The following is a 72,089-nucleotide window of genomic DNA, read 5'->3' as shown; positions in this document are numbered from 1 at the left end:
TATTTCAAAGGGTTTACATCATTCACCTGCAATACTGTGGAACTCCTTTTTAATGGCTCTTACTGGTTTGTGTCCAGGGAACACTACAAAAACGTTTAAAACACACTTCAGAGCGAGTCACTCTCTTCTGATGGCCCTGCATACAGTGTTTTACTAAAATGCTCCACATCACCAATGTTGGAAAGAAAACTGCCGTTTGCAAAAAAATTTAATGTGACAAAAATAATCTGCTGGGATGTAGAGCATGTCCATGATGGGTGACGTTAGTGATGTGAGGACGGATAAGGTTATATAGGCTACATAACTGATAGACTGGGATGAGAAACGATACCTCTCAAATAGGAAGTTATCTGGAAATTAAAATACATCTATAGTCGGGGCCTCAATATCATCTCCCGACATATGGTTAACTAACGAAGTAATACAGCTTCTTCATCAACGGGATTGTCGACAAAAGGAAATGCCATGTTTTGAGAAAAAAAAAACGTTAGCCTATAGTCTGCTAATATAAACTAATATAAACCAACACGTTTTTTTTATTAATTCAGATAACAAACTGCGCTAAAATGCGCCTGATACAGACTGAATGAATGAACGAGGAAATGAAAGAGCGCTGTGTCAGAGGGAGGAGACTGAGAGAAACTCGAGGTTTATTGAAGAAAACCTGCTCCCGACCAGGTTAGGTTCACAGGCTCAGTTACCATAGGAACTTTCTAAAACAGAAAACCCAGAGTTTCCCTTATCTCAGGATTAACAAACTCAGAGTTTTCACTAAACCTGCTTTCTGAAACGGGTGTTTCATCGAAAGCCCAGACTGATCTCATGAAGTGGCGTATGTATGACACGCCAATTGGTATACCGTTATTGCCGTGTTATGAAGACGCACACTCGCTTTTCAGCGTGTTTATCAATGCCATTTGTCCTCCATTGACTTACATTATCTTGCGTTTGCGTATGAATTGACGCCGTATCGAGTAGTATGAAAGGGCGAAAATCCACATAGCAAGGTTGGTCGGGGTGGTGGATGGGAAAAGCACAGGACTTTCACACAGGAGAGCGGGGATCGCGTCCCGCACGTGATGTTTGCTTCGCTTTCTGCGTTTGTTGTTTCCTAACCATGTTTTTATTTTCCTAAACCCAACCCAGTTCTTCTTTTCCTTAACCCAACCGTTTTATCTTTTCCCCCACGTGTGACGTTAAAACCAACCGTAGCCTCGCGATAACACGTAGCCTCGCGATGCCGTCTGCTGTATACAGCGACACGCAGACAGCTCAAAATGCGTACAGATAAAACGCCACTTGGCTTTAGGAAAGTGGCGTGTATGTTCACGTGAAGTCATGATGCCACGTTGGAAAGCCGACAGGCAAAGGTCATCTTTGTTTTCTCGCTGGACTTCATGTTAAACAGCATGCCCTGCTAAAGAATGTAAACTGTAGAGCACTGACAAGGTGGTGAACTCGGCCTATAAACGGACCATCAGGGAGGTGTTAGACACTATGGTGGCTGGTGGTTTTTATTCATCTCGACATGCTTGAATAAAATCTAATTTGCTCATTTATTGTTCCTTCAGTCACCTCGGGACAAGAGTACAATATTTTGTACTCACCTGCTGAAGAGAAGGGAAAGAGGTCAAGGACTGACAAGGTAAAAAAAATCGCTCATGATGTTGTCTTTCAGTATTTAACTGTGGGAATTAGGCTTTTTACACAACGGGTCAGGCTCCTTTTTAATTAGTGTTCAACTGTAGTTACAGAGAAGATGAACAATGAATCCTCTGGCATCCACAGTTAATCATTTCACTGCTACTGACTGGACAATCAGGACTCCAGGAGAGCTGAGTTGGAGTAATGACACCACAAGCGGTGAACTGTGGGCTAACTGTATCCTCTGTATCATATTTATGATGTTTCATCATTCCTCAGTCATATATATATATATATATATATATATATATATATATATATATATATATATATATATATTCATGCCTATATTGCCTATATTCATCAACTCGCACCTTTAAATGTGAGTTCAGACGTCGTACTGGCCCTTGTAGTGATGACAATGACTCACTTGTACAAAATAAATTTGGCTCCGAGTCAATAATAATAATAATCTGAAGTATGTTTTCAACAACAGGAATTTAATTTCAGTGTGAAACTCCCCCATCGAAGCAAAGATGAACCTTCTTTCAGAGGTGTAAATAAAAAATCTGTGCTGTGGTGTCCTCAGAGTAAGCAGGTGGTATTGGTGGCACACTCGCACCTGAGGAGAGAAATGAGAAAGGGAGAGAGACGGCTTCACACAGGTTCATACTAAACAGGGGAAATTGATCACTGGTTAGTCAATCGGTGTAAGAAAGCAGCAGACTGGTTTCCTCTGTTTACTGTTTGCCTACAGTTGCAACATCCAGGTGCATACTGCCACCTACTGTACATCACGTTTATCATGTTAAACTTTAAAGTATTCAAATAATATTCAATACCAAGTCCATTTAAGGAATAAGTCCTCCATTCAAAATTGTATTTTAGTAAAAGTACAGCAGTATTACTGTAGAAAGAATGTTACAAATTTTTTTTGTATTTTAATGTTGTAACTGGTACCTGTGTTTTTGACTTTTTGTTTATACGGTTGTGTTGTTAAACCACACTAATGCGATGAAATATTTCATGAGCTTATATGTTTAATATGTAAAATTATAATCACAAAATGGAAATATACATCGGTGTAAGAACATCACAATTGTACTGAATCTTTTTGGTAAAGTTGGTACCATTCTCATTCTGTAAAAATCCTAGCCTGTCTGCAGGAGACAAATTAAAACATGTATGATGGTAAATCTAAAATCTAAATTAGCCTCTGCAGTTTGAAACAGTGAAGTTTTCCCCAAAGACATGAGTTATTGAATATTGTCAGCGATATTGCTTTAATCCGATACCATGTAATAAAGCCCTAAGGAAAATCTACGTTAAAGTAGTTTATTTATGTTCTTTTTCCGTTATAACTGACTGTCAAACTGCAGAATAAAAGAAAGTTCTGTGGCATTCATTGTTTGTGTTTCACAAAGAGTTTAACCTGAGCCAGACTGACAACAAAGATAGAAATAATATCACATCCATACAGGGATAGTAGTATACAGTTGTTAACGTAATAAAATATATGACACACTGGTTTCGGATCGGTACTCGGTATCGGCCGATACGCAAGTTCAGGTATCAGAATCAGTATCGGGAAGCGAAAAATAGTATCGGGCCATCTCTATGTAGCCATAGTCACAACGGTGCCCATATTCTACAAAAGTAAACAGAGATACATCAAGCGGAGTTAAAACATAAAAAAAACAAAAAAAAAACATAGTATTTGAGAACCTCAGTACAAGAGAAGGCACTTTTTTTATCCCAGGTGGGATTTACTTTAAACGGGTTAGAGTCACCTCCAAGAATGAAAAGGCCTGGGTCCCTCTTAGCTTTTGCATGAAAGATGCCACTTAGTTCCTGTGAAATTGTACCCCAAAATCTTTTTATCAATTTACATTGCCAGAAGTAATGATAATATGTTCCAATCTCTATATGACACTTATTACACAAAGGTGACCGGTGGACTTTGTACTGCTCCGTCGTGTACTCACCACCGTTCCATGTGCACTTCCTTGCCTGTGTTAGTTAAGTGACTCAAAAATATGTTTCGCTTAATGTTACTTAACTTGGAAGTTTGAGCTTCACTGTGCAGAGTTTGACACTGGCATTCACATCTGTTGAAGGATGAATGTTTCTATATGTTCACCTTTTAAATCTGAGTTTTAGACGTGGACGTACAAGCAGGATGTTGTGACATCACAAATATTTTAGAAGTCAGTCATGTGCCAGTATGTGGTTTGGTTATGTTTAGGCCCAAAAATTACTTGGTTATGTTTAGAAAAAGACTTGTGTTTGGGTTCAAATGTATCTGTTGCGTTACTTGACTTGTGACATGACGTAGTTCTGTTTGTTCCGTAAAGCTAAAAAAAAACTGGCCGTTTACTTTTATGTTTAAATGGGAAACAAACCCTGGTGTTCTGGGTAAAAGCCCCGTTTATTTGACCCATCCACCACCCCCAACCAAATTTGCACATACAGTATATACTTTGCCACATTTCTTCCTGCTTTGCTCCCGTAATAATTACGGGAGGCAGCTAGAGGGCACAGCCACTATAAATGTAATAATATGAGTTGTAATTGCTGCTTGAACAAACAACTTATTGGAGCGTTTTCCAAAGGAGAACAGTCTCAATTTGCAAGCTATGGTTTTACACCTGGGAGCTACCAGGTACTGTACATATTAAGTATCACTGCGAAACTTGCTTTTTCAAGGGGACCTTCACATTTGTTGTTGTTGAGGGATGAATAAGCATTACCTATTCACTGTTCCCCTCCACTGTTCCTCATCTATGCTCCAGTCACAGCACTGTCTCTGGTTTAAGTCCGTCAGCGGAGGATTAGCCAGGTGAGGATTTGCCAGGTAGACTTATTCCATGCATCAAATCATGTTCACAAAGCATGCCGGCATTCTGAGAGATGTTACACAGTCCTGCCAGTTTATTTGGCTGGGAAATGCACGCCTCCTGTCACTGTTATTCCCTTCAGACATCACACTCTGATAAAACCTCTCTGCTGCCCTCACAGCATTCATATTTCAGATGTCACCAGCACAAACACCAAGACAAAAATTGTGCGAAAACATTTGTCAATATTTATATATAAATATATTATATTTTGAGTCTATATTATATTATATTATGAGTCTATATTATTGCAATACTTGCATGCATACTTGAAAGAGTTATTGATTGTTGGTGAAGTGATCCCTTCTCTCTGATGTCAGAGATGGGGGGACAAAATCCTCATTCTTTGTTCTCTGCAAACCGGCATTCTCAAGTTCGTCGAAGAAGCTAATACAAGGCTTCAGCAGTCTGAGCCAATTAAGTGAGAATCTTCCAAAGCTGCAGTGGAGGGATAGTAATTCAAGTATCTGGAAATATACGCCTGTATTTGAAACTGTATTTTCTATGGTACTTCAGCCTTGTAAAATAGGATATGTAGTTTATGTTTTCACATTTGTAAATGTATTATTCTTGCTTACACTTGGAAGAGCTTAGTACCATATTTGTACCTTGACCTTGGTTTGTGTGGATGCTAGGAGGTGCTGCTGGCGCCCTTTGATTGGTGGGTTTTTCACATTTTATGTTACAGTACCGGTGCTGTTTGCCTGTTACCCTCTTAGGCACTGACACATCATAAATAAATTGACAGTGCGCATGACTTTATGGGTGACAGTTTGAGTTTATAATTTGACGCGCCTGCCTCTGCCACCTGACTTTGTATTACATGATAACTGTTTTGTAAATATAAGTAGCTCCAGTGAAAGAGTCGGTGAATAAGTCACTGATCATGGCATCTCTCTATCTGTAGCCCCTGCAGCATGCTATTTTTAAGAGCATTGTTGTGTATGTGGTATTCTATAATTCACAAATGCATCCCCAGTAGTAAAATCAATAAATAAATACATTTTACATACATCATGATTGCTCTCTCTGCTGATGTTTCCTTCCACCTTTCACCTTCTCTCATGGGAGTAAGAAAACCTGGAATAACTTGAGATGCGGTTTGTGAGATTTCCAATGAAATGTGCAAAGATGTTTTTTTTCCCCTCCAGTGACAACTCATCTGCACTCAAGTGAAGTGCATATGCTTTTTTTTCTCCCTGGGACCAAGCACGCATATAATATGTCTTTGTTAATTTCCCATATCACATTGACATAAACACTTTTTTTTCTCCACTTAACCCCCTGAGGTCTAAGGGCATTTTCACATATCTTCTTAAATTTACCTTTTTAAGGTTTTGCATATAACTGATCCACATGTGTTTCATATCAAAATGTTCAGAACAAACTCAGCTTTCCGTATAGTGACGCCCACATTTTTCTAAACCAATGTTAAATTAAAGAGATAATTTGGCGCTAAAGCTGAAATGTTGATGTTGGCTATTTGAAATTCCTTAAATCTCTTTTGATAACAAACCTTAAAGCACCCATATTATGCTCATTTTCAGGTTCATAATTGTATTTTAAGGTTGTAAAAGAATAGGTTTACATGGTTTAATTTTCAAAAAACACCATATTTTTGTTGTACTGCACAGCTCTCTCTCACTGCTGCAGATCCTGTTTTCACCTGGTCTCTGTTTTAGCTACAGAGTGAGACCTCTTTTCTTCTTCTGTACTATCTTTGATTGCACTCGCACATGCGCAGTAGCTCAGATGTAGATCATGTCAGCTAGCTAGCTCCATAGACAGTAAAAGAAAGGCTGTTTCTCCAACTTCGGTCAGTTACAAGGCAGGATTAGCTGGGAGACTTCTAAATGAGGGCGCACATGTAAGTAGTTATTTTGTAGATTATGGTGAACTTGTATGTGTTGTAGCAGTGCTTTGCTATTGAGAACGAGGTAGCATGCTAGCGTTAGCATTAGCATTCTAATGCTACAAGCTAACGGTTGCGGTTAGCCAGCTCGTTTCGGCTTGTGACATCACAAGCCGTGCCGATTTTGAACAGCTCACCCGGAGACTGAAGGCAGGACACATTCAGAAACTGTATCTCACTCAAAACAGCATGGATGGATTTTTTACAAAGTTTGTATGCGTGTGGAAGCACCAGAGACACAAAAGAACACCCCAAATCCCAGAAAAAGTGATTTTTTCATAATATGGGCACTTTAACTTATGATGTGTTGTACGAATTGTTTCAATGCTTGAAATGAGTTTACCAAAGTCTTAGGTTATACGTATATGATTAAAATAGTAAATGAATGTCTGAAATTAAATTTTGTAATATCGCTTTTTGAGTAGGAGTTTTGTCAAACATCGTTTGTAGGCACCGTAGCGTACTTTCGTCCTCAGAGGGTTATGTATAACAGCAACAGCACTTAAACAGTAAAATATTCTCCCGGTCTTCCTTTGTTAGGAGAACCTGTTGGACAAAGATAATCTTCTGTCCTAGGGCAGGTTGCTAATTTTAGAGAGTAGAACAAAAAACAAAGCAAAACCGTCTCCCACATGAAAGACCTAATGAATATTTATAAGTGGTGATCACAATGGACTATTATTATCATTACACCTCTTTTCATGCAAGACATGTAACGCTTGCACACATGCAGAGCTCCAAACAAAAGATTTCTTAAACCTCAGCCTTGATTTCATTTTTTTTTAGGTAAATATGATTATTTTTATACTCCATAAATAAGAAGATGCCAGCTGTTTTGCAGCATAATTCATCCTCATTTTGCCACTTCAAAATGAGAATTTTGAGAAATGTCCTGAAAGCAGAGTTGAATGTGATGTGGGCTACAAAACATTTCAAACTTGCTAAGATGAACATATGATGTGAACATATGAACATATGATGTAATGAGCTGCTTGCCAAACTTTGGATGTTTTAAAATCTGTCTTGGCTGCCAGTTCTGCTCTCTTTTGTTATTAAATTGTGATGTTCTCTAAAGGACGATAATAGATGTGTATAAACTTGCTCCTTCATTAACTTTGTTGCTAAAGTTTGACAGTACATGAACTTCCCATACACCCTTAACCCACAACTTGTTGTAATGTAGGTATTTTTGTGGGCCTTTCCTGACATCTAGTGGACAAGGGTGAAAGTGTTTTTTAGAAAATATCTAAGTAAAAACTTAGATATTTTCGAGTGGAGAGTTTCAACTCAATTTTTGTCTTGCAATAAATATGATTTACTGGTGAAAGCATGGACTCGTCAGAGGGAAACTTTTGAGTATTAAAAGTCACCCAAGGCTTAAAAAGTGAATGTTCTTTTGAATGTGAATTAATGTTAGTAAAAAGTATTCATGTGCATTGAAACGCATAACTACTGCACCAGCACCATAATCCACTTTTCTGATGCCCATTTGTATTAACAGTACAGAATGTTTCAAATGGTCATATCTTGCTAAAAATCTGGCTACGTTAATGTCCCCTGTCAAAATGTACACAGTTTATTTTGGCTCTTAAATCTTGCCACCCTCAGAATGTGTTGTAACCATAGAAATAAAAGTTTAATAATACATAAACGTATAAAATATGCGCTTAAGTCTTAAAGATAGGATTCATATTTTGTACCGGTTTGATATTGTACCAAGTAAGAAACTGTATTTCATTAACGAGGGGGAAGGTCTTATTAATCATTGTTACCACCATTTGCAATGTCCTCTGTGAATATGTTCGTAGAGCTGTAACAATACCAAATTTTGCTGTACAATTCATTGTCTCAGTAATAATTGTGATTAACAATATAATTGTATAATTGTAATCTCTTTCAGTCAAATTAAAAATGTATTTATGTATTACTTTTTTAAACAAATTTAAGTTTTGAATGAATCCCACGATACATCTTTTGTTTATATCACTCTTATGTGACCCAAATAATGTCATAACACAGGTCAAAATCAACAATTACCAGTCCTACGCCTTAAGACCTTAGCTAATGTTAGCAATGAATTGCAGTTAAACAAAGAAACCGCGATTATGTAAAAAAAATAAATAAATGGACAATTAGACAATTATGTAATAATTCTTACAGGCCTAAATGCTCGTTTACAAATTACATTTATAAATACATGAAAAGACTTTTTATTTATTCACTTTTTTAAATATTTTCGGATGGCAATTCTCTCATTTTCTCATTCATTTGACCAAATTGAAATCCCAAATGTCCTATTTAAATTCTCTTTGGGATTCCAAAACAAGCTTGTCTTTTCTTAATCATTTTGATTTGTGTACATTTTACTGTTTGTCCATTTTCAATTATTGCTGTAATGTACTGAGCAGGATTAATGTTTCTTTAAACAAAGTACTAGTCTAAAGGTTTATCCCACACCAGTGGCAATCGTCAAAATATCTACTCTAGCTTTCACGAGCCACTCTTCCTGCACACTTAAACCTCCAGTCCAGGCCAAGGCCATACCCGAACAGCTACAAACACACACCAGGAGTAAAAATCAGACAACAAATGATCGCTCTTGAATGTAATTTTTGCTTTATATTTTGCTTCCAACACAGAGTGACGTATTAAAGTTCAGAAATTAATCTTTCGCAACAACCGTGAGTAAGCTAATCATTTACAGGCTCTTCACTGCAGTAGGAGATACTGACTCTTGGAAATGCTCTTCCAAAATTGTTCCCTCCTCCTCCAACTCGGTTTGTTCAAACAAGCAGTTGGACTCTGATAGCTTCTGAAAGTGCATCCTCCTTCTTAGATAGCACTCAGGCTCATTAACTTATTTTTTTCATATAAATAAATGGATCTTAAACCTGCTATATTTCATGAATAGCATGTCTCAATTCTTCACAAACTGGGCTCTGTTTCATACAGCAATGACATAGCTGAGGAAATACCCACCACAAACAAAGTCAAATGGACAATAAGTATGAACACACATAATCACCAAACTTATTAAAGTTAACATGAACCTCAATCAAAATGAATTTAATTTTAGTTGCACATACATAATTTTAATTGATGTTGATTATTTATGAGAACATACTATATAGGGACTTTCTGAGCCACTATCTGTACCATAAAGTCTCAGAAAACCCCTTCCACCTGCTGATTTCACCCCGAGTGCAATCTGATTATGACCTTTGGATATGGTTACATTGGAACTGTGCAAAAAGTCAAACACAAACAAGTCCCACACACACTTATGCACAAAATGACAGACACACAGGTTACATACTAACACCAAAAGTACTTTTTTTCTAGTCTAATTTTTGATTGTAGAGTTTGACCAAAGTGTTATACAACAATTAAAGCTACATCAACAGTTTAACTTGAATGGCAATATTCGAGGCGTTGATTATGCTTATAATGAAATCTCATGAACGTGTACTTTCTCGTGAACAAAGGCCCTTTTCATAAAGCGAGTTTACCAAATAAGCCTTAATTCGGTTAGTTTGACTCATTTTCATTCAACATACAGTGGTGCTCATAAGTTTATGAACCCATGCTAAAGTTGACTAAAAATAGGAATAAAAAATTCTTTTGGGAATTGATCTTAATGCTTTAATTAAAAATATTAGTAAAAATCCATCCTTTAAGGACACCAATTTTCATTGTGAATGAATAATGTATCGTAAATAAATAAATGTTCTTCCCATAGAGGCAGGCAGATTTTTATTTTTAAAGGCCAGTTATTTCATGGATCCAGGATACTATGCATCCTGATAAAGTTCCCTTGGCCTTTGGAATTCAAATAGCCCCACATCATCACATACCCTTCACCATACCTAGAGATTGGCATGGTTTTAGCCTAATAGCTGGTTTGATTTGCATTGAGAGATGATTTTATGGAAAGTACCCCATGCCAATCTCTAGGTATGGTGAAGGGCATGTGATGATGTGGGGCAATTTTTCAATAAAGTTAGGGTTCATGTGTCATGACAGTGTCATGTCACTCTTATGTAGAAACCTTCAAGTAAAGTGTTACCAACTTTTCTTTATAGCACTCGGTGGTCAAAAACTCCATAGGGTCCCTTTCACTCCTCCTCTGGTCCACACCAAAGGAAACAATACATTCTTATGTACTCTCACAAAATCTTGGGGTTGGCTAAAATAAAACTAGGCCTACACCAAAGTCTGTTTGAAAGCGGACCAAGGCCCACCTCTTCAGACAGTCACTCTATAGTTATTTGGTCAGTTTGTAACTTGGCAGAATATACAACAGTGGGCCTGTGTAAACCTGGTTTTAACATCGGCCTTGAGTAGAATTAATGGTTTACTAACTTGTATTAATAACTAAAATGGTAAGACTTACAAGGCCTTATTGGCATTTATTGTAGAGATTTTTCACAACCTAGAAACCTAAAAGCTGTACAAATTATAACCACATATATAATGAATTAATAAATCATGCATTATTAGAAAGCCATTGGTCACACCATACACTAACGCCTTATGAGGTCGTGGTACCCAATCATTTTTGGTCTTCACTGCACTTTCACTCCCTTTTGCGTTTCATCATCACCTTGACCACAATCTAAGTAATTATTGACAAGTGACAGCTGCAAGCTTGACCGATTTGTGTAATAGACCGATTTAACATCAATAATTGAATTGCTAACTTTTCCCTGATGGCTTATGGAAAGTGAGAAACTCCTAACTCTTTTTTAAATGATTGTATTGCTTTTCACCATCACCTTGTTTGGTTCACCACTCCTGCACATATTAAATTATGTAATTCTCCAAAACATCACTGAAAACGTTTGCAGCTTTAAAGGCAAGACCTAGCTGCACCTCAAGAGTGACTCAGCAGCTTGTTTGTTTTAACTGGGGGTCAAAAACAAATCATTTCATTATCGAATAATTAATATAGACCAATAGATTTATTGCACGAATTTTCTTTAAAATCAGATATTCGTCTTGCATCGTCACACCTAACAGCTGAACTTTCGCGTGGCTTCTTGTCGCATCGCCTATATGGTTTAACAATTATTGTTAGGTCCTGGGGGATCGCCACCTTAACAGCGCAGAGGTTTTCAGCTGCACCATGACGCAATGTTGCGCCATGCGCGCATGCCACGGGACAAATACTGCTGGTCAGCCAAAATTGCCTATCCGGAAGCCGATGAGGGGAGAGTGCCGCTAGCTCACACCATTTCACAATTCAACATAAACCAACCATCGTGAGTGTGACTCATTTCTTAAACTAATCTCTATTAACAGTCGTCAGGTCGATAACCGATGGCTTCCGCGATTGATGACACTCGGGTCTGTAATGGTGGTTTATTAGCTCATGTGTATACACTGCCAAGGGTATAAATCCATATCCATAAACGTGTCTCTGATAGTCCGTAGACACTTCTCTCCTCCCCGTTCCTCTCCTGCCCTGGAGGCAGGGCGTCCTCATGTTGGCCGCATCCTAATGGCCAGTTTCCCACCTGGCGATCATCTCCTCCACGCGTTCTGTTATTTAAAGAGCACCCATACACGCTGAAACCTGCACTCTGTCAGAGAGGCGTTACTCATAGTAGTCCTCTTTTGTTAATTGGCAGACTACACTGGAAGTGTAGAATAATTTTGCAATAAGTTCAAATCAACCAAAGACCACCATGGAAAAAGGTATGAGGAGAGTAAATATGGTTTATTTTACTGGTGTGGAGACCTGATTGTAACTGGTCTTTAAGCCTGATGCAACTGATGTAAGTGATGTTTAGACTTTGTTGGAGCTGCCACATGTTTTGTTTAAATTGTTCACTCAGCTGGTGGAAGTAATCCTACTGTGACACAGTGCTGGAATGTGATTTGACTAAAGTTTTCAGCTGTCAAATGATCCCTGCAGTGTTTGTCTGCTTGGATGTCATCCTTATCCTAGTGCTTAGTGTGTAACCAGGTAGAGGACTATGAAGACATTTACTTTACCTCAGTTATCATCTTTTTACTGGTGGATTGGAGGTTAGTACCCACTATATGCTGTGCTGCTGGCAGCTTAGCAAAACATTATTTATGGGGTTTCTGTGGATTTAAAGCAACAGAAGATTGGGGGAGAAAGAGGAGATGAGAAAGAAGTTACTTTTATGTCTGTCTTTTGTACAGTATCATTTCTGTTGTTATTCCTCTTAATATGAAGACCATCCATTATTGCAACATGTCCTGAAGCTTATTGCATTTTCTGCTGGTACATATTACAAACCAATGGCTTTCTTGGTTTTCTGCCAAGTTGATGACTTTAATGCATTTGTAGCATTTTGAGGCATCGAATTTTATTAGCCACATCCACAGTTACCATATTATGCATAAATCTCCCTTTTGACAAAGCAAGTAAAACCTGATGTGTCATAAAAGTAGAAATACTGCATACATATACAGACAAAAGCATGCAAAACATTTGAAAGTGTGATTGAGAGCAAGTGAAAGATGAAACTGGGGAAATCTTGTGTGTGTGTGTGTGTGTGTGTGTGTGTGTGTGTGTGTGTGTGTGTGTGTGTGTGTGTGTGTGTGTGTGTGTGTGTGTGTGTGTGTGTGGTAAGATTGATTGCTTGAATGTTAGCTCAAAAGTAAGGTATTAACATACATTTCTGTAAAATGTCACTTGTAAATTGAATGAATATAACCTGAGTTGACTTTTGTTTTTTGAACTGCTTGATAGATGATTCACAGGTCCAGGGGTCCATGAACTTTGCCACATATTCCAGGGAAAATATAATTATATAATATAAACTACTTGTATTTTCTAGTTCTGTGTCTGCATTTAAGACCCAATTATGAATATGTACTTGAACATCCATGTGGTATAGGGAGTGGTATTCAACAGTTTTGATTGATTGATTGATCTGATTACAGTTTGGCTGAGCATACATTTGTGCTTCAGCAGTTGTCCTTTTCTCCTTTTTGGCCTTTTTGATAATCTAATCTGGACACCTGTGTGCTTCACAGCTCGTAGCAACATGACAGAGTTTTGGAAAGAGCACTCCAAGGCCGCCACAGTGGAGGAGATGATGCTGGACTCTCGTGCCAGGGAGCTGACCCAATATGAGCTCCCCGAGATCCTGTCCGTACTGCCCAGCCTGGCTGGATCCAGAGTGCTGGAACTGGGAGCTGGCATCGGGTGAGCATGCAGCTGCATTAGACTGTCTGTAGTAGTGGATGTGTGTGAGCATCTTGTTCAGGGTTTCCATTTAATTTAGGGGCCTGAAGCAAAAGGCAGATTCAATTCAAATTCAGGGGATCAGATTAAGTTTTTGATGTTGTGTTGGAGAATTAATCTAGAAAACAAACTAGAAGTAAACTAGATAGATTTATACTGACGTATGTCTCTGCAGTCGTTTCACCAGCCACCTGCTGACCAAGGCTGGTCATGTGACGGCTGTGGACTTCATGGAAAGCTTTGTGGAGAGGAACAGGCAGGACAATGGTCACCATAGCAACGCTACCTTCATCCAAGCTGACGTCACAAAGCTTGATATCCCCCAAAACAGGTGTGTGTTAAACTTTATTTATATAGTGCCTTTTGTACAACATTGCAATACAAGGTGCTTAACAATACAGCAATACAATGAAAATAAATTTAAAATAAAAACAAATTGATGAAGATTAAGAGAATGCTAAGCTAAAAAGGTAAGTTTTAAAGTTCCTTTTAAAGGTATTTACAGACTGTGATGCCCTCGGCTCTTCTGGTAGGGTATTCCAGAGGCGAGGACTATAGACACTAAATATCGCCTGCCTGTAGTTCTTTGTCCTCACTCAGGGAACAACTAAATGAGCTAATGTCAGAGGACCTGAGTGATCTAAGGCGAGCATATGTTGAGAGCATGTCTGACAGGTATTCCGGCGCTAGTCCATTGAGTGATTTAAACACCAAAGAAGGATCTTAAAGTCTATTCTAAAACTAAGATGCAGCCAATGAAGGGACTTTAGGACGGGTGTAGTCTATATCCTCTGGGATTGCTCTGTAGCCGACGGAAATTCCGATGGATTTCACTCATTTAGGCCGGATGTCCGTTGCCTAGGGCTTCCTTTGTGTTGGCATTTTAAACCTTTTCTCAAATCTCTGCAAGGTAAATCCAGACAGCTAGCTAGACTATCTGTCTAATCTGAGTTTTCCGTTGCATGACTAAAGCAACTTTTGAACGTACACGTTCCACCAAAACAAGTTCCACCCTGAGTTTATTTATAACTTTCTTAGGTAGACCAGAGAGGACAGCATTGCAGTAATCAAGCCTGCTGGTGATAAAAGCATGTATGAGTCTCTCAGTATCTGCCTGGGAGAGAAACGGCTGCACTTCAACAATATTTCTCTGGTGACAAAAGGCCATTTTAGTGAGATTCAAAATTCAAATCTGGGTCTGTTAGGATATCTGTTCTTTAAGAAACACTTTATATCTTCAATGTTTAGCCATGCAGTGCTCTATGGATGGCAGTACTGGTCAGTCCACCACTTTGGACCAGAATGAAAACTCTCAACACTATTAGATGGACTGCAAGTTGGTTCGGACATTGATTGTCAGCAGACGATAAAGCCTACAGACTTTGATGGTCCCCTGACTTTTCCTGTAGCGCCACCATGAGGTTGACAATCACGTTGTGATTTTTGCTGAAATGCTTCGACAAATGGACGGAATTTGGTACAGACATTGATGCCCTCCAGCCCCTCAGGAGGAATTCCTATCCACAACGTATGAAGCTGTGCACGTGGCGTGAGATTCTACAACAATGTTGTGGACTCTCACTCCACGTGCACAGCTTTACATGTTGTCGGATTAAAGCAGGCAGCAAGCCATGCATTCTGATGGAGGATGGAGGATGAACATAGTATCCACTGGCTATCAAATCATACATAGGATATTTCCAATATCTGTGCTGAAACCAGACTGGCTTTATTTATAACATTTATATTTATAACAATTTCAGCTTTTTAATATATTATTTTTATATATTATTTTTCCCCTCAGCATTGACTTTGTCTTTTCCAACTGGCTGCTGATGTACCTGAGCGACACAGAGCTAAAGTCCTTTATAGAGAAGACACTGGGCTGGCTGCAGCCTGGTGGCTTCTTTTTCTTCAGAGAGTCCTGCAACCACCGGTCAGGTACTTAGCTAACAATAAAACGTCCACATCTCTCTTATGAATAGTAATGGTTTACACATTAATGAGAACTGAATCTGACTCAAGAAATATAAATAGGGACATTTGCTCTTTCTTTCTCATTTGCTCTGTCTTTCTTAGTTGATTATGAATGTTCAGCAACAGTAGCCAATATCTCTTTCAAAAGCAAATGGTGAAGGATTTCATTTTAACTTGCGACGTTCTATCAAGGTGACTCCAAGAGGGACTTTAACCCGACTTGCTACCGCACTGAGGCACAATACAGCCACCTGGTATCATCACTACAAGTGGAGGTGCCAGAGGGGGGCCAAAAGTTTGGTTTCGACATTGTGTTGAAAAAGAAAGTTCAGGCCTATGTTGAGGTAGGCATTTAAGTCTTCTAGTAGAACCTTGGGTATAAAATTGAACATGGCAGTGTGAGATGTAGGTGCAAGGATGTGTAGTTAACCCTCTCGTTTCTCCCCTCCTCCATCTACTTCTCCATCCTTTTTGTCCTCCTCCTTTTCCAGATGAAAAATAATCAGAATCAGATCTGCTGGCTTCTGGAGAAGGTTCCCCGCTCCTCGAGCACCCAGAACGGATTCAACACCTTTCAGCAGTTCCTGGACAACAAACAGTACACCAACCGCGGCATCCTGCGCTACGAGAAGATGTTCGGAGCTGGTTACGTTAGCACAGGGGGGCCCAGCACCACCAAGGTAGGAATAAAGGAAGGAATCAATAAATAAATGTTTCTTATAAAAGGATACAACAAGAATACTGAACAAAGCAAGTGAAGTGAAAAGCTCAGCAAATAACTTATGTGACAGAAGTTGATAATGTTCGCAACAGCGTAAAATAAATGTCTAAATGACTTCCACTCAGGTCCACCACTTGAAATCCCGGCCCCGATTGAAATATCTCAAAAACTATTGGATAGATTGCCATGAAATTTAACCGTTAACTCTTTATCTCGAGGCACCATCAGTCAAAATTCCAATTTGTCCAATACTTTGGTTTACGAACAATTACCAGCTAAACTAATAATAGCACTGCCATCGTCCTCAGCTGTACTTTGTGTTGTATCAAATGTTTGCATGCCAATATGCTAAACTAAGATGATGATCATTTTATAAACATTATACCTGCTTAACATCGGCATGGTAGCATTTTCCGTAGCATGATGACATTAGCATTTAGCTGAAAGCCCCACTGTTCCTAAACACAGCCTAAGAGTCGAAAGTGTGGCTGTAGACTCTAATCTGAAATTATACTGTCCACTGGGATCTGCGTGATGTTAATGTCGTCATCAGAGGGTGTGCGCCTAGGCACTGTGCGGACGTCCGCGTTGTGCCACTTTTTTTGTGCCTGTGCATTCTGCAACAAGTGGTAGCGTAGCGATCTACTGCGCATGTGTGGAACGCGTCCTCCAAGCAGATAGTATAAACAGAACTACTGTGCGACCGCCGTGTACGCATCTGTTCTGGACTATAATCAAGCCTTTAGTCTTGCTAACAAATGACCTTCAACAGCAACAGAACCAGCCTTTATCGTAGCGGCTTTATCAGGGATAAATGTTTCTGTTCTATTTTTTTGTTGGGGAAGCTGTGCTTTCTTTCTATAATGCACCCTCTCTCCATGCCACATGAGTAAACTTGTGCCAAACAGACTTCAGACCTGAGAGTGTTTCATTCAACATTATTATAGACATATTTCCATGACTAAGAAAAGTGACATATGACTCGTATCCTTTTTTTGTGCTGACAGGAGTTTGTGGACCTGCTGAACCTGAAGCCTGGACAGAAGGTTCTAGATGTTGGCTGTGGCATTGGTGGAGGAGACTTTTACATGGCAAAGGTAAGAGCCAAGGAATCTGACATAGTTAGGGTGATGCTTATAATGATGATAGAGGGATTTTATAATGATTTAAACTACAGCGAAGCTGATGATTATGTTACTTTTCAGACCTTTGGAGTGGAGGTGCTTGGCCTGGATTTGTCAAACAACATGGTGGACATCGCCATGGAGAGGGCGATCACTGAGAAGCTGCCATCAGTATGTCTAAATGTTCCCTTGTCCAATTAGTTTAAATACCACAGATAACAGTTTTAAATAATGTGCATGCACTCTACCTCAGGTCCAGTTTGAGGTGGCTGATGCCACTAAGAGGTCGTTCCCAGAAGGTTCCTTTGATGTGATCTACAGCAGAGACACAATCCTTCACATAGATGACAAACTGGCCCTCTTCAAACGCTTCCATGTGAGCATTTTCTCATACTTTAAACGGTAGCATTAAGCAGTGGTGGCTAGCCCATAGAAGATGCCAGGGCAATGCCCCTCCTGCTCTACAATATTAATTTAATTTAGTCAGGGAGGGGGAGTATGTTTTGTTCAGTTCAATATGAGCTGTTGTGTACATTATAGTAACACACATTTTTTTCAGTGTTGCCGGTTATATTGTTTTTCAGCAGAAAGTCTGCTTAATTTTTGTCATATTCCCCCTGAAATAAATTTCACCAGTGGCATTAAGTCATTTCATTGATTTCCAAAAAACAACTGAAAAGAAAGACTTTTATGTCATACAGTATACTGTACATATTTCGTTGGGAAACTAGTGCCTTTTCTGTGACTTTATCCGGTCTAACTTTTCTGCCTTGGTTTTCATTCTCCGTGTTCTTTGTATCCAGTCATGGTTAAAGCCAGGTGGAAAGTTGCTCATCAGTGATTACTGCTGCGGGGAGAAGCCCTGGACACCGGTGTTTGAGGCCTACGTCAAACAGAGAGGCTATGTTCTCTATACACCCTCACAGTATGGCAAGGTAAATATTCAGTAGACCCTACTTATGTAATAGTTTGTAAAAGGGCTACACTGCCCTATGGGGAGCTAAAACCCTTTGGTCCTCTTTACCAATATGTAACGAGGCGATTGGCACACAAATTATTGCTGAGCACACTGCAGTGTCTGTTTGTACACTGTATCATCCAATATATAAATTAAGTGATATTTTTCATGTTTCTTTTTTGTTGTAATAAATGAGCTAAAACGCACAATATGAAGACTATGATAATTTAACTGTTTGGCCTGTGTACATAAAACAAGCTAAGAGCTCAAGTTAAGTTAAAATCTTCTATTATTAAATAGAAGTTGCATACTTTTAATGAATCCTATGTCTGTTTTACCAAGTCCCTAGTTTATATCCTCGACGTTCCACTTCCGGGATTACTTCGGTGCCGCAGGAAATTCCGCCGGATGCATGTGCTTTCGCCGATGTCCGTTTCCTTCCGCTTTCTTTTTTAGAACTCCGGTGGATTTATGAGGACTATGGTTAAATGCTCCTCAGATCTCTGCATGGTAAATTCAGACAGCTAGCTAGACTATCTGTCCAATCTGAGTTTTCTGTTGCACGACAAAAACAACTTTTGAACGTACATGTTTCACCAAAACAACTTCCTTCCCGAGGCTATTTTGCAGAGGCTCCATGTGGCGCTTAGTGCCACCCATGATGATTGTGATTGGTTTGAAGAAATGCCAATAAACTAGAGCACGTTTTTCTCCCATCCTAGAATGTGTGGACTAGCCAGACCCTCCTCCACGCTGCGGAGGAGGGTCTGGCAAAGCAAGACTACCAAGTCCCTAAACAAGCCTGTCATGTTTAGATGTTTGCCTGCCCACCAGACAGATATGTTAAAGGTTTGCTGCTTTTCAGTGAAGACTTTGTGAAACAACCACATTTGCTTATTGGGTAACTCTTCCGTACAGACAGCCCAAATGCATAAAAAGTGTGACTGTGCGCTCTGTGGATGTGTTGCTAATGTATTACTACTGTCCATCAGCTTGTGGTGCTGTTCCCACTCTACTTCACCCCTTCTGTCTCTTCTCCTGTAGTTCCTCCAGGATGCTGGTTTCTGCAATGTTTGCTCAGAAGACCGGACAGCCCAGTTTATCCAGGTGATAAAGACAGAGCTGCAGAGAGCTGAAGTCATCAAGGATGAATTCATTCAGGTTAGCATGCACACCCTTTCAACCTAAGGACACTAACTGAACCTAAGGTTATCTCTTCTTTGGATGAGTGCTCATCAAACCTGTGTCTGTCCTCTGCAGGAATTCTCTGAAGAAGACTATTTTGCAATAGTAAATGGATGGAGTGAAAAACTGGAACGTTCCAACAGTGGAGACCAACGATGGGGACTCTTTTATGCGACAAGGGATTGAGTGATTGCACTAAGAATTGAGAAGACAATAAAAAAAAATAAAAAAGTTTTTCTTTCCTTATTTCCATATTGTCTATGCTTTTGTCTGATGAATTGTTTGTTTAAAAAAATATGGTTTATTTTTTCATTTAGGATTAAAAGTAATTTGCGAAGAAAACATGCAGAATTTGTTAAACCTGAAAGTTACAGCAGCAATTAAAAACATGATCACAGTATTACAATATTGACATGTTATTGACATGTTATGGATATGATGTAACAAAGGATAAAGCATTTATATATCTTATTTTGATAAAAAATTAAGTTGGTTCTTATAGGAATATACTACTACTACTATAATACTACTTAGTCTGCCAGCAGAGTCGAAAGGTTCAGAACTTGCCTGACTCGTACCATCATTGAGCACACGTGCTGTTTGGCTCCATGACTACCAAACCGTCTGCCAATGAGCTCAACAGCTGCACAGTGTAAAAAAGGCCTACATACAGTGATGGAAACGCTTTCTGGTCAGGCAGGCTGCTCAACAGGACATCCTGTCCTCCTGTCTTACTAGTCCAGTCATTTTATGAAAAAAGGTAGAACAAATTGCAACAAAAATGAGGCAGATAATTCCCTTAACACACTAACAATAGCTCTATTAAATGTCAGATCTTTAGCAGGAAAATCATTTTTAATCAATGATTTTATTATTAAACGCAATCATGATTTTATGTTTTTAACTGAAACCTGGTTAGATCAGAATAATAGTGCTGCTGTTCTAATTGAGTCAGCTCCCCCTGACTTCAGTTTTATGAGTGAGAACAGAGTTAACAAGAGAGGAGGTGGAGTCGTTATTTTGTTCAAAGACTTGTTCCAATGTATGCAAATATCTTATGGAAATTTTGCTTCTTTTAAATATGTAGCTCTTCAGCTAAGGTCCTCCTCCCGAGCTATATTTCTAAACATCTACAGGCCACCTAAGTACTGTGCAGCCTTTTTTGATGACTTCACTGAACTGCTGTCTATGATCTGTGTTGACTTTGACTGTGTAATTGTTGCTGGTGATTTCAACACTCATATTGACAACCCCCAGCATAGAGGGACCAATGAATTGTGTTTTATTTTTTGTAATTATGGTCTAACTCAACATGTGACGGAGCCCATGCACAATAAGGGACACATTCTGGACTTAATTATCTCTAAAGGTCTGAATATTTCCAAGATTGTGGTGACTGATGTTGCTTTCTCTGATCATTCCTGTCTTTTTTTAATGGCTCTGTCTATGTGCAAAAAAGTGTTCAAACAAAGGTAATTAGGAAACGATACATCACTGAAAACACCAGTGAAAAATCCATTCAGCTTTTCTCCTCCACACCCACCCCCTCTGGAACCTCAGTAACTGAGCTTGTAGATAACTTCAATTGTAGAATTACAAATGTTATTGACGCCATTGCTCCAACTAAGGTCAAAGCTGTATCTAGCAAGAAAAGATCACCATGGAGAAATGTCACACTTGTAAGATCCAAAAAAAGAGAATGTCGAAAAGCTGAACGCAGGTGGCGAAAATCTCCAGGTCCACTATGACACCTATAAAGAGAGACTTGTTATTATTGCTAAAAACAATAATTCACTTTATTTGCTACTGTTGATAGATTAACAAACCCTCCAGTACCAATAGCATCTGAACTTGTATCCAACAAGGCCTGCAATGACTTCGCTATCTTCTTCAAAGAAAAAGTTCAGAAAATTAGGCAGTCAGTGCCTCCATACCAAGTGCAGGATATGGGTTGTCACAGTGTCCAGGCAAAACAAATCCCAATATGACACAATTTCAAATGATGAACTATAAAAACCTGGAGGACATTATACAACATCTAAAAACCTCCTCCAGTTGTCTTGATATTCTAGACATACCACAGCACTGAAACGGCTCTTGTCAAAGTGTTTAATGACATCCACTTGAACACAGACAGTGGCAAAACTACAGTCTTAGTATTACTCGACCTCAGTGCATTTGATACGATCGACCACGACATACTACTGGACCGATTGGAAAACTGGGTTGGCCTTTCTGACTCAGTACTAAAGTGGTTTGAATCCTATTTAAAGAATAGGAACTACTATGTGTCCATAGGTAATTATGCATCTGAGTACACAGATGTGGAGTTCCCCAAGGCTCTGTCCTGGGACCTCTCCTGTTTAATATCTACATGCTTCCACTGGCTCAGATTATGAAAAATAATAACATAAGTTATCGTAGTTATGCGGACGATACACAAATCTACATAACCATGTTGCCTGGGGACTACAGTCCAATACAAACGACTGGATGTGCCAGAACTTCCTTAAATTAAATGAAGAAAAAACTGAGGTGATTATTTTTGGAGCAAAAGAGGAACGATCAAGAACCAGCGCTCAGCTTCAAACAATAATGTTAAAAACAACAGACAAAGCCAGAAATCTTGGTGTAATTATGGACATGTACATATGGACTATGTAATTATTAAAACAATAACAAAGTCTGCCTTTTATCATCTTAAAAATATATCAAGGGTTAATGGTTAACAGGATTTGGAAAAACTTGTCCATGCCTTTATCTTCAGTAGACTTGACTACTGTAACGGTGTCTTGACAGGTCTCCCTAAAAAATCAATCAGACAGCTGCAGCTGATTCAAAACGCTGCTGCCCGAGTCCTCACTAACACCAAGAAAGTGGATCACATCACTTCAGTTCTGATGTCTCTACACTGGCTTCCAGTGCCACAAAGAATAGATTACAAAATACTTCTGCTGGTTTATAAATCACTAAATGGTTTAGGGCCAAAATACCTTTCGGATATGCTTGTGAACTTTGAACCACCCAGACCTCTTAGATCATCTGGGGCAGGTTTGCTTGCCATCCCCAGAATCAGAACCAAAAAGGGGGAAGCAGCGTTTAGTTTCTATGCTCCACATATCTGGAACAAACTCCCGGAAAACTGTAGGTCGGCACCTACTCTCAGCTCTTTTAAATCAAAGCTGAAGACCTTTCTTTTTGACATTGCCTTTTTTTAATTCATTGTACTGCATTGTGAATTTTATTCCTGTATTCTATCTGTTTTTAATTTTGTATTCATTGTTTTTAATTCTGTTTTAATTATTTTTCATTTCTAACTGTGTTTTAATTGTTTTATGTAAAGCACTTTGAATTGCACTGCTGCTGAAATGTGCTATATACTAAATAAAATTGCCTTGCCTTGCCTTGCCTTGCCTTGCCTTACGTATGTGCTAATTTGCATAAATACCACAACAGATCTAAACATTGGATATAGCCAGGTGAAAATGTCTTGTAGAATCTTGTTGACATCTTACAGCAAAATACTTAATGTTAAGGTCTGAATGGAACCCATTTAGGCTACTCATGCATAGATGGGGTTTGGGGCTGGATCCGTGGGACTGTTTCTGGGGGATGAGTCTGAGGGAAGAACAGGAGACAAGGGTAAGGAGAATGCAGAAGACAAAAGGTAGGTCCTGTTCCCCATCTCTGCAATAATAATGAATAAAGGCTGGTTTAAAGTACTTCTTCCTGCCTCTATGTATTAATGCTCATGAGTAGCCTAAATGGGTTCCATTCAGACCTTAACATTAAGTCTTTTACTGTAAGATGTCAACAAGATTCAACAAGACATTTTCACCTAGCTATACCCAATGTTTAGATCTGTTGTGGTATTTCTGCAAATTAGCACATATGTAATTAGATTATGCACCGTTTACCCATGTTAACAAACTATTTCACTATGTCTTGGTGTAAGTAATCAACTCAGTAATTTCCATGGTGATATCTAAAGGTTAAAAATGTTACCCTATTCATGTGAGAAAAGAATGAATAGGCATATCAAAATCAGTTGAGTTTGCTTCTGTTGCAATTTGTTCAAGGCTGACCCCCATTTTGGATTGAAATGACTGGACTATACCTAATTAATCTGTCAAACTTGTGTTGTGAGCTCATGAAGTGTCAGCATAAATCTCCTCTGTGAAGTGCAATTATCAGGAAACCTAGAAAGGACCTTATTATAAGGCTTGTGTCTTCTGAAACATGTAACTAATTACCAAATTTGTCATTTTAATTGACACACAAGACAGAACTGTTAAATTCCTGTATGCTCTTGTTGAATGTTTACCATTATCTAATTGTCCAAACATTCCTGTCTGTGAAGCTTTGGAATGACAATTCTGGTGAAAGCTTTCTTTGCTACAATGCTGAAGGACCAGCCTTTTGGTCGCAGATATTTTTGTTCTTTTTACGTTGGCTTTAGTTGTTTGTTGAACGCTCAGGCAATGTTCAGGCATGGGGGCAGAAAGATGCACATATCATGTTGTGATATTTTGCAGTCTTTTGACAACAGATGGTGCTAATTGGTACTTCAGTTTTGTATTTTTCCCACAACTACTCTCTTTTGGGTGTTTTTACATTGTTTTAATAGCTTGGTAAAACATCACACCAAAGAGACACACTGACAACACAACAAGGGCACGTGGCTTTTCAGAAGAACATTGATTGGACTAGGAAAAGGAACTACTAAGTCATATCCTCCTAAATGTAAAAAGTTGGCGGGGGGGTCCTTTTAGACTGTTTGTGTTCCAGTGAGCCGTTGCATTCGTGCTTGCTCTCCTATTTAATCTCTCAGTTGACTTCCTTTGACAGTGTAGACCAGAGGAAGCAACGCCCACTGCGTGTGACTAGTTACGTGCCAGCGCGCAGAAGACATACAGCCGCCACAGCATGCAAAACAGTCGCAATAATGGCGAGGTTAAGCGAGCATGGGATTCGCCTTAGTTCCGTACGTATTTTAGCAGGATTTGTAATCTGTACAATATTTACTTGTAAAATAACGTTTCTAGAAGAATTGAAACTAAAACTCTGACTTGTTTTTTTAAAAATTTATTTTCAAGATGAGTCCTTCCTTCCTGAACAGCAACTCTACAAGTCACACCTGGCCCTTCAGCGCGGTGGCAGAGTTAATAGGTAGGTGTCAATATGAAGGATTAGGCCTAAAACCTAGTCCCCGTCTAGCGCACCTGCAGCTCCGCTGCGCTCTGTACTTGCTGCTGTTCCAACTTGGTTTGCTTGGTGTCATGTCATGCACTCTTCCGCTGTCGCCTGCAAAGTTGACTTTAAACATATATTTGTGTTGCTGCTAAAATGGACTGAATGGACTTCCTCTTTCCCTCAGTCAACGGCTGTATTACTGTTACAGCCTGTCGGTGTCTGTTAACAGCATAGTGGAGTGGCATGGCAATAACTATGTTATTACACTATGTAGGTATGCAGATTCCATACTTTAGTACAGCATATGAATTAGGCTACTAGAGAATTTGTCCCTCCACTTGAAACAAAGCGTTTCTGGTCTGTCAACATTGTCATTCCTCCACTCTGTGCTCTATCATTGGTTCAGACATGCTGACCGTCTGTTGGCTGCTCTGAGTTTTAACAGGAAGAGCAGTGTGCTGTATGCAGATTGCACAATTGTATATGACATCACTGCCTTCTCTGCTCACAGTCCTGGGCATTACACCTGGAGTGTATTTGCATAACAAAACAATGTTTTAAAGGGAATGCACGTGGATCTAAGCATAGTTACACAGTAATACACGAAACGTTGGACAATCATAGCCCTGCAGCAAATTCAAACTCTGAGAACATTATGCCTTAATGTTAGTTGAGAGCATCTGAGAGGTGTTGATTAAGATATGAGATGAGCGATAATATGAACATGTCAAGCAAGAAAAGTAAAGGGTGTTGTGAAACAATTTGATCACACTTGTTTTGTTGGTTCGTATCCTATCATGTACTTGCTGGAACTCTGTGAGTTGATTCTGGAAACAGTTACGAGATCTCGGAAAACTAAGTGACACAGCAGGATTCAGTTCACAGTGTTCTATAGGTTTAATGAGACACACAAGGATATATACATTTTCTACCAATCGCTCCATTCACTTAGATTATGTGAGAGTAGAAAGATAAGAAAGAGGCTAGGAAAGGAGGATAGGTTCAAGGTTGGTTAATGCAGTTAAATCTTCAGAAATTACAAATTTATGATACAAATTAAAACAGATAAGAGAGGCTTTGTTCAGAGTTTTTACAGAATGGAATGTAACATATTAACAAAGGGTCACAGCAGATTAGAGCAATAATTCCCAACCAGGGGTACTTGTACCCCATAAGGTACTTGTACGTAAGACTATGAAAACTAGTTAGGAAGCGAGCACAGATGATGGCATTGGGTTTCACACACCCCCAAAGTTAAAGTTAAAGTCTGATGCTGGTTGCACAAAATGTAGCGAGAGGGTCAGCCGGACAAAGCCTAATTGTAGCTGCTGCTTGACAGTGCCCAACATCACTCCAGTTAGAGACTGTAGGGGGAACAGATACCTGCTGCCTTCAGATGGCTGTAAAGAGAGTCACACATAAAGGAAAGGCCTTCTGTATCTGTAGTACTAAGGTGCACCACAGAACACGGGTGTTGATATCTATTGTTGAAAAGAACCCTTCCCAGCGCCTGCAAGCTATTATAGCAATAACTACCAAAACAGCCCAAACTCAGATGGAGCATGCAGTCTCTTCACAACATGACGTCATCAGACATTTTTTGCACCCCCTCAACATCATGATTGTTGCTCACGATCGACAGTGAGGGAATCACAAAAGTCACACTGAACGCTACCTCAGCCACAGAGCGTGAACACGTTTTCAGGTCAAGGTTCACAAGAAGAGAGAGAAGGGTGGGGGGGGGGGGGGGGGGGTAAACAATCCAGCACACAGGATCTGAGCTGAATAGACTAGCGTAGCAAAAGACAGCACGGAGCGACCTCTAGCTCACCCAGTAAGAGCGTGCGCCCCATATATGCTGAAGGCTGCGGCACTTTGCTGCATGTCATCTGCCAGCTCTCTCCCACCTTTGCTGTCTATTCACTGTCACTCTGAAATAAAGGGGAAAAATCCCCCCCCAAAAAAATAGAAAACACAACACTCTTCTTCTATTTTAATAAGGAAATTGAATTCATATATCAAAGCATTATTATGCATTTTTGTCGATTGGCTACCCAGTAAAAAGGGTAAGTGACCCATTTGGTTCCCGATACACATCAACAGCTGTGTATCAAATGTTTCCCTGTACATAGCTTAGAGCAATATAACGGAACACTCCCTATGTGTTATAGTAACTACAGGAAATGTAACGTTAAACAGGACTGTAACACACAGAGCTGACGAAGATAATTGATTAATAAGGTTGAACTTGAGTTTAGCTCCAGCTGAAAGTGGCAACAAGGTATGTTTAAGGAATGTATTTGTAAGGATTTTAAGTTGATTTGATGTGATATTTATATCTAATGTTGCTAACTTTGTGTTGCTATTAGCCAATTAAAGGTGCACTATGAGTTCCTGCATGGTTTCAGCGCAATTTCATTTTTGTCTCAAATCGTAGGCATCTCTCCTTGATCCACTAGCTGCCTGCCCCCTGAATACACTGTGGGTCGTAAACATCAAACAAACACTAGAGGCACAGGCTGTGCACCAAAATACAACAAACCAGTTCCAGCCAATCACCGACAAGATGGTTGGGGGAGGGGATTGGGGTTAGTGACAGTTAGTCAGTTAGTCATGACAGTTACGGAAACATGGGGGGAGGGGCAAGCTTGCTCTGTTTTTTTTGGTATTAACTTTGAACGTCAACAGAAGTGACGTCATGCAGGAACTCATAGTGCACCTTTAATGTAGCGCTTGACGGAGGAAGCCACGGTAACTAAGGGGGGCCAATTACAACCCAAACTGTTGTAAACGTCCATCACAATATAAGTTCCAACTTTCTGATTCAACTTTGAGCTATCTATGTTACCATCTTATTGTTGCTGTGTATGCACACCGTTTTCCTGTGCAATGACGGATTATTGTCAACATTTCTGTTGGGCTCACATTCAGTTTTACGTTACCGCAAAACACTTCTGAAGTGGCTTAGATTGGCTTAACTCTCAGCTAATCGTGTTCCCAGTACAATGCCATTATGACATGTAGCCTCAATGACAGATGGTCAAATAAAACACCACAAAAAACAGAATTTTCCTTTAAATACCCACTTGTTAAAAATGTATTATTGTTATTGTTAATTTGTAATACAGTATGTTTTAGAAAAAAAGCAGTAATTACAGTTTTTTAAAAGCAGATTTATGCTTGAATGCCTAAATGCATGTCTTCCTTCCTCTTGTGGACCAAGAGTAGACCTCCCTCCAAACCACAATGTCTTTGACGTCTCTCTTTCGAGGTTGTTAATTAATTTCTTTCTCCCATGTTCTAGACAATGCATTAGATCCTGGTGTACTAGCTAAACAGATCTGGATTGATGTATTTGATGAAGCTGGTCACCTGTGTCTAACCTTCACCGATAATGGCAGCGGCATGACCCCCAACAAACTGCACAAGATGCTCAGGTAAGACACACACATGCATATCAACATGAAGTTAACATTTTAATGAAAAATCCTTAAAAGATGTATTGTAGATGTTAATTCAGAAACATTTTCTTGCACATTGTCATTAGACTGTATTTTGGACCAGGCAAACATTCTCCCACAAAGAAGCACATATCTCATTGTCGATTAAATTCACACAAATAACAATTACAACTACACACATATACAAGGCAAGGCATTTTTTATATAGCACAAATTCAGACACAAAGACAACTCAAAGGGCTTTACATAAGCACAAACATTTAAAACTAATAAAACAGAAAATACGACAGGTCATAAAAGACAAACAAAACAGTAGATTTAAAAGACTTCAAAAGCATAGAAGTATAGGAATGACTTTAGGGTATATAGGGGCATAGAAACTGAAAGCTGCTTCAGCATGTCTGGTTGTGACCCTGTGGGCGGTGTGCAAGCTTGTCCCAGGTGATCTTAGAGCTCTGGTTGGCTCGTAACAGAGCAGCATATCAGACATGTATTTTGGCTCTTTACTAGAGTGACATGAATTTAATTGACAACAAGTTTGATAATCCATTAATTCTTTAAGTGTATAGATAAGATAAATGCTAAACATTTCACATCTCAAATGTGAGGATTTGCTGCTTTTTCTGTCATTGAAAAGTATATGTCTTTGGGTTTGGGACAAAACAAGCAATATGAAGGCACTTTTTCACTGTAAAATCGATTGATTATGGATGACAGTTTATTCTACAATAAAAATGATAATTTAATCATAATTTTGTATTATACTGTATACACACAAAACGTGCATCCTTATTTCCTCACTCTCCCTTTCACCCTTATGTCCAGCTTTGGTTTTACAGAGAAGGGTTCAGGTAAGGCCAGTCAGCAGGCCATCGGTGTGTATGGGAATGGTTTCAAGTCTGGTTCCATGCGTCTGGGCCGCGACGCACTCATCTTCACCAAGAACGGCGGCTGCCAGACTGTTGGAATGCTGTCTCAGACCTACCTGGAAAACATCAAGGCCCAGGCCGTCATTGTCCCCATTGTTCCCTTCAGCCAACACACCAATATCCTTCATGAAACAATAAGGCATGGGAAATAAAAAAATAAGAAATTTCTTTACACTGATTGGAAGAGAATATGTTTGTAACCTTGCACGCTCCTTTATGTCCTGACCTTAACCCAGTGTTACAGTCTCTGGTGGTGACTGAGGACTCAGAGGCCAGCCTGGCAGCCATCCTCCAACATTCCATCATCACCTCCCAGGAGCAGTTACATGCACACTTTGACTCCATTCTCTCCAAAAAAGGCACCAAGATATTAATCTGGAATATCCGCAGGTCAGAATCATACATTTTCATATAGCTGAATTTATGTCACCTGCATGTTTGTAATTAAAAATTCCCTTAAAAGATTTGCGAAATACACTAAATCACTTTCTTGCAGAGAGTTAGATGATAAGACTAACAAAAGACTCTTATATCACCCATTATATATGAACTACAGCCAGGAGATGGTTAGCTTAAGCATAAAGACTGAAAGAAGGAGGGGAATTGTGCCCAGCACCTTCCATCACATTTATTAACATGTTTTATTTCACAACTTGCCATTTCTACACTTTTTTATTGAGTACACAACCATTTAAGTGTTAATTTGTGAGATTTAAAGCTGGTAGTAGGCCGATTTTGTTAGCTTTGTAGTGCCAGGCTAGCTGTTTCCTCCTGCTTCTAGTCTGTATACTAAAGTAACCATATCCTGGCTATAGCTTCATATTTACTATACAGACATGACAGTGGAAACGATCCTATCATCTACCTCTTAGCTACATATCCAATAACCATATTTCCCGAAATGTTTAAACTAATCTTTTAGTTTGAGTTCACCCAAAAATGATTGGTTTAAGTTTAGATGTGTAGACAGTAGTTCTAATGTACTGCACATGAGATTGATGAATATGCAAACACAGACTCACACATGATATTTGTTTAGGCAAAACAACAGGTTGAAAAACAAAGCATCATATCATCATCATATGAAGAGCAGATGACATTTGAATTTAAAGTCCTTTTTCAGTGTTTTAAAGTAAGCATAAATACATGGTTTTCCCACATAAAAAGGGGACCAGAAGCACATCTCTGTCAACACTCAAATATGCAAAAACAATGGTGCGTCCCGCCCACCACCGCAGCTTGTGGTAGGTTGACCAGTGAAAGAGCAGTGGGTATTAAGATGGCCAGAAACTTGGAGATATTCAGCCGTACATGTTTGAGCCTCACGCCAGGTTCAGGCCGCGTGGAAGTCCAGCCTGCTTTAAATCTGCAGCGATAGTTTCGGCGTCCTGTATCCGGTGTCAGTCAGACCTAGACTCAAGTGAAGATTCTGTTGTGCACCAAAATCGGCGACTTGCAAATGTATCAGAATGGTACGTGTGGTTAGCATCTTTTATTTGTTTCTGTTGTTTGTTAGCTTGTAACCTGCAGTGGCTGACACAGCTACGATGACAGTGTGCTTTCCCTCTCTCTACTGACAAGCTCGCTCTGCGCTGGAGGTTTTCAGGTTTCTATTACGGCTTTTGCATATTAGTCCGTGATTGGCTTTTGAATCTGTGACGTACAAAATCTAGCTTTCCCGGGATACGATACGAATCATAGATTTTAGGGAAGTGCATAGAAATCTCCCCCTTTAGTAAAGGAATGTGAAAAAACTTCTCTAGTGACAAACTTTGCACAGATAGGTCAGTATAGTCAAGGTATAGCCATTTTAGCTGACATAAACATAAGAAAAACACATTTTTGAGAAGAGAGGATATTTTAAAGATTTGAATACCTTGTCACACATGGCTTTCTTAAGAAAAGTTCTCTAGATTCAGAGAAACAGTTACAAAAACATATGTAGGAGTTTCTCAGACGTTCTCATTTTTCACTTCCTCTTTCCTCTTGGAGTCAGAAAAGTGTCTCCACTATGCTCATTGTCATCAAATACTGAGCGGCGCACTTCTCAAGATTAGCCAGAGTAAATAAAAATCGATTGAACTCTAATGCACACATATTGGTTTGGACACTGGGGCCCATAAGACATGTTCAAAACCCATTTGTGTAATTTAACGACTGGGAAATCTGCCAGATGTTATTTTTGCTGCTCTTAAAACAGTAGCCTGAGAGCAGTGATGTAAAATGTGTCTAAACCTGTTTTAACAACTCCTCCCTTTCACGTTATCCTAAAGGGCCAAAGATGGCAAGCCAGAGATCGACTTTGAGAACGATGTGAGTGACTTCCGATTGCCCGATATTCAGATCGAGGAGCTGAAGAAAGGTCTGAGGAACAGTGGATCCCTGAGAGCCGAACATGACATCCCAGAGATGTACTACAGTCTTAGGGTGAGTGGAGAAATGGCACCTATGTGAGTCCAGAGAGATGTTGGATGTTCCACCTGTTTGCAAGAAATATCTTAAGGTCTGGTTCTGACAAAACAACACCCCTTTTCTGTCTCTAAAGTTATGTCCTTTACGTCCAGTAGATTATACCTAACCAATGTAAAGACTGATATTTATGGTGGTAGTCTTGTGTGTTTGTGGTAATAACAGTATAGCATAGCTATACTAGTACAGCAAATACATATAGTGTATAATTACAGTAAATGATTGTACTGCTGTTTTAGTATAAGTATGGTACTGATTTATTGATGTGCAAGAGTCACGTAAAACACTCTTAAAGAATTATGCCACTTTTCCACTGCATGGTACGACTCGACTCGCTCGCCGTTGCTTTGGTGATCAGCTGAGAATCCCACCTAAAATATCCGCAATTGAAAACAAAACAAAAAAGTACTGGTACAATAAAAAGTAAAGTGAGTTGAGCAGAGCGGTACCATACAGTGGAAACACGGCAATAGTCTGTCAACAAAGGCAGTAGAGTTTGCCCAGTTAAAATAAAATCATAAAATAAAATAAAAGTATAGATGTTCATATTCTTTTAGCACTTCTCATCAATGTTGGCTTACAAGTTTCGATTGAAAGTTCATTCATGGATACAGAGTTTGTCCTCAACATTTAGGCTTGTTAGGACAGTTAGAGTCTGAGAGAGTTCTGCATGTTTTTAGTGTTGGTAGTTAAGATGGGGGTTAGAGTAGGTGGGAAGTTATTTAGTGGTTGTGGTTTGGGTAAGCGCCCACAGTACATAGCAAATATAAGTCCAATGCAAACGTGTGTGTGTGTGTGTGTGTGTGTGTGTGTGTGTGTGTGGGTGTGGGTGGGTGGGTGTGTGTCTGTGCGTATGTTTGTGTGTGTGTGTGTGTGTGTGTGTGTGTGTGTGTGTGTGTGTGTGTGTGTGTGTGTGTGTGAGTACCGGTGGTTTTGTAGTAACACTGACCCAGTTTCCTTTTAAAGCCATGTTTAAATTGTTGTTCGTAAATCCCATCTCTATTTTGACAATCTTAGAGTCATTATAAGATTCATAATTACATGTAGTGTAAAAGCTCAAGTAATGTACCTTTATACTAATATATCAAAATCTTAATAAAGAGTGTCGACATATGGTGTCAGACCAAAAAACATTAATTAAGAGTATGTGTTTTGAATTTAAAATGTCTTACTTTTTACACACTCTCTGTCTGTTTCTATGTTCTTATCAGGCCTACCTCAGTATCTTGTATCTGAAGCCGAGGACACAGATTATACTGAGGGGGAAGAAGATTCTGGCTAAGCTGGTGTCGAAGAGGCTGACACAAATTGAGCATGACGTGTACAAACCCCACTTCAGTGTATCCCTACAATATCTGTGTTTGCTAATATGTGAGGATGGTGGTATAAAGCCAAGTCATTATCTGTATTTCCCTTCATTCACATGCAAACAGGAAGTGGGAAGTTAGTTGCTTTTGGAGATCAGGTAGTGTTTCTTTTGCTAGGATCTCATAAGTAACTGGCCAATGAAATGATCATCATTATAGCGTTTCAAGCGGGCTCTAAATCAAACACAACTAAGCCACACAAATATTCCATACTTATTGTGACACTTTCGATATATTGCGATAACGATAGAGTCGATATATCTTGCACCCCTCGATATAATATTGCGTAACGTGATATTGCAATAACGATATTGAGTATATCTTGCACCCCTAATGCTAACACATTTCTGTAACTTAATTTAAGTCACTGATGAAACATTTGCTAATTGTTGTTGTATCGAACATTGATACTTTTTTGGTACCAACTGAAATGTATCTATAGTAGAGTGCGGATTGGGCCGCATTTTTCTGTCCGAGCCCGGCCCATGTCCAACAGAGCAGTAACCAAACCCGACAGGCATTAAGATATTTATGTCCAAGCCCGACCCGAGCCCGACACAGTTAAAATCTCATACTAATGACACATGTACGTTTGTTTGTGTGGAAAGCCCACTTTTATTAAGCAACTGTAGGAAGGCATTCGGAAATGTCAACAGATGAGCATCAGCGCACACGGGGCAACAAGCACACGTTAACACAGGCGCGCACAAGAGGCCCAATCATATAGCCTTTGCATCAAGTGAAACAGGCCCATTGGCTACCTACATAATAAGCTGTTTTAAATTTAAAATGTTCAATGCCTTATCGCACTGATGTGACCGAGCCCAACACGAACATCATTTCTAAATATCTGTCCGAACCCGGCCCGGCCCGTCGGGTCCTGTTGGGCTTGGGTCGGGTATCAATCCTCTAATCTATAGCACAGAGTATTAAAACTGTTAAGTACCTAAAGTTGGTTTTACATTTCCAGTTAGATATTATTTTTCTATTAATTACTTTCTGGTTTAAACCCTGCTTTTTTTTTGTTAAGGCAATATTATTGAGCAACTGCTTGTGAAAACTTTGGCTTCTTATGTGAAATGAAACCATGGTTAAGTGTAAAAATGTGTTTATATTTCTCCAAAAAAGTTTTTAAAAATAATCATTTTGACACTGCTACCGAATCTCAGGTATTGTATCGGAAGTGTTAATTTTTTATATTTCTAAAATGATTCAATTCTCAAAAAAACTGCCTCCTGTAATTTAAAATTGTAGTTTCAGTAATTGCAGAATTTATTTGTTAAATATTTATCATTTATTTGCATTAATATTCCTGTAATTCGTATCAACCATAATATGGGATTTTTGGCTTTTGCTTCTGTTCAACTCTGAAATTGTGAGCTTGCAAAATAGTTAGTGATATTATTTTGAAACCTGCCAATGTCCAGTGTTGTTAACCTTGACTGGTGTCTGTCAGAAAGAGAAGGTGAAGGTGACCTTTGGGCTAAACCCGAAAAACAAAGACCACTATGGCATCATGATGTACCACAGGAACCGACTCATTAAAGCCTACGAGAAAGTGGGCTGCCAGCTGAAGGTAGAGGAAAAGGATTTTCTGTATGTTTTCGTGCATGACAGACGCAGTGCTCTACAACACATTTAGTAATATTGGATACCTGCCTCCGCTTAAATCTCACACCCCAATTCCCTGCAGGCTTCAGGTCAAAGAGCAGGAGTTGGCGTCATCGGTATCATCGAGTGTAACTTTCTCAAACCTGCCCACAACAAGCAAGACTTTGAATACACCAAAGAATACAGGTACAACACACGCATACAAATCAAAGAAAATCAAGACACACACAAAACGTTTTGTGCTAATATGAGCGATGGAGTTAACTAGCTACTTAGGTTGATGCTGCATACTGTGGTAACCAATATGATGAAACATAGCACTGAACAATGCAGATAATGAATAATGAATGAATAACAATGAATAATGCAGCTTTTCCTGGAAGTGCATTTTTCACAAATGTGACGCTAAATAAAGTGTTTTACAGCAGGGAAGCTAATAATGATCACATTATCTTCTAAAGTAATTTTGACCACACACCTATCGAGAAATATTTGCCTTATCCACTCTAACTTGTGCTGTTGTGTTTACGATATGAGGAAAAATAGTTAAAGACATGTATTTTCTTTTGCTTTTTCTTATCCCAAGACTCACCCTTGGTGCTTTGGGCCTAAAACTGAACGACTACTGGAAAGAGGTGACAGAGAAGAAGGCCAGAGAACGAGAGTTTCAGGCTCTAGAAAGAGATGACAATGAAGCCCAGCATGATGCTGACGAGTGAGTGTTGACGGTTTTTATCTGACAGTTGAAATTCTTCTCCTCACAAGTGTCGTCATAACTTTGCTCCAAAATACGTGAAAGTAACATGTTAAAAAACATTTAAAACAATTTGCTGTGCTACTGAAAGAGGATCTGGTACAGTACATCTGGCTCTAAATCTGTACCCGCATCTGTCAAACCATTGGGAGAGTAAAGTAGTCCACGTTCTACAAGCCTTTTATGGATAATGACAGTAACAATATAGGAAGATGCAGGTGTTAAGATAATTATTTATCAAGGAATGGACAGAATCACTGGAGTTCTCTCAAAGATTGTTTTTACTTGCAAGTAAAGAGTCAGTTTACAGCACTCACAGCATAGTAGAGAAAGTGACTGAAGATTGTTCACAACAGTGTCTTTTTAAAGGAGTTAGGAGTCAAGTTAGTTATTTGGTTCATGCAATCAGTAGCTTTTCTTCTTATCTCTGGTCAGGCCCGGCATCTCCTCCACATTATGCGCTTTGCCCAATTTTTCTAATAGCATTTCAGTTAATAACCCTATCATGTAGGAGCTTGTCAATTCAACTGAAAGTGAAAATAGTTTGAACGCTTGAAACCAGAGTTGAGACGCTGCTTCAGAGAAGAGTAAACATGCTCAGGCACGGATCTTTAAGGGCCTTTATAACCAATTAAGCTTTATTTATGGACTTCCCCTCTAATGCCAGCTTCTGCTTACTGACACTTTTTCATGCATGTATGTCTGTATTTACAGGGGTCCCATGTGGTTACAGTGTGAAGAGTGCCTGAAGTGGCGAAAGGTCCCTGCAAGTCATTACAGTGTGGTTCCTGAAAGCTGGAACTGCAGCCAGAACCCCAATGCACGTTACAGGTGTGTATTTTTAATTATTGCTTTCCTTGGATTGGATCATTTAAGAGGTCAAATGTTATGGTTGAGATACAGTGGATCCGTTGACGTATTAGTCAACGGATCCATTGTGCGTGTGTGTATGTGCCTGCGCTGAAACAGGAAGGCCAAGTGCTGAACTTCAGCAGTAGTTGAGTTGCTCAGCCAGGTCTCTTTTACTTTCAGAAGCTGCATTTCACCAGAGGAAGCAGAAGACAGCGAGGAGCTGCTAACACCCAGCTACCAGAAAAACCACAAGAAACCGTAAATTCCCATTATATTTCTCTAGACCTCTCAAACTTTGTCTATGTGAGACACAGACAACCGTTTCACACTTCTACTTTTGCTGCATGCCTGGATGTGTACTGTATGTGGGTTCACGTGCCATTTTGTGGTTTCCATCTGTCAGTTTCACGCTCTTATTTCTGGTTTATGCGACGTGTGTCTAGTTTTGCTATATTCTACCTGACATTCCGTCAGTTCTTCAAAACATTGTGGCATATGTTACTCATAAATGCAAAGGAATTTAAATATTGATTTAAAAAAATTTGTCACTTTGTCAATTTTAAACCCACCACTTTTTCAAAAGTGACCTATTGTGCTGTTTTTCAGATTCATACTTGATTCATTCATACTTAATTCAAACATTTATTTTTCTCATACTGCCCATGGCTGCTGCACCTATATTCACCCTTGGTCTGAGACACTCTGATGGAGCGCCTGTCTTTTTAAGCCCACCTCTTGAAAAAAGCCCAGTGAGTGTTTCCAGGTCTCCTACAAGGGGGATAAAACGAGGAGTGTCATGAGTCATATCATCGGGGTAACACATTGGCAGTAAAATCATGTCTGCAAATCATAGAACATAAGGATGATTGATTTCTTTCACTGAAGCATTCGCCATCGATCTTGGGTCAAAAATATTTTATACGAAAAAATAAAGCCATTTCCATTGCTTCACTACTTTCCTAGTAACAGATAACTTATAATTATAGCAATCGGATCGGAGACAAAACAACCAATCAGAAATGATCTACTCCAATTTTCTGATTGGCTATAATTGTGGCACACTGTAACTCCTTCAGATCTCAGGTGTCCAAGGGTTTGGGAGAAAAAAGAGCACGGAATCAGAGAGAGGGCAAATAAGTCAAACTGAGTGAGAGCTAGTTCAATTATCGGAGTTAAACCTCTCCATCTCCATATTTTGAGTATGTGCTCCTCTCAGCTCATTCATTTCTTTTTATTCCTGCAGAGAGCAGCCCAAAAGCAGAAAACGAGAAAAATCATTGGAGGTTTGTAAAACGTTAGAAACTTTATGCAACCTTACTGTTGATAAAGGTCCCAGTGTGCTGTTTTTCTCATTTCTCATAAACTCATGGATATATTGTGTATATTGTAAGTGTGCTTGGTTGTTTGTGTTGCAGAACGAAGTGGCTGAACATCAAATCCTCTCGCGCAGTTCATCAGAGCCAAGCCAGCCCACCTTCCAGCACACACACACGCCTGATCACATAAGAACAGCAGGTCGATGCCACACAGAGGAAAACACACCAGAGCAGACAGGCACAGATCACCTGGCATATCATCATACAGACACACACCTATATGATGATGCACATGGAGTCACACACATGCAACAGAAGCCCGTTAAAAGAGCCACAGTCATTAAAGACAAGACACAAGTCATACATGTGGAAAATGAGACAAATGATCACAGGCTTGAAGATAAAGAGAGAGACAAAAAGAAAGACACAAACATGAAGCTGTTGGAAAGAGAAGAGAATACATACACATTAAGGTGGGTTATGTTGCATGTGTACTGTGTGTAAGCTCAGACTTGTGAAAAATCGTCCTTAAAGATATTTTCACCAGTGTATTTTACAGTAGTGCCATCTTTTCAATGGCATTTTTTTAATTTCATGGGTTTTTTCTCCTCCTTTTTAGCCATTATTTGTTCATTCATTTCAGTTGCCAATGAAAAACTTGCAGAGACTATCACAAAGATGTGTTGTCAGTGTGTGGTAATGCAGTTGGAAGCTGGAACTGTTGCTGAAACTTTCCACGTTCAGCAGATAAAGGACACTCCAATGGGGACGGCTGACTGATGACTGAGACATTTCTTTTTAACTATGTCTGTTTAGTTATCAGCGGTCTTCAGGGTGTGTTTAATGCTTTTACTAAAATCTCTGATATTAAATTGCCTTTGTACACAAACCAAAGAATGAGATGGTCTGTAAAAATGAATCTTTGCATCATTTATTTTGCCCCTCATTTATTTAAGTTATAACATGTAGAATTCCTTAGCACTGTCCTTTTTTCAATTACACAGTAAAAGTATAAATTAATAAATTAATTGTCACTGATTCCTATAGGAGTAAGTTAGTTATTTTCCCATTTAAAAAAAAAAGAAATTGATTAACTGAAGGGTCAGTAGGTTGTGGGTGAGGTGCCATCTTTACATCTCTTTCAGCCAGAAACCCATGACACTAACATGGAGAATTGTCAGAGCTGTCTTTGTTTTCAGCTGCATTATCTCGCAATAATAATAATAGAACTTTGTCAACAAAATGAAGCCCATGAACTGTTCAGTGTTATGGATTACCTGTCTCAAGGATGCTTAAAGTGTATGTAAGTTAATTTCTGCATGCTAAACAAACAAACTGACTAGCTTTCATCCTCTGTAGCCTCAAAAGGAAACCAGGATCATTATTTTACTGTGTGAAAAAGAAGCCATGTCTTTCGGAGGAACAACAGCCTGTCTCAGAAGTCGAGACACTGTCCTTGGAGAAGACCAAACAAGACAGTAGCGGCCAAGTCGAGAAACCAGGTGACGTGACTCAGCGAACCCCCACCTGCCTCACCTGGACCCACTCACTTCCCTTCACCCAGACTGTGATGGTATCTCCTCTGAGTCGAACAGAAGGCCAACGGAGCAGACCACTGCCTTCAGAAGGTAGTGACCGGAAAGTGAACGTGCAGAAGCTGGCTGGGTTGGAGAAAGAGGTGAAGAGGCTACGCAGGCTTCTAGGTCTGGAAGTCACAAAGACAACTCAAGGCACGATGACAACTGCTGATAGCAGTGCTGAACAGCCAACACGAGGGCTGGCGACTCCGCCAGCATCCACAGCAAGCAGAGAGGTCGGCTGCCAGACGGACGTGGCTGAGGTCAGCTGAGTTTATACCAAATATTTAGGTTCATTATGATGATACAGTAAATTATAAACAAAGTGTTTGGTAAAGATGCTTTATTCTAGGCCATCTGCTTAGACTTGTTAATCTTAAATCAAGCTCTAACAGCAAACTCTTGTGTAATCTTCTGCTCTGCTTCCTCTGCATCAGAGTTGTACATCCAGCAGCCTGGCCCAGGCTCCAGGACATCAGGAGGTGGTGGTCCTGGGTCAGAGAGCTGTGTGTGTGCCCAAAGAGCAGCCTGAGCAGAACATACCTAAGAAGAAGACAGAAACTCCAAGCAGGACGAGAGTCAGTGACAGCGAGGCCTGTGAAGACAGCAGGTGTGTATTCTAGACAGACGTATAGAGACACCACTAACTGTATATAATGACTTGTTTACTGGTCAGAAATTAAGTACTCAATCATAGCTTTTATTTGAATATTTTGGTAGTGGATAGCAGTAAAAATAAAAAATGTCAGTGTCTGTAGCTTTATTTACTATCTCTGTATGTAGTGGAGCAGATAAGTACCATTTTTTTTTACAGAAATCATTCACATGTGGATACAAGCACCAAAACTGGCACAATTACTCAGTGGGTAGTTCTCTTTCAAAAAAGTACATTAGCCATTGCAAAAAAACGTAATGTCAGCCGTGGCGGCCATTTTACTTTCCGCCATAGCCAAATTATGTATTTTGCATGGTATCTCCTGAACAAAACATTCAACTGTATAATGGTTAATGTCTACCCCTATGTTTTGATGGTCAATGATTACGATGATACCACACACAACATAAATGAAGGCCTCTAGACAACTGTGACGGTAAAATTATGTTGCAAGATAAGTGTTTTCCAATGCTGGAAATGGTGGCCATCTTGGAAAATGGCAGCCATTTTGAAAAATCAAGTGGCTAACATTATTTTTCAAATTATTGGCCCCAGAGAGATAACTACACTAAATGTGGTGCTTGTATCCACTTGTGAACGATTTTCCCCCTTATCTGTTAAATTAGATTTTGCATGACAAAACTGCTGACTTTCAGATATAAACATCTGTCTCTATGTACCTCCAGTATAAGCGTTGTTTCCTGAAGCTGGCAGGATTACATTTTGTGTGCAGGGACATATGCCTAAAAGATAAACCAATCCAAACAATGTTAGTATGAATGTCTGCTTCTATCTTTACCAACGCTCTACTGTTTAATTTACTCTCACTTCTCCAAAAACATTTAAGTGATGTCCTCTTTTGCACTTATTTCTACGTTCTTGTTCTCCATTTTTGCCGTTTTGTAAATAAAGTGGGAATTTCCCTTAGACAGAGTTTCACCTGATCGACTAAAGTGTTTAATAGCTTTAATAACTAAGCTGTTCTCCAATCAGATCTAAACAGGAGAATCTGCGCACCATCCGTCACAACGTGGTGGCGCTTCTCACGGTCCTCCTGCCCCAACTGGACCTAACCGGCATCAGCCTGGACACCTCCGACGTGGACAACATCCTGCAGCAGATCATAGAGGTCAACTCGTTGAAACTGTCACCAGTACTGTTATAAAATCCAGCAAATTTCTCTTGGCAGAGATTGCCTTGTTTTTTCTTTATTCTTATGCAAAGTTTGAGTTGGAATTTTTTTCTCTTTTCTTTGAAATTCTTTTTCTTTTTTTTAAGTGTGACGATTTGCTATTTTTTGTGTTGCTTCTTTTTTTTAACTGATTATTTAAAAGTACAATATGTAAGGGTCTTAATCGAAACCATGGATGTAAACATGGACTTTTGGTCCTACACACAAGGTCAACATAGTCATGCTTGTTTCTAAATTTGTTCACACGTCTGCATTAAAATACTGAAACCATTACATACTATACACTGCCTCTTCATTTTCAGTGTAAATTAACTCTGTGCTTTTTATATCTTTTAAGTTCTACAGTACCTCTTATATTCCACAAGGTGGGAGTGAAGCCTAGTAAAACGTGCTTCTCTCAATTCCACATTTTGAGTGTTGACTGTTAGGACAACCTGGGAAATCCTCCCCATCATTTCATTTGACAATTTTTTAATTTTTGGACTACTGTGTTCTCTGTCCCCTATTGCTCACTGCCCAGGGCGTCAGTTAGTTGAATCCTAATTTAAGTAAAGGACATTAAATTATATTATTTGTTCAATCTGATGTGTGGCTTATTATTATTACAGTTATGCATTACAATATTAACAGCACACTACACAGTCAGCAAAAAGCTCAGGAATTGTGTCATATTTCATCAAACTCTCACAGTATTTACCCTGTATGTCTTTTAATAATGCCGTTATAAATGTTAACAAGTTGGGTATAAAATGTATTAACACTAACATACATTTACCAAATGGATTTGCCCAATCTTCTCCACCACCTCCACACTCTACACGCCCCCACGTGCAACTTCAGCTTCCCTGTTACTGTTGCTTGCCTTCTCTCCTCCCCCTCGCTTTAAATGTTTCACCCCCAGGAGGAGCCGCAGAGCCGGACAGTGTTTCACCCGGGACACGGTGGAGCTGACCGCGATGAGAGCCGCGATACTTCTGGTCCTGCCGCTGCTGTTAGAGAGTATTATATAGCAGCTGTAGAAATTGGCTGGGACTATGTCTACTTGGACAATGTTGACTCAGCGTCCGACCAAAGGTGAATATTTTCTTGTTTAATTTAGGCAAACCACTCTGATGTCATGTCATTTAGACCTCATAGCCAGTTTTAAAGGCGAGTATTGTTGAGTCAAGTCTGTCAAGGACTAGACTTGCTTTGCTTCCAATACAGGCTCGTGGTTTGGGGGGGGGGTTTATTAGAAACTGGTTAAAATAATGGCAAATTTATAATTCATTAAGATGGTTAACAATGATTAAGAGGGGAGTTTTCTTGCTAATTTCGTATTTATATTATTTGATTGGTTTGTTTTCTTTCGTGTTTTTTTTTAGGAAGAGATTCAAAGATATTCCTCAAAAATACGTCAAGGCAGTTTACAGGGAGTATACAGATTCCACATACACTGTCCCCAAGCCAAGGCCAGCATGGCCAGGTAGGGCTGCTCTTTTGAAATTCTCAATTCTTTCAATCAAACAAATATTGTATTTGGTTTGTGTTATTTTTTGAATGTGTATTAATGGTTTATACTCGGCTATTAATGAAATAAATAAAACAAACAAAAATATTAGCCAGAACCTGACAGTTAAATTTAGTAGATGTTGTGGACAATAATAGTGTTTGTGTTTGACTTTTCAACACAAAGAACACAATGTAACAGTTTCAGAGCATGTATCTCCAGATTTGTCTAAAATTAAAGGGTCATATTTTTGACTTCTTTAAGAAGGTTGTGTCCTCTGGTTGCAGGTATTCAAGGTCCGGTGATTGTTGCCCGAGCTGGTGACTGGGTGGTGGTCCACTTTAAAAACCTGGCCTCTCAGTCCTATAGCATCAGCCCTGTGGGGATCACCTACTGGAAACAGTCTGAAGGTAGGTAACTGAATGGAAGGAGCTGCTGTCATCCTTTCACTTTTCTCATGCACTGAAAACTCATTTCAACTGAAAATTAGTCAGCATACTTTTTTTGTTAATTTTTTGACTCAGCATTTTGACTCATAATCACTTTTTAGTGTGATGTCCATGTTACAGCGTAGATGAGTCAATGGAAAAACACTTACTGGTCCAATCCTACTTTAACAGCTTTAAGGAAAAAATCCAAACTGATCCTCTTACTCACAATGCTTCTACTTCTTTTTCTTTTTTTTGCTGAAGTCTGAATAGTCATTCATGGAAGAGACAAGGATGTAAATGTCACATTACTACTAACCAGAATCATATCATAAATAACATGGGGGATATTCAAAAACAAAGTTCAATTCAATTCAATTTTATTTATAGTATCAAATCATAACAAGAGTTATCTCGAGACACTTTACAGATAGAGTAGGTCTTGACCACACTCTATAATTTATAAAGTCCCAACAATTCTAGTAATTCCCCCAAGAGCATGCACTTAGTGTGACAGTGGTGAGGAAAAACTCTTTTCTCTCCCTTTTAGGGAGAAACCTCGGCCAGACCCAGGCTCTTGGTAGGCGGTGTCTGACGGTGCTGGTTGGGGATGTGATGAACAGTGGCAATAATAGTCACAATAAAGATAATGGAACAGTGACTAAAATTTTTTAGTTGTAGTAGTTCATGTCATAGCAGGGCACAGCATGGCATGGCTGGATGTAGCATTTACAGCAGGACGCAGCAGGGCACCGTAGAGCGTAGCAGGGTGTAGTGAAGCAGGACCACGGCGACAGCTGCAACCGAGATCTTGGTGCCATCCTAATCCAACGAAATATGCTGGGAAAAAGAAACATAAGGACTCCGGGGAGTAAACTCCCCAGAGCTAGGTTAGTAACAAGCATTTCTGGATCTCCTCAATCCCTAACTATATGCTTCATCAAGTTATCAAGTTGCCTCCTTATTCTTGAGAAATTACAGCGAGCGACGGATTATTTTGTGTGTGCAGTTTTTTGCAACATGTTGGAGCCAAACGGTCATCGTACTGCCTGATAACTAATTTAAGATGCCTTTGAATTACAATACCCGACTGCAAAGGAAATATCCCTGATCTGAGAAGCTTTTAAAGGTTAATACCTTTCACAGAAGGCATTGGCATATGTCCTAATGCTGCTGTAGATCCAAAGCAGTCAGTTCTTGTAAACGGCTCATGTCTTCCTGCCACAGGGTAGATTCCTATAATGGAGTTCTTCATAATCTGAAAAGCTGTACCTGTCACATCCAAGAATGACGTGTCATGAAGTAGATTTAATCGCACCAACGTGTGATATTAAGGATGCACATGTCCGACTGAAAGCTACATTGTGTAAGAATTTCTCCCATCTAGTGGTGAAATTGTATATGACAACCAACTGAGTATTACTTTCTAGCCCTAAACATTCCGAGCGCATTTCAACTCCTACGGTGGCCAAACCCGAAATTAGCTCTTACTATCTCCATTGTTTACACGCAGATGTTCTAGCACTTGCTTCCTTGGCGAGTAATCTCCCCTGGCCCCTGGCATTCATCACAGTGCCACTGAGTTTAAAAGCACGAAAGGCGGAGGTATGTCCCTCTTTGGCTAATGTATTTTAAAGATAGAGGCGCTACATGGCTGCCGTCATTCGAGCGACTCGCTAGTATGTATTCTGAATGATTCTAAATGGCAGATTCTACGCTTACGAGAATACTTTGATTAGTAAGTGGAAGTCATTACACATGAATGAGTACATATTTGTGAAAGAACAAAGGGGTTTTTGCTAAGAATCAACTCAAAAAATTACACAATGTAGGTTTAAGTCATTATTGCACCTTATCTTCATGAGTCAGTGCTTCCCCTGGATGTTTTTCGGGCAGCCTACATTGTGGTCTTACTTTCACCTTTATTCCAGACAGTAAGCCCATGTTTTTTATAGTGATAGTTTCAATTTCAAACATTCCCACAATTTCCCCAACTTTATGTCATTTGTGTTTCCTGCGATATCATTAGAGGCCCTCTGTAGAATATTTGGTTACACTTTACTTGAAGGTATCTACATAAGAGTGACATGACACTGTCATGAACGTGTCATAAATGTTTATGACATATCCCTTCTTTTAGTGTCATTCGGTATTTCTCATGACAAGTTATGGTTAGGTTAGGGTTAGAGTTAGGGTTAGGGTTCATGTGTCATAACAGTGTCATGTCACTCTTATGTAGATACCTTCAAGTAAAGTGTTACAGACTATTTTTGTCCTTTAGTGTAGTATAACGATTAGACCAAATTACATGTATTCTTGTGATACCCGTTTTCCTGCTTTAACCCACCTCTATTGCTGAATGAATACAGAGGAGTCATGCTGCATCTTTTATTTCCAGGAGCCGGGTATGATGACTCCACAGCAGGCCAGGAGAAGGAGGATGATGCTGTCTCTCCAGGAGGATACTATAAATATGTATGGGACATCAGCCATAATGACGGTCCCACCATCAGTGACCCCGAGTGCCTCACCTACTCCTACTCGTCCCAGGTGGACACGGTCCGAGATGTAAACTCAGGACTCATCGGTGCCTTGCTCATCTGCAAACCAAGTCAGTGTGTGCTTGTGATCTACATCATTCATTGTTCTTTAAAGCTCCCACATTTGGTCACAAACAACATTTGGACAAAACAAATGTGGACCTCATGGTGGTGCTAAAGGAAAAGTGAGGGAATCACAGAAGTTATTGAAATTCATCCTGTGGGCACCATGAAAATCTGTTCAAATTTCTACAGCAATACATCCAATAGCAGTTGGGATATTTCAGTCTGGACCCAAGTTGTGAACCGATCGACATTGCCATCCCTAAAGTGCAATGCGCTGGATAGAGACACTCGTACTGAACAGGGGTTTATCTTACTCTATAGAAAAAGGAATTTAAAAGGAGAAATAATATTAGATATTAAGATAAAGATACAGATGTGCTCCTGTAATTTTACACTTGCAATCATATTATCACACCTTGCATTGTGTGTGTGTGTGTGTGTGTGTGTGTGTGTGTGTGTGTGTGTGTGTGTGTGTTTTCCCAGGTGCCTTCACAGATGATGGCCAGAGGAGAAATCCAGCGTTTGTCCTGCTGTTTGCAGTGTTTGATGAGACCAAGAGCTGGTATGGAGGGGTTGGCGAGAAAAGGAGCAGGGAGAAGTTCAAGAAGAGCATCGGCAGAAAGGAATACCACACCATCAATGGATATGTCAACTCGACGTTACCCGGTAATGAACCGGACTGGCTGTAGACAGGGAGTTTGTTAAGTGTTGCTAACACTGTGCTCAGATTATCAGTGGCTGTGCTGTATGCAGTCTGCACAGGAATTTTGGCCTCATTTTCTCTCTCTCTCTCTCTCTCTCTCGCTCTCTCGCTCTCTTGTAGGTTTGACAATGTGTCAGGGCCGTAATAATGTGTTCTGGCATCTGATTGGGATGGGCACAGCTCCAGAAATCCATTCCATTCAGTTTCAGGGTCACGCTCTGCAGGTAATTCAAGTTTTCACATAAAACACAGTCATAGCAAACAGATTTAAAGGGTAAAGCAGGATATTTTTTTAACTCTTAAATTAAGTATAGTTTTCTGGCTGATTAATACAAATTTGGAAATAACTAAAAAATGTAAATTAACAAATGCTTCTTCAAGATGATTGTTATTGACAATGAATTCAATTGCAGAAGAATTTCAGTACATTGGGAGAAAGGCACATACAGTCTAACAGCATTAAACGGTATTTCCTATCTACTCTAAAAAGTTTTTTGCAGGGTTTGGAGATTTAAAGGTATAGCGTGACTTTTTTTGGTAATATATGGAGCCAGGAGTGGATTAGTCTAGCTTAGCATATAGACTGGAAGTAGGGGGAAATAGCTAACCTTGCTCTGTACAAAGTTCCAAAATACACCTTTCACGGTAGAATATTCCTAGACTTTCCCTGTATCAACCCAATTTAGCATTTTCTGGATTTAAAAAATCTGATACATTGGATTGTTATTGTTCAGGTGTTGACCCATCGTAAAGTCACCATGGAGGTGACCCCTATGACATTCATCACTGCAGAAATGAGACCTGCTACTATTGGCCGCTTCCTTATGAGCTGTCAGATACATGCTCACCGCCACGGTAAGAAAGGGCCGCCGATAAGTCTCCTAGACTTAAGACAATCTGTTTCCCCTTATTAAATTAACTTCACCTACTCTATGTAAATGATAACTAACCTGTTGTGCACTACTGCTCTACCCAGATGGTATGAATGCTTTTTTCAATGTGGAGAAATGCCCTGACCTTGTCAGTCTGCCGGGACTTGACCTGCGTAATGTCAAACACAAAGATTACGGGGACAGCAGTGAAGACGGCAATGAAGACTACAGTGACGAAGACGAGGATTTGTTCAACACCATAAGCTTGCAGCCTAGAAAACCACAAGTGCAAGCAAGAGCCAGCGGGGGACAGCCACCGATAACCTGGCAGCATTACATCGCCATTGAAGAGGTCACCTGGAACTATGGCTCTCATCTCAAACCCACAAATAGGTAGGAAAGATGGAGGAGGGGAAGGAAGAAGAATAACAAAAAGGGAAAGTTGATTTGAATTTAATTGTTTTTTTCTTTTCTCTTTGACTAATCAGTGAGTTGCAGTCTGGATATTTGCCTGCAGCTCCCCATCACCTGGGCTACAAGTATAAAAAGGCGGTGTATGTGGAATACACAGATGGATCTTTCACGCAGAGGAAGAACCTGGCCAAGACACTGCTGGGTCCACTTCTGAAAGGAAAAATTAATGATCAAATCCAAGTGAGTCAGGACAGAAAATATACCAGTTGGCCTTTTGTGCCTGACTGAATTTGGGCTACAAAAAGAGAGATTATCAATCATAGTAAAATAGAATCAGTATATAGTATTGTATAACTTTCTACTGATCCACCATTGGTTTGATTTGTGTCTCCAGATCACTCTCAGAAACCTGGCCAGTCACCCTTTTAACATCTACCCCAATGGCCTTACCAAGATCTTTCCACTGCAAAGATCCGCTAATGGTAAGCTTAACCAACAGCCTATCTAATCAATAGTTAATATCATTATCAGCAGTGCAAGCTTATATTTAAGACCTGTAATTTTGGCAAAAAAAATGTAATGTATAATGGGGTTGCTGCAATTCCCTAAATTCCTAACATCAAAGTTTCATCTAATCTTATCTACCGGTAATTAAACAGCTGCAGAAAAGGACTTGCGCTCCATGGCAGTGCCCCCCAACGGGACTTTTAGCTACATTTGGATGTTAACAATAGATGATGGGCCCTTGGAGGGAGACCCCGCGTGTCTGACCCAGCTGTATCAGAGCACCGTTTCCCCAGAGAGGGACTTGGCCTCGGGGCTGGTGGGCACCCTGCTCATCTGCAAGTACAACACCATGGACACCAGAGGACGTCTGGTGAGATGAACGTTTCTGTAATAATAAATATGTATCAACATAGCACTTGTAGAAACACTGTTAACAGTTAACTGTTAACAGTTAACTGTTAACACACTGTTGAATGAATTATTTAAAAATGCATGCTGCCATGTTGTCTCTTACCTGCACTAATGTAATATAATACCCTGTGTCTCTTTTACCGAATCTACTGTTGTATGCAGTTGGGCCCGGATAAAGAGTGGAGCCTGATATTTGCTGTGTTTGATGAGAACAGAAGTTGGTACATCAACGAAAACATGCAGAAGTCCAGCCAAAACTCCCCTAACACTACGGACCCTGAATTCTACAAATCCAATGTCATTTACAGTAGGTTCACCTCAGAGTTATATTTGTATATTTATTTCTTTCAGTACAGAAAAATACTTTGCACATCTACAACGTGAGAAAGGTGCGTCGGTGGAGGACAAGCAGGTCAAAAGTTGCAAAGAAAACTCCCGCATACTGTCTAACTTGCAAAAATATATAAAGGTTAATAGTAGGCAACGTTTTGGTACTAGACCATCTTCAGGCAAAATTGCCCATGCCTGTTAGTTAGACAGTGTGCGGGAGTTTTCTTCGCAAAAGTATATTTACTTCTTTGAAACTATTGTTAGTGGAATAATCATCACAGTGACATATTGACAGTGTATGATGTGAGATAAAAACCAAACAACAGCATATCATCAATTTTATAACTGTTAATTTTCCTTTACCTTCAGGTATAAACGGCGCCATGTTCGGCGGTCGTCAGTTTGTGGTGTATGAAACTGACGTCACCTTCTGGCATGTGGCCAATGTGGGCACCCAGAGTAACTTCCTCTCTGTTTACTTCACTGGAAACCTATTTCAGTACCGAGGCCTTTACCAGTCTGTCCTAACCCTCTTCCCCATGACTGGCATGACCATTGACATGGAAACTGATCTGATGGGTAAGACTGAAGTCTGTGAAAGTGAAGTTAAACCAAATTTCCCCATCATTTATTACTTCAAGATTAATGATGCTAAAAGGCCAGAGGCTCTCTAACATAAGGAACTTTTTGCTGGACGTTTTGGCTAGTTGCACTTTGGTAGGTCAGCTAGGCTAACTATACTGTACATAGTACAAAGAAGTTTCAAAGAGTAGTTGAAAGAATTTGACCGTGTCATGAAAAATGCAGTTCAGATGCAGAACGAAATTTGTTTCAGTAAGAACATAACAACAGTTTACACAATAAGATTGTCAAGTAAAATTATAACTGTCACTAATAATGCCCCCCAGTGGATTTCAAACTTTCAACAAAAACAAAAATCATTATCAGAATAATTTCTAAGACACTATAACCAAATCAAAATTGTACACACAATGTGTGTCATACAGTCAGAAGAAGAAGCCAGGCTACAGAAGCTGAGACCTGCTGTTAAAAGTGCTTCTTTCCTGAAGCACTGACGTGTCAATGCTGAGAAATAAGACTTATTGACACACATCAATGCATCAGGATATTGCACTATTGCCTAATAACAGCTGATGTGTGGGCTTACATAGAAAACAATGGATGCATGTGTTTTGACGCGTCATGTGCCGCCAGTGTGTGCTGCTTTTGAGTTATATCAATTCTTCTCTCAGGTGAGTGGGAGATCAGTGCCTACGATGGCAGCCTCAAGAGTCGGGGGATGAGCATCCGTTACACCGTTCGTCAAAGCGACGATGGAAACCGAGTTGATCATGATGGGGTGGAAGACGATATCGCTGACTATATTGATCAGATAGATCTACAGCCAAGGGGCAGAAGACCTGAAAATCGCACACAGTTGGTTCAAGTGTGTAAGAAAAATGTTGCTAATAACAACACTCAATCAGTAAACACTTCCAGTCAAAATGTCACTAATGGGGAGACTGGGGCGGAAGACCAGTCAGCATGTCGGCTGGAAGCAGAGGAAGGAATCCCACAGGATATCTTGGAGGATACAGAGAGAGATGGGGTGTCAACAGTTTCTCAAAATGGGACTGAGCCTGGAGGAGAGGGGGGTGGCAGGCAGAGAAGACAGGCAGAGGGCAACTGGACAAATGTATATATCAGTTCTGGAGCCTCAGAAGATGGAGGAACTGGGATAGAGGTTACAAAAGAGGCTATGGAAAATAGAACTGACACTGGTGCCGAAGAAAAAGCTGAGGAGAGGAGTGAAATGTCAAGTGTGAATAATGGGACGAAGGGAGAGCTTGAAAAGAGCAACGAGATCTTACTGAACAGCAATCCACAGCTGAAGGAGAAGGTCTCAACTGTTGACCTAAGCTATTCAGGAAACATGGATCAAAACTTAGTAAAACAAAACCACATTCAGCCTCAACCTGAGCGACTTACAGTGGATCGGCTGAAATACAACTACACTGCTGATAACAACAACACACCGGCAATTGATTTGTCCCTTGAGTATGATGACTACAGCCAAGAGGTACTATTTTCTGCATGTGTGTGTGTGTGTGTGTGTGTGTGTGTGTGTGTGTGTGTGTGTGTGTGTGTGTGTGTGTGTGTGTGTGTGTTTGTGTGTGTGTGTTTTAAGTATATATTCATTCATATGTTGCATACTGATTGTCACAAATTGAAACACTTCCCCCTCACCCACAATACATGCTACATTTTATTATAGGTGAACGGCACATCAGATATGATTGCCACAGATTACATGGACCTGCGCTCCGGAGAGACCCGATATCGTCACTACTACATTGCTGCAGAAGAGATCACCTGGAACTACGGCATCAGAAAACCACATCAGCTCATCAAACCCAGGTAGGAATAGTATTTCATCCAGGTTTCCGTGCAGGACCTTAAAGGCATTGTTTTTGGAGAAATAGGCTTATTCACTGTCTCACCCTCTTGCTTAGAGAGATGCAAAGAATGCCATTCTCATGTCTGCAATAAGCATTGAGCGACAGATGATTAGCTTAGCTTAGCACAAAGACTGGAAGCAGACAGAAACATTTACCAATTTCCCAAAACTATTTATTTATGTTTTTATTGTCCTTTTCTCTCCTTGTTGCACTAAAATGATAAATGTTATGATGTCTAATTTTTATCTTAAGGCTTGTTAACATGCTAATGTTGGCATGTTAGCCTGATAAAAAGCTAAACATCAACATGTTCACATGCATGTGCATGCCTACTTTAGGCATGTTACCATGCTTATGTTGGCATGTTAGCATGTTAATGTCCATGGGGAACCCTTTTGATTTAGGAAACAACATTGCAGTACCTCTGGAGCCAGCCCCAGGCCAAACTGTACACATTTTTTGCCCTGGTGATATTATTATTATTATTATTATTATCATTAATCCAAAGTTTTATTTCTGCTTAGTCTAGTTTTTTGTTTGTCGGAACCTGGTAATGCTTGGTTGGATGTTTTGGTTCTTTGATAGCAATGTTTTGGGCAAAGTCAACATTACTTAACATAGCAGAACACAAAATGTTTCACAATTACAACAGAAGAATTCATTTAGGGTAGAAGCAGCCGAAATGGGTTTCCTCAGGAGGGTGGCTGGCGTCTCCCTTGGAGATAGGGTGAGAAGCTCAGTCATCTGTGAGGAGCTCGGAGTAGAGCCTCTGCTCCTTTGTGTCAAAAGGAGCCAGTTGAGGTGGTTTGGGCATCTGGTAAGGATGTCCCCTGGGCGCCTCCCTAGGGAGGTGTTCCAGGTACGTCCAGCTGGGAGGAGGCCTCGGGGAAGACCCAGGACTAGGTGGAGGGATTATATCTCCACCCTAGCCTGGGAACGCCTCGGGATCCCCCAGTCGGAGCTGGTTAATGTGGCTCGGGAAAGGGAAGTTTGGGGTCCCCTGCTGAAGCTGCTGCCCCCGCAACCCAACCCCGGATAAGCAGACGAAGATGGATGGATGGAAATAATTTTAAAATCCAATCTAATCGATGTCTAAAGCAGCAGTTTTGATTCAACTCCTCTCTTTAGAGAGATGCGTCGAGGGATGAGGAAGTTCCTCCCAGAGTATAAGAAGGTGGTGTTTCGAGCCTACAGCAATGAAGACTTCATACTTCCTTTAGACAGAGGGGAGCTCCAGGAACACTTGGGGATCATGGGACCTTTCATCAGAGCTGAGATTAATGATCTTCTCACCGTGAGTGACACTGCCGCTGGGCAAAATAAAAGAATAAACCAGTAATGCTTTTATGTAGTCTCACTAGTTACTTCCACTTTAACAGTCTTCAATTTTACTGCATATGTTTCATGAAACATGAAAACAAATGTGAACACAACAAACCATTGAATATTGAAACATAACTAGTTGATTTAGCTCTCTGTTCAAAACTGTTTCTCTCTCTCTCTCTCTCTCTCTCTCTCTCTCTCTCTCTCTCTCTCTCTCTCTCTCTCTGTCTCGCGCTCTCTCATTCCTCTTATTAAAGGTGGTCTTTAAGAACAAGGCATCCAGGCCTTACTCCTTTCACCTTCAGGGAGTCTATGACCGCAGCCAGGGGGCCGGCATTACCCAAAACCATGCCTCCTCTGCTCCACCTGGGGTCCCAGGAGAGCCTGTGGCTCCTGGGGAGGCACGGACCTATAACTGGAGAGTAACCAGGAAGCAAGGACCAACCGACAATGAATTTCCATGCAAGACTGGAGCTTACTACTCCACTGTGAACAAGGTCTGGATAGGTCTTCACCTTTAGCCTGTTACTTTATTTTGTTCCATGGATATACAACATGTACTGTATGTCTGTATTAATTTGTATTAAATCCTATCCAAAATTGATTTCCTCCAAAGGAAAATATATATTGAGTCTTAAGTTTCATATTTATTTCAATGAATGCTAAACATCTTGAGATACAGTTGTAGGATCAGAAAAAAAAAAAAGTATTTCTCTACTCTGTTTCCAGGAGAGGGACCTTCATTCTGGTCTGATTGGTCCACTGGTGATCTGTAAGTCTGGTATTCTCCGGACTCGTCAGAACACGCAGCGAGACGTCCAGGAGTTCGCCCTTCTCTTCCACACCTTTGATGAAACTAAAAGCTGGTACCTGGAGGAGAACCTGCGGCGGCACTGTGCTCCACCCTGTCAGGCCAACACTGAGGACCCCGGGTATCACATCAGCAATAAGTTTGCAGGTGGATTGATTGTTGGTGTCACATTGTAATGAGCGTACTGTAGTCTCAAACGTTTTCTTTAAATTTCTCATAAATAAATAATGCCTACGTTTTTCCTCAGCGATAAATGGCTATGTGGCGGAGACACTTCCTGGTCTGTTGATCGCCCAGCACCAGCTCGTCAGGTGGCACCTGCTGAATGTAGGAAGTGACGGAGAGTACCACACTGTGCACTTCCATGGTTTGCCTTTCACTGTTCACACTGAAAAGGAACACCGTATGGGGGTCTACAACCTCTTCCCTGGTAAACACACACATATACACATTGTGTTTCATATATATACTTTATATACATTTAGACATTACACCTCACTCTTGCAAACTCTCCATCTCATCTCATATAATACACACATAAAAACATGCAACCCATAAACAGATGTTTGCCCCTACATTTGCCCAAACGTTTTGCTGATTTAAATTTCATTTATAGGAAGCCAATATTTTCCAGTACCCTGTGCAGTACATTGCTACTGCAATCCATACAGTTTCCATTGTAAAACATGTGTTGGACTAAAACCACATTTATTCATCAGCCTGATTTTGCCTGAATTTATTCCACAGGAATGTCTGTAGGTTTAAACAATACAATAAATGTGTTTATGTGAACCACCCTCTTCATTTAATATCAGTAAGACTCACAGTTTGTTTTGCTAGCTAATGGCTAACGATATGAATCCTGACACCAACTGAAATGAAATGAAACCATAGAAAAAAATCTAGCTTCCTCCTCTTTCTTATCTCTATTTCAAATAATTAGCTTACGTGCACTCTGAAAACCTTCTTCGTGTCTTGCATTGCTCCATGTTACCCAGGAGTGTTTGGCACGGTGGAGATGACACCCCCCAGAGTTGGCACGTGGCTGGTGGAGTGCACAATAGGAGACTACCAGCTGGCCGGCATGAGGGCTAAACTACTGGTCTATGATCGACGTACGTACACGCTGCGTCACATATCTGTGTAAAAATATGAATATATTATTATTTATGTAATATATTCAACTCAGATCCAATGACATATTTTCAGTTTTTTGTAGATTCATTATTTAATTTTTGTGGTGTTTAATGAGAGAACAGCCTCATGGAGCAGCTGCCGTGGCTGTAAACGCTCAGACTTGTGGACGTATCCTTGTATATTGAAACACTAGGAACTTTTATTACTCACAGTTGTATTTAATGCCAACACTCTGTGCAGTTAAATGTTTCATCACATCGTATACATGTTGTCAGTGGCTTTCCCCACATTTTCCACACACAAGTTTATATGTTATTGTGTAATTAATGGGGCTTTTTAATAAGTGAGGACATCCCTTATTGCTAAGCCGAAGATCTGAGGTAAACCTGTAGAGTCACATGTATCATCATTTCCAAAAATGTCAAAATAGACAATGTATAGTTCTGTACTGTCCAGACATATTGAGTGCACATTAATGGATTTGGGGAATGCATTAATGAGCTGGAATTTTCTCGACATGCAGTATGTGTATTGCCTCTGGGGATGAAATCAGGAAGGATCGAGGATTCCCAGATCACAGCATCAGATCACATAGGTAAGAGTTTTTTTCATTTAAAAAGGCAAACGCAGGAGACGAAGCTCAATATTTGCAGAGAGAGGAAGTGCTTACCACCTGGGTGCGATTTGTGAAAAAAGCAAAGGGACGTTGGGATGGGATGTTTTTTGATCATGCACAACAAAACAAAACAAAACATGCAATAATTAAATCCCCCTTCCAATACCATGGATGTAGTGCCACTTGGCCAGCCATGCCAAAACACTTATGACTTAAATATCCATTGGAAAATGATCTCAAAATGAAATAGCACAACATGTCAACATAAAACACAGTGTGTTCGAGCCACGGAGCGGCGTTCACTATATGCGGCGAAAACAAAATACTTTCAACCAGGAAACGCTCATTCGTTCCTCATGAGTATTATAATCCAAATCCGATCTTTTTCCTAAACCTAACGAGTTCTTTTGGTGCCTAAACGCTCACTTTTTCTGGCTTAACTCAACTTCCATGTCCCTTGAAAGGACGGTCATCTGGCTGTGCCTGTACTCGGCTCACAGTCACCTTTTTGCGGCTAAGCAACTGCCGCTGGTAGCCAGCGTCCCGGAGCTCTGTATCGGCTAAATACAACCAGCAGCTGCCGCTCTGATTTTATCGTTCTATGACACTAGACTGTTCACTTAAAAATAATTCAGCAGAGGCAGGGATATGTAGACCAGAAAGGGGGAAATACCACGCATCCCGCCAGCAAATCGCACCCTGCTTACCACAAATATCCAGTGCGCTGAAAATGAAAACACCCCAGGGAGCTTTATTAAATCTGAAATCCTGGAAATGATCCACACTAAGTAAGATTTTAACTGTGTTTACACACGTGTGTCCAGGGAACTGGGAGCCGAGGCTGGCGAGGCTGGATCAGTCTGGTTTTATCAATGCCTGGATAGGTAAAAACCAGATGTCATGGATACAGGTAAGATATACTAATAAAAACCAAGTTGAATATTCTCTTTGTAACAGAAATATACAGATAGATATACAGAAAAATACAGAAATAGAGCACAGTGAAATGTAATGTAATGTGTGTGTTATTAGGTTGATCTTCAGAGGCCCACCCTGCTGCATGGTGTGCAGACGCAGGGAGTCAGGTCCAACCTGAGGGACAACTACATCGCAATCTTCAACATCTCTTACAGCCTGGACCAGGAGACTTGGATCAATTACAGAGGAAACAGAACCAGGAAGAACAAAGTATGTCCTCTACAGTGGTACACACATACTGGATATCTTGTACAGTTAGGGTTAATATTTGACAGCAATAAAATGATTGATTGATTCTTCGGGAAATGAGTTCCTCAGAACTGCAGAGGCTAAACCTGGAATACCAGCAGTCATGGGACATGAAGTTCCCACATCAGCAGATAAATAGACCATCTGACCACTGACAAAATATGTATGTGTATTTATGTGATATTACCCGTTTTGAAAAAGTAGCTTCAACAATCAGTTTCCTGTCGTTATCATTTAGAAAGTTCCACCTCCAGAACACCAGTGACATGACAACGCACGGATAAGAAAAAGTGAAACATGCTATTGCAAAACATTGCAAGTGTTCTGTGACGGCTTGATTTTCTGAACCCTAAAACAAGAGGACGTCTAGTTTTCTCTCGGACCACTTGAATTACAATATGCTGAAAGATTATTATTGCACCTGCATAACCATGACATCATGCTGTTTCATTGTCAAATAAATACAGTAAAACATGTTTAATGTAATGGGTTGTCTATCTAAAGCAAGTTTCAATGATCCTTGAAGTCTGAGCTGTTTATGTGGCTCTGTTTTAGGTATTTTATGGCAACATGGACAGCTCCAAGGTGAAAACCAACTTCTTCGTCCCACCATTCGTGGCCCGCTACATCAGGATTCAGCCTGTAAACTATGTGCTAAAGCCTGCTCTCCGACTAGAGCTGCTGGGCTGCGATATCAACAGTGAGTTGTACCAACAGCAGCAGCATTTATCGCAGAGTTAATTTTACTGTATGAAAGTGCAAAGAGTGACTCTGTGTGTGTGTGTGTGTGTGTGTGTGTGTGTGTGTGTGTGTGTGTGTGTGTGTGTGTGCACTTGCAGGCTGCTCTCTCCCTCTCGGGCTCCAGAAGCAGATTCCTGACACCAGCTTTAGTGCTTCCTCATTTTATTCCTCTCTGCTGCGTAGCTGGAGTCCCAGCCTCGCCCGGCTCCACCTGGAAGGCGGCGCCAATGCCTGGAGGCCAAGGGTGAACAAAATTACACAAATACTGTACCATCGCTATGTAATTTATCCCTTGAGTTAAACAGTAACGTAAAGAAATAGTTTGACATTTACAGGAATAGACTGGAGAAGAACTATATAAGTGGATCAACAACACTCATACCTGTCCGTTAAATTAGGGTGACCAGATCTCCCGGAACTAAAATCGTGACACTTTGCGTGTGACCGTAGTACTCGTGCACGCACACGCTTTTTAACGTGAACATGTGCCAGCCCAGGTCAGACATAGACACAGACAGATTAGACACAATTTTGCCAACAGCACACATAGGCCTACTGCTCACAACATAATGGGGTATCTCAGTTAATATTCATGAATTTTCTTGGTATATATATATATATAAGGGCTGTCAAACGATTCATTTTTTTAATCGCGATTACTCGCCAAATTTCTATAGTTAATCACGATTAATGTTTTATCACATGAATAAAATTCTATTATTTTGCATTTCAGAACTGTTTTTAAGTACATATTAACAATGGAAAGCCATTCTTACCAGTTCTTACTACTGTCCCCCTCGACAACTTTTTAAAAGTAAACTTTCCATTCAGAATCCATTTCGGCGTCACGCACTCGCCATCCACTCAAAACGTAACGTTAGCCTACTACTCTTTGGCCGGCTCACAACCCCAAACAAGCGTGTGCGACTGCCTGTTGTTTTGTTTCCGGTCTAGCTAGATCCGGTGTGGTGTTGTAGTTTTTCTAACGTTACTAGTTGTTGCAACAGCATGTAAAAAAACTACAAAGTTTGCTAGGCCAAAAAGCAAATAAATAAAAAAATTGACGCCGTTAAAATGGATTTGCATTAACGCCGTTAACGTGTTTAACTGACAGCACTAATATATATATATATACATATACATATATATATATATACATATACATATATATATATATACATATATATATATATACATATATATATATATATATATATATATATATATATATATATATATATATATATATATATATACATATATATATAATAGTAAAAGACATTGAGTGAGTTTCGTGTGGGACCAACTTCATTTTTAAAGCTTCAATTAAAGCATTCTTTTGGAAAATGTACCAGCTGAACTTGTGAAAGACTTTGTGAAAATGTCACTAAACGAATTATTTGGAACTGCTGCCACAGGCTTGAACTAAAGTTATGGTAACACTTTACGGTAAGGGTACATGAATTATGAATTCATGCATGAATTAATTCATGATTTGTGCATTACTTCATTCCTTTATATCTTATGAATCATCAGGAATTGACATGAGTTCATAGCCTCTCATTCATGACCTCATGCGTGAACAACACATCAACTAAAGCATTAGGTAAGGTGGGTACATCATTATGCACAAGTTGTGTTCAAATCAGAATTTGCGCAGTGATGACCACATTCTTTTGCAGAAAAATAGATAATCATGATCATCCTTAATAATTCATAATGATGTGCCCACGTAGCTAATGCTTTAGTTGTGTTGTTCATGTATGAGGTCATGAATGACAGACTATGAACACGTCAATTCCTGATGATTCATGGGATATTAAGGAATGCAGTAACACATACATCATTAATTACATAATGCATAATAATACATAGGCCTACATCAATTAATTCATGCATGAATTCATGATAATTAATGTACCCTTACCGTAAACTGTCGCCAGTGTTATTCTATCCAACAACACACACACGCAAATGTAATCTCATTTGGTAGGACAGATAGTCATTCAGCATACAGTATTTGTTGAGTGAGTGAGTGAGTGAATTTGCTCAAGAATCGATTTGTTGGCTGAAAGCCTACTGTGAAATTGCGCACAGATGTCAGCAAAATTGGCCCGTGTGACGAGTAGCGTCTTTAAGGTCATACCGTTCCTCTCGTCAGTCCATGTGTGAGCCGCTCAACGGGAGCATTTGTGCCCGGTAGACACATGGCGAACTGACAAAGGAGACCTAGATTTTTTTGGGGGCTTTTTTCCCTTTATTTCAGAGTGACAGTGGATATACAGGAAAGGTGGGAGAGAGATGGGGGATGACACGCAGCAAAGGGCCGCAGGTTGGATTTGAACCCGGGCCACTGCAAAGGACTCATGGGGCGCACACTCTTACTGGGTGAGCTAGAGGTCGCCCCGAGTCACCTACATTTTTTTAACAGAATCTCCCTGCTTTTGAAATGCGCAAACATTTCCACCCAGCGTTCGTCCGCTGACTTTCCAGTGGACCTGGAGGGACTGGTTAAAACGAGACAGATAAGAAGAGGCATTGCGACAATGTTTACAAGTATACGTTGTAACGCTGGCTGCATAGATTATGCAGACGCAGACGGCTACGATTGACTGACACACACACACACACACACACACATATTGTATGTACTCTCATTCATACGCTGGACACTTTATTAGTCTTTCTACATGGGTTTAGTTAATGATCGGGCTATAATAAGACCACGTCGGCTATGTAATCACTGACGACCGGGACAGTTTCATAGTGGTTGGTGTAAACTGGGACATTTTAGCGTCCCGACAGGGACTCGGGACACGCAACTCAGAATCTGGACTGTCCCGGTCAAACCGGGACGTCTGGTCACCCTACGTTAAATATAAAGCTACAACCAGGAGACGGTTAGTTTAATTTAGCTTAGCATGACATCAAACATCAAAGGGAAACAGCTAGCCTGGCTCACTGGTTGAAAGTTTGCATTCATGATGGGTAAGATGAAAACCATTGCACCTGTAACCTAAGGTGACCAGATTTCTGAGACAAAATCCGGGGACGTTTTCAGTTCAGAAGCGTAAATACCTCCAAAACAGGTAATTTTTTTAACTTTGTAAATGGGGACACTGCCCCAGGGGCGTCACTAGACCTAGAGCTGCACTGGGGCACAAGCTCCTCTAGGGGGGGTCCATGGGCATGCTCCCCTGTAAGAAAATGTTGTGTAGTTTAACGTTTAAATGTATCAATCTGGTGACCTTTGAAAAGAAATTCAGAGGTTAGACTTGATTATTCATATATCTATGGATGGGAATATTTGTGCTGTAGCCTGAGCTATTTTGCACTTTTACAATTTTAACCATGCACACACAGGTGGAATAGTTTTTTTCTTCATATTTTTGCATTAATGTCACTAGGAAGCATACCAGTAGAAATATATATTCATATTTGTAAGTGGGATATATATAAGTAAGTGGGATTGTCTGGAATCTGGCAATATAATAACCATTATGGTGGAATACACTGGCTAAGCAATTTACAAAAAATATCTGTGCTGACATAAATAGTTTACATGAGAATACATTATAATTTTGTAGATCATGTAGAAATGATGTTGCAATTTCAAAACCGGATTACTCAGGGACCGCTTGTTGTACCGATGCATGTGTTGAGTGAAGAGTTTGTGAGATATTTCACAGAGAATAATGGGTGTGCAGAGATTTATGCAGAATGCAAATATGATAACATTTCATTTAAGTTCAATGTTAATTTTCTTGCAATTTGTCACAGCAATGGGGTTAACACTTTTGCATGCGCCATATCCATGTCACATTCTCATTAGGGGCTGAGCCCCCCTAAAGGTCTGGTCCTAGAATCGCCCCTGCTGCTACTTCATACTTGTACTCCACTACACCTCAGAGGGAAATGTTGTAATGTTTACTGCACTACATTTATCTGACAGCTTTTGCTTTATTGCTTCACGCTGGGCTTGTTTCTGCAACAGCTCATTGAGTATCGGATACAATTAAAACTATTGAGGAAATATTTTCCTTTGACATTGGTCCAGTATTAAACGAGATCGCTGCAGTCGGCGAAACAAGCTACAATGTAAGTTAATAGGACGTCAATTGTACAGCTTGTTTTTACGTTCATAAAAGTGCCTGTTTTGCCACTGACAGACTCAGATTAATAATTAATAAAGTGTCTGACAACATTTTGGAAAGTATTTCTAAGGAGGACGACCTTACTGTTTAAGAGTAAGATCCTTTTTTAAAACATAAAAAGTCCGCGAAATTGCGTTCGCTAAACCCACCAGACTCTATGTAAATAAACAGTCATTTTAGCATCGTAAAATGGTCATTCTAGAAGATCTCTGAGCTCTGAGGCTTGCTCTGGCTGTCTTGAGCCTGTGTGTGTAGGGTGCACGACTATTTCATTCCAATTTCGGGTCTGTCAGTCACAGTGAAAACCGGGGACATTTCCGGGGACAGCTCCAGCCGGGGACAGGTCACCGAAACCGGGGACTGTCCCCGGAAACCGGCGACGTCTGGTCACCCTACTGTAACCATACACAGCACTGATATCACAGTGTACTGACTTCTGTTTTCTTGAGAAACACCAAGGCAAAGTGATACTGTGATATTTGTTGTTTGCTTTCTCACATTGTGATAGAAACCACTGATATGGGGCGACTTCTAGTTCACCCAGTAGAGTGTTAGCCCCATGAGGCGGAGCCCTTAGCAGCCGCCCGGGTTAGAATTCGACCTGCGGCCCTTTGCTGTGTGTCATCCCCTCCCTCTCTCCCCCATTTCCTGTCTATCCGCTGTCACTATCGTATAAAGGGAAAAGCCTCCAAAAAAATAATCTTTTAAAAAAATAAAAACACTGATATGCATAATAATTAGACTTATTACCATTAACTCTCCCCTCTCTATCCTTTATTATCTTGTTCTGTATTTCCTCCTCCTCGGCTTATCATTTTCACACTTGGCAGCACTTAGCTGTAGAGGTGTGATGTGTCCTTCCGTCAAACTGTCGACCTGTTTAAAGGTCACACGTCAAACAGTAGCACTTGTGAGCCATGAATAGGGGTCAACCACTGTGGGCCAACTGTTATCTGGAATAGCATGAAATGGCCTAAACAGATGGCCAACAGTAGCTTTAACAATAGCTGCAGCCCTTTTTCCAAGGGAAGAAATCCCCACATTAACAGTTGGTTAATGTTTTTGGTCTTTCTGTGTGCAGCCACATCATGCCAGTGGAAAATAGATGCACTGCCAGAAACACTTTCCTAGTTTATAAGATTCCAAAACCTCTTAGAGTAATGTGGGAGAGGAATTGTTGTGTGGTGTTCCCTTGGTCAACCCTACATCTGTTTTTGTTTTTCCTGTTGCTTTGTCTACTTCTACTTCATTCAGAAGCTAGTATCTATTTGTTTCAGTTTCAAAAAATTCCCTTCATGACTTGTGTATTTCCAGTCATATTATGTCATGATCACGTCCTTCTCCCAGTGATATCATGTAGTTCTAATTTGGAGACAACAGAAAAAATAAATGAACATTTTATTTTTGCTCGTATGATTAAAGTTTATTGCAGAGAACAGTACCTAAACTAGGAAAAACTCCAACACTTTGTGATTGAAGGGTAAATTATTAAGTGAGATTAGTTTAAGAGCACACTCAGACTCTGTGTACCCGGTATACCTGTTTGCAGTTCTAGTTTTTTGTCTTTGTTCTTCTGTATTAATAATATTCTTTCTGAGATATAAAAAATGTTTCCTCTGCCTTTTCCACCCCAGACCAATAACCCTCACGAGTGGCTGCAGGTTGACTTGGGGAGAGTAAAACGCATCACGAGTGTCCTAACCCAAGGAGCACGATCACTGTTGACCCAAATGATGGTGACTGAGTTCTCAGTCTCCGTCAGTCATGATGGACACTCCTGGAGCAGTGTGTTAGAGGAGAGCTCTCAAAAAGAAAAGGTACGCGTCCCAGTTTACCAATAAAAAGCAGGCCAGTCTCAGTGATGCTGCTAACATGATCCAGGTTCCTGTCTGACATTAAAAGAGTCCAATAAAAGTGCAATGACTAACATGTTCTTCAGTCATTTCACTTATTCCTTCAATTAATCATTAATGCAGAAGGCCTAAACTATCTCATAGTTTCCTTAACACAGGTGGATGAGTCACTCTGTACTATGGAGCTGACAACCCACCAAAGGAATTCTATTAAAGCATGTTTTCATTTTTTAGTGACACACGGTCTTCAATGTTAGTTTATTACTTTTATCCATCTGCTGTTTCTTTATTTCCTTCCTTCCTCAGATCTTCGCAGGAAACAGTGATTCAGACGATGAAGCACTCACCGTTTTTGATCCTCCTCTGTTCGGCCGCTACCTGCGCATCCACCCGCGGGGTTGGATCAATGACATCGCCCTGCGTCTGGAGGTCCTGGGCTGTGACACGCAGCAGGGGTTCTGACACCGCCGGGCAAACTCACCAATGCCACGCAGCACCGTTTTAGTAGCATAATCCTGGTTTTAGTTTGGAGTTTAACAAGTGTTGAAAGAGAAGCTATTTCCTCTGTGGCCACCACTTTGTTTACATTTCCACCTTTTCACAGTATTTATCAAAGAATCATGTTTGATGTTGTGTTAAAAAAGGGTATCTAGTGTTGCTAGAAACATATATTTTAAGATGTGAGTTTAAACATTTGAATGTAAGCGTGTGTAAATATTCCAGATGGATGTTTAAAGTTTGAATGGTTGATGTATATTATTGGAAATGTTTTTAATAATGTATTTTCTGCTTTATTAGAGATTATACTGTATAAACAATAAATCTCGAAGGGTTTCACTGGCATTTATTACACACACCTCGGACAACAGCTTGTGCACAAAAACACACTTGTGTTCTAGCCAAATTTAAAACAATTGTGTGCTTTCAAAACTCTTAAACAAGTTGTGTGTTTGAACATTTGAACAGCTTCAAACAAGGACATATCACTTCCAAGCTCTCAGTGCTCTGCTTCCTGTCCTGTTCTTCATTCAGGAGAGGATGTAGCACTTTCTCTATTTGCTTTTGTTTTCTTCTCTTCGTTCCAGCACATTATCTCAGTTCTTTCTTCGTCCTATCTGTCTTTAATCTGTTCAAAATGTTCCTGGACTGTTATTTTGGCTTATCCACCTCCACCAGGCGTTCCCTGCAGAAACAATGAACAGTTCTGCTGCAACATTGTTCTGTTACGAGTTAAAATTCCCAGTCTTGTTAAACAAAGGGAAAACCAAGTACGTTCACAGCTGAGGATTCAAATGATGAGGTGACTGGAAGGAAAACAATATAAACAATGCTGTGTGTGCATGTTTGTGTTTTAAGTTGTATATTTTGGGCCAGACTGTGTGAAACGTGAAAACATGATTAGCCTTTTATCACCTCATTATCTGCGCAGGAAGTTTCCAGGCAGAGGGTGTGTTTCGTTTGGAGGACAGGACATGCGTTGGTAGAGACATGGCAGCAACACATTCATGCCTGGCTGTCACATTTTATCTCTTTGAAAACAATAACACAGTAATCTCAGCAACAGACAGCACCTGTATAATGGTTAATACACATGATCTAAACCAAATGAAACAGAGGTGAGCAGAGCCCATGGCCTGTTGTCCAGGCACGATTACCTATCAGCTGCAGGGATTGTGTTCGCAGGGTGTGAAAGAACCAGCCAATCACATACAGAGCAGAGTAAATACAGGTGGCCAAACTGAGGCTTTCAAATGATTTACTCATCAACTCCAAATTTTCCAAAACACCAAGAGCCAGGTTCTGTCCGAGGTTTCTGCCTGTTAAAAAGACGTTTTTCCTCAACGCCGCTGCAATATATGCAATTGCTATCCAAAACCCAAATGTGCTCTAGTGACAATCAGATAAAACAAAGAAAAACTGGAACCAGTGAACAGATGTTCAAATATGTGGTTGATCATCAAAATCAAACCAATTGATTAAACAACTAAACTTTTCAGCCCTAACTAATGCAGGTGTGACAACTCATATTCTAAGACATCTAAGACTTGAGAGTTGACTGTCGAAATGCAACTGTAATGCAAACTGTAAATGCAATTTGTAATGCCAAATTCAATTCTGTCCCAAGTCTCAAATCTATTTATAAGTTCATTTTCAGACCGTACTGAAAGCATCAAAAAGCGATGGCTGCCTAGAAGCAAGAGAACTACATCTAAAAACTTTCAGTGAAAAATGGGTGGCAGTAACAGTGATAGTGATAGTAGTAGTAGTAGAAGTAAGTACTGTAGGTTTTGTGGTTAATCTGTTAATCGGCTAAGGTCCAGAGTGGTTACCATCAAATTCTTCTTTTTTCAGTTTGCAACAGACCAGAAGCCCAAGCTCGCCTCTAACAATGAAGAAAAGGTTGGAAAACTTTTTGTACATATTTCTGAGAAATGTATGGCTTTCATTATGAACTGTTTTCAAAGAACCCATCTTTTACCATTCCAGCCAAGTACTCTTTACAACCACCAAAATTTCCCCATAATGATTTCTACACTTTCCTTTGTCACAACCTGCTTATATGTAACAGCAGTGCAGAGGAATCTATCTCTTTTAACAGATCAGTGAGGAAGTACCATGAAGGGAACAGGAAAGAAAATAGTGTGACACAACAGAGTTTTCATCACTTCCTGCTTTGGCCCTCAGACCCCAGAGGAGCCAGAGGCCCCTGGCTGTAAGATAATACAGTAGATTTTATAGTTTCCTTTTCTTCTTTTTCTTCTTCTTGGTGAGAGTTGCACAATACCTGTCTACCAACTCATTACTAAACCATTTACAATTTGTTAAGAAACACGTTCTGTGTTAGACTTGACATCATCTTGACATTAAGTCTCTGTCCTGATACATTCTCTAAGAGAGTGACAAGTAAAACGTATTTTTAAGCACGTAGTTATATTTAAAAATTAAACTACTGTATGTTATTATTTCCAGTAACTAATACGTCAAATCAGCATTCTTTGTAACTTTTTTTTTATTTGTGTGTGTGTGTAGTTAACATGTAAAACTCCTGAAAGTAACATTTCACAGCCTCAGAAAACATTAGTACTTGTCATATGCTTTTACAGGGAATATGAAAGTTATTAAGGACCCCCATGAATTAATAAAACATAATTTAGATTTTGTAAATATGGATGATGCACACAGACTAAGTTGGCTGTTGACACATGACACATTTAAATTAGATGGTACTTAGAGAAAGCCTGGGAGATGAGGAAATGAGCTATTTATATATAAACTGTACATGTGTACCAGTTTCATTCTACAGTTCATTTGAAATTATTTCAAGTATGTTATTTGAAAGAATATATAAGTCAAATATATTGTATTTTTCTTCATATATATATATATATATATATATATATATATAGATACATACATATTACATACATATTATTTCAAGTATGTTATTTGAAAGAATATATAAGTCAAATATATTGTGTTATTTTTTCTTATATATATATATATATATATATATATATATATATATATATATATATATATATATATATATAGATAGATAGATAGATAGATAGATAGATAGATAGATAGATAGATAGATAGATAGATAGATAGATAGATAGATAGATAGATAGATGTATAACCGGAAGATAATAGTGGGCCTGATGTTTGGCAGTAAAAACTAAACTGTGTATATATTATTATAAGCTGTCATAAAATTAATTAGTTAAGGTAATTTAGTAAATCATGTGTAATGACAATGAAACATTTTGACATTGAATGTATTTTAAGATCCTTTACAGAAATAAATGAGGGAGGGGGGACCCCTACTGGACAATCTACATTGTTACATTAGTTATTTAAACAGTGGTTTCCTGTAATGTATGGAGACACCGATTGGCCAGTATATAGTATACTGTATATTGTATACAGTACAATGGCTACAGTCCACAATCTGTAACCATCCAAATTATTTCATTCATCCCAAAATAAGGGATAGGCAGTAAGCTTAAGGCAGGCCTGCGGCCCTTTGCTGCATGTCATTCCCCGCCTTCTCCCCTTTCATGTCTTCAGCTGTCCTGTCTAATGAAGGCCTAAAATGCCCAAAAAAATAATATATAAAAAATATATATAAAAAAAGTCTTCCACACTGTATTAATACTTAATCATCAAAAGACAAAGACAGCCCAAGGCTCAAAGCTCAACAAGAGACTTATCTGCCTTGTGACATGTACAACTACAACAACAACAACAACAACAACCATAGATCCCTCTATGTACATAATGAGCTCTGCTGCTTGGAACTGATCTTTAAGGCTCAGCATGTTTGGTTGCCTGGCTGTGATACTAAAGTTAAAAAGGAGAATGGGGAGTCAAGAGAGGACTTGCTGCCTGAATGAACTCAGTCACGTTGCCGTGGTGATATCAAGATCACACGATTGAAAACACATTCGGTGTCCCACAGCAGCAGAGGGTTTACGTCTTTGTGCATTCAAAGTGATCTGAGGTTAGTCTCCAACACGATTGCCTGCAGCGTCTGACATGGACGTGGCGTAATTAAGGGCTGAAAGTACATAGCCAACAAAAGAGTGACTGGCAATGACAGCATGGGTTGTTTTCAAATTACATCTTTATTGTTGGTTTAATAGAAAAAAATGTGCCTCTTTTGATACAGAATCCAAATTGCTTCTTAATAATAATAATAATAATAATAATAGTTTTTCTAGCAGCATGACTTTAATTTCAGATCTTGTGGCGTCACTGGCCTCGTTAGTACATTTTGTAAAGTGACTAAAACAGAAATATGTATTTATATAAAAAGGTAGGCTATAGCTTGTGAAGGGAGGACAGCTTTAAGACGTGAAGAGAGGCAATAGAGGTTTAACTGCAGCAACCTTAGAGGTTTAGAAAAGGAAAGATAAGCAGAGCCCCGCACTGAAATATTACTCATATTTCATCATGTAAGGCTGTGGGAAGGCCTGGGCTAAGTGTTGCCATGGCACCATACAGAAATATATATATATATATATATATATATATATATATATATATATATATATATATATATATATATATATATATAAACACACACACACACACATCGGAAAAAGTTGAGTATTTATAGCTGTGATAGCATGATGCCTACAGTCAAGATATAGAAAACAATACACAAATAACACAGGGTTTATAGAACATATGGAGCACATAAAGATTATTCAGGTGTGACCAGAAACAATAAAGATCAAATTATATCTGGTATTCTTGCTGGAGGGCTGTTTAAGAGGTGCTGGACTTTTTTCACAAGATGACTCAGCTCTGTGATATATAGACCTCTTCAGGCAGAAGAGAGAGAAAGCAGTTAAACAGAGCAGAGATTGAGGTCAGAGGAGTAGAGAAATGGCACGTTTCTCTACTCGCAGAGTAGAATACTGAGGCTCAATATTACAGTAGTTAGGGTTGACTTCAAGTCAGGTGATTTTCTTTTCTGCCAGAGGAAAGTCTAATGAGGTGAGACTGAGAGTCATGGTTTGGTTTTCTGGCCACATATCAGCAGTAAATCCAAGCAAATGCTAAATAAAACGAAGCCATTGTTGAGTAACATTACAACCTGATTAAATAAGTAAATATGATGCTTGTTGATTTAGTTCATTTGATCTGTTTTGGAATGATCTTGGAAGAATGTAACAACCAAAGAACAAATAGTGCCCGAAAGTGCCTCTCTGTAGCTCTGACCTGCATACTGTTCACCACAGGCAAGCACCAGAAGAAAAACAAAAGCAAACACAGGGAAATGTTTTCACCATTTTGACTGTCAGGGAAAACAGCTAAAAGTCCAACCACTGTTTGAAAACGTTCTAATTATATTAAACAAAGGTCCTAAAACATTAAGTAGTAGTTTATAGTTCAGGTAAGGGGCTCTACTGTATGTTTAGCTGGTCCTGAAACTACTGCAGGCTACAGACAAATGCAAACTTTGACTCCAAACGGTTCATCACTTAGACTTTGGCGTGACTTCAGAAAGTGAAGCGGTCACAGAAGGTGGACCGCGAGCCCAGCAACGCTGCATAGATGAAAAGACTTTGACAAGCCAAACACAGATGTTCTGTATCATTCTACATTCATTCAGCTCCTTTACGCTTATATATATATATATATATATATATATATATATATATATATATATATATATATATATATATATATATATATAATTTCAAATCTGAACAGATAAACCGACTCAGTGGGTTTCAGTAGTCATTGTGTAACACTCAAAACGCCAACAAATAAAAATCAATTATTAAAAATAAATGTATGGTTAAATAGAAACCATTACATATTATATATGTTGATACATGTCAGTTTTCTCTATATGAATCTAATAACAAAAAGGAGCCCTCAGCTGGTTCTGACCAGAAACTGGGTGACTGAAATCAAGTGAGGAGGCCAGGAAAAGCTAAGAAAGCAAAAACAGAAAAATAACTAAAAAATATACTATACAGTCTCAAATCTAGCCACTCTGATCAAATCTGGTTGTGGTGGATCACAGCTGAGTTGGTCTCAGGCAAACAAGATTGTCTTAAAAACTATGAGGTCACTTTATAAACAGCCACTGAAAGATCCTGGGCAGGAAATCTCAACAGCATCATCATTGTGATGTACTTGTTAAATATAAAATGTTAAGCTTCAGGCTTCCACAATTCAATTTTGTACTCAGATGTCCGTTTAGTGCATAAGGCTCCTCCACCATTGAAGAGCTGTTCAGCTCCGCTCTGAGCACCAGAGGGGAGATTATTGCATTCCTAAACGAAGCTCCACCTTTGTACAATCTGCCTTTACTTTCAAAGCCGTTAAAGAATCAAATAAGCTCCCGGGCAATCTGAAAACCTGCACACACAACCTGCTTTCATAACTTTACATATGTAATATATATATTGTGTGTGTGTGTGTGTGTGTGTGTGTGTGTGTGTGTGTGTGTGTGTCCTGCATTAATATGTTGTTAATCCATTTGTAGTGAAAATTATGTTTTGTATTGTTTTCTTTCACCTGCCCAAGGACTACAGATGGAAATGAGCTAGCAGCTATCACGTACATAGCATATTCTTTTCTTTGTTTAAGATTAATGCATTTTTGTACATGGTCCCTGATGTAAATACATTTAATAAACTACACAGCTGGTTCAGTAACTAAAAGACAGATCTGAGGTTACGGCCGTGACTCAAATGTCTTGCTTCTAGTTCTCGTCTTGTCTTCTAAAACGTGTTTAAAACAAAACAAAAACAGCAGCGATGTTAAGCTGATAGCTAACGAGATGACAACATATTAAAAAAAAAAAAAAAGGAAAACAAACATGAGTTCACAGTCAAAAAAACACAATAACTAAAGAATTCTATTTAACGTTGTTGAGACAGATACGTTTTGTGCATAGAAAAGCAATCAACCTTTTGCAGCCGTCATTAACCGAAAGGCTGAGGTCCTCCAACATGACCACCAGAGGGGGAAGCCCCCTGTAGAAGTTCTCATTCACTCATTCATTTGCCAGATTGTGGGACTTTACTGACACAGGCCTCTAGTTTGCCAGCAGTAAACTAGTGCAACTTGTAAGTAACTCGGCACGGTTTTGTTTTTTTCAGTGGCGTAGTAACAGAATTTAAAATTACAATATGAAGCTTTTTTTTCAAATGTCTTTTTTTTCTTCTTTTTGTAAAAAACGTCATCATTATACTGGATGCTGTCCAATTAGAGCTATGAGGGTAATTTTCTGATTTTTCATGCAGTCCTGCAGTTTTATAGAAAGCATCTCCTGCAACCTTCATGACATAAAAAAATATAAATAAATTAAATACATTTTACAGTTAACCATTATTTATTAGGCAGGAGGATCTTGATTCGGTTAAAAAAAAAAAATGCTGTAAAATGAGAAAGTGATTGAATTGGGCTCAGTGTTGACAGGAGCTTCATGTTCAAGTTACTGGGATTGGATTGAGGCTGATGACCCTCAAACTACGATGACGATTTATGATACTAGTTAGTTTACATGGCTGGTAAGTGGAAAATTCAGGCAGCCGTACTTTGTAATTACCACTACCTTTTGTTTTTGTCTGCAAGTGACAGCTGCAAATAGGGGCTTTATGCTATGTTTTTTTGCCATGCTTTAACGTTTAAATGCATCTCCACTGCTTATGGTTGAGTGTCTCTTTTATCTTTAGTTAAGGATAATAGACATTAATATTACTGCATTTATTCAATCACCGACAGAGACATGAGGCTGTGATAAAGAGAAGCTAATGATAACCACCAAATATGCAGGAAGAGTTGTAAGAGAGGAGGGACAGAACAAAGGAGTAAATGGATATGAAGGCAAAATAAGGAGGAAGGATACGTCTCTAAATGGATTATGCACCAACTGTTTTGGAAGTTTGACATTTCCACAGTTTTGTGGTTCCTAAACAGACACTAATAAGGTTTCGGAGGAAGCCATTGTGATTGAAAACAGGTGTTTGGCAGCTTTGTGGCTCTAAGACATGATTCCGATTCCAACAACAAAACCAAAACACAGATGAGTGAAATTATAAAGTAATGAAGAACTTGTTTAGCTGGATTGCTGAGGGTTGTTTGATTACTGAGGTATAGATCGATGTTTTCCATTCAAAACTTTGTCCTATAGCATTAGCCCCAAAAACACAACACTCAGTAGTGAGGTTAGTGTAGCTCAGGGGTCACCAACCTTGTTGAAACTGAGAGCTACTTCATGGGTACTGAGTCATACGAAGGGCTACCAGTTTGATACACTCTTCTGAAATAACAAATTTGCTCAGTTTGCCTTTAGTTATATATGATTATTAATGATTAATGATACTCATCTATGTGAAGACACGTCACGTTAATGATTTCTCACAATAATTATCAACAATGACTTAACAAGGTGGGAAAAAGATAACATTCAATTTTCATTTTTAGAACCGGCCTGAGGGCTACTCATGTGGTCCTTGGGGGC

The 72,089-nt window shown here is 39.6% G+C and overlaps 3 protein-coding genes across 5 annotated transcripts; all 3 read left to right on the top strand.

Moving 5' to 3' along the window:
* Window positions 1-6,302: 6,302 nt before the first annotated feature.
* LOC144524338 (uncharacterized) lies at window positions 6,303-19,886 on the top strand. Of its 3 annotated transcripts, none has more exons than XM_078260514.1 (12): window positions 6,303-6,408; window positions 13,465-13,636; window positions 13,851-14,006; window positions 15,480-15,616; window positions 15,845-15,996; window positions 16,144-16,332; window positions 17,381-17,470; window positions 17,579-17,668; window positions 17,751-17,873; window positions 18,301-18,432; window positions 19,500-19,616; window positions 19,716-19,886. In XM_078260514.1, the coding sequence occupies exons 2-12, from the start codon at window positions 13,476-13,478 to the stop codon at window positions 19,824-19,826; spliced, it is 1,458 nt and encodes a 485-aa protein (XP_078116640.1). In that variant the 5' UTR covers window positions 6,303-6,408; window positions 13,465-13,475; the 3' UTR covers window positions 19,827-19,886. The 3 variants fall into 3 exon arrangements, with proteins under 3 accessions (XP_078116640.1, XP_078116639.1, XP_078116638.1); XM_078260513.1 differs by lacking the exon at window positions 6,303-6,408 and adding an exon at window positions 11,603-11,714; XM_078260512.1 differs by lacking the exon at window positions 6,303-6,408 and adding an exon at window positions 12,126-12,150.
* A 4,523-nt stretch (window positions 19,887-24,409) lies between these two features.
* Window positions 24,410-41,289, top strand: LOC144524337 (MORC family CW-type zinc finger protein 3). Its single transcript, XM_078260511.1, has 17 exons — window positions 24,410-24,624; window positions 24,737-24,809; window positions 28,138-28,270; window positions 29,120-29,341; window positions 29,467-29,613; window positions 31,497-31,650; window positions 32,904-33,032; window positions 34,516-34,635; window positions 34,753-34,856; window positions 35,257-35,385; window positions 36,139-36,255; window positions 36,457-36,534; window positions 37,520-37,559; window positions 37,692-38,065; window positions 38,952-39,432; window positions 39,607-39,779; window positions 40,818-41,289. The coding sequence occupies exons 1-17, from the start codon at window positions 24,586-24,588 to the stop codon at window positions 40,987-40,989; spliced, it is 2,685 nt and encodes an 894-aa protein (XP_078116637.1). The 5' UTR covers window positions 24,410-24,585; the 3' UTR covers window positions 40,990-41,289.
* Window positions 41,188-63,925, top strand: f8 (coagulation factor VIII, procoagulant component). The gene is made up of 28 exons (XM_078261423.1): window positions 41,188-41,193; window positions 41,918-42,090; window positions 42,381-42,481; window positions 42,793-42,915; window positions 45,332-45,544; window positions 46,023-46,205; window positions 46,363-46,466; window positions 46,977-47,097; window positions 47,219-47,507; window positions 47,603-47,768; window positions 47,923-48,010; window positions 48,188-48,405; window positions 48,609-48,753; window positions 49,146-49,355; window positions 50,030-50,856; window positions 51,052-51,194; window positions 52,364-52,529; window positions 52,816-53,055; window positions 53,288-53,516; window positions 53,617-53,799; window positions 54,368-54,484; window positions 55,030-55,101; window positions 55,947-56,032; window positions 56,155-56,310; window positions 56,905-57,049; window positions 57,189-57,334; window positions 62,879-63,061; window positions 63,404-63,925. The coding sequence occupies exons 1-28, from the start codon at window positions 41,188-41,190 to the stop codon at window positions 63,557-63,559; spliced, it is 4,989 nt and encodes a 1,662-aa protein (XP_078117549.1). The 3' UTR covers window positions 63,560-63,925.
* The last annotated feature ends 8,164 nt before the right edge of the window (window positions 63,926-72,089 follow it).

This window comes from Sander vitreus, chromosome 10 (assembly GCF_031162955.1).
Source record: "Sander vitreus isolate 19-12246 chromosome 10, sanVit1, whole genome shotgun sequence".
In the NCBI taxonomy this organism is placed as follows: domain Eukaryota; kingdom Metazoa; phylum Chordata; class Actinopteri; order Perciformes; family Percidae; genus Sander; species Sander vitreus.
This window is presented reverse-complemented; position numbering and strand designations above follow the sequence as displayed.

Excerpts from the sequence above, each read along its gene's own strand:
- LOC144524337 (XM_078260511.1), top strand. The coding sequence starts at position 24,586 with ATGGCGAGGTTAAGCGAGCATGGGATTCGCCTTAGTTCC. Across the intron at positions 31,651-32,903 it reads AGATGTACTACAGTCTTAGG|GCCTACCTCAGTATCTTGTA; the intron begins GTGAGTGGAGAA and ends TGTTCTTATCAG. Across the intron at positions 38,066-38,951 it reads GAGAATACATACACATTAAG|CCTCAAAAGGAAACCAGGAT; the intron begins GTGGGTTATGTT and ends CATCCTCTGTAG.
- f8 (XM_078261423.1), top strand. Across the intron at positions 47,508-47,602 it reads CATCTCAAACCCACAAATAG|TGAGTTGCAGTCTGGATATT; the intron begins GTAGGAAAGATG and ends TTGACTAATCAG. Across the intron at positions 48,406-48,608 it reads TGGACACCAGAGGACGTCTG|TTGGGCCCGGATAAAGAGTG; the intron begins GTGAGATGAACG and ends TGTTGTATGCAG.
- LOC144524338 (XM_078260512.1), top strand. Across the intron at positions 14,007-15,479 it reads CTTGATATCCCCCAAAACAG|CATTGACTTTGTCTTTTCCA; the intron begins GTGTGTGTTAAA and ends TTTTCCCCTCAG. Across the intron at positions 15,997-16,143 it reads AAGTTCAGGCCTATGTTGAG|ATGAAAAATAATCAGAATCA; the intron begins GTAGGCATTTAA and ends CTCCTTTTCCAG.